General features: G+C 44.6%; 1 protein-coding gene and 2 long non-coding RNA genes across 3 annotated transcripts; all 3 read left to right on the top strand.

The window, feature by feature from the left end:
* Positions 1-36,920: 36,920 nt before the first annotated feature.
* LOC136458505 (uncharacterized) lies at positions 36,921-41,089 on the top strand. Its single transcript, XM_066458448.1, has 3 exons — positions 36,921-37,265; positions 37,466-39,824; positions 40,388-41,089. Exons 1-3 carry the CDS (start codon positions 36,973-36,975, stop codon positions 40,844-40,846), a joined length of 3,111 nt encoding a protein of 1,036 aa, XP_066314545.1. The 5' UTR covers positions 36,921-36,972; the 3' UTR covers positions 40,847-41,089.
* A 795-nt stretch (positions 41,090-41,884) lies between these two features.
* Positions 41,885-42,684, top strand: LOC136458504 (uncharacterized). Its single transcript, XR_010760010.1, has 3 exons — positions 41,885-42,023; positions 42,136-42,305; positions 42,419-42,684. It is a non-coding gene; the product is annotated as an uncharacterized lncRNA (long non-coding RNA).
* A 6,541-nt stretch (positions 42,685-49,225) lies between these two features.
* Positions 49,226-66,884, top strand: LOC136458503 (uncharacterized). The gene is made up of 5 exons (XR_010760009.1): positions 49,226-49,393; positions 49,501-49,598; positions 51,190-51,258; positions 65,780-65,864; positions 66,384-66,884. It is a non-coding gene; the product is annotated as an uncharacterized lncRNA (long non-coding RNA).
* The last annotated feature ends 5,205 nt before the right edge of the window (positions 66,885-72,089 follow it).

The raw sequence follows: 72,089 nt of genomic DNA, 5'->3' as shown, positions 1-72,089 counted from the left end.
TGCCAAAGATATGGGGATTAAGTTGTATAATTCTTCTCCTTACTATGCACAAGCTAATGGTCAGGCAGAAGCATCAAATAAGATTATGATTAAAATCATCCAGAAGAAGATTGATGAAAAACCAAGGAGATGGCACTTGGTTCTTAATGAAGCATTGTGGGCTTACTGAATGGCTTGTCATGGGTCCACTCAAATGTCTCCCTATGAACTGGTTTATGGGCATCATGCTGTATTACCATGGGAATTACAGTCAGGTTCAAGGCGAGTTGTGTTACAGAAAGAATTGGTAGAAGAAGATTATAAGAATCTGATGATGGATGAATTGGAAGATTTACATTTGATTCGTCTCAAGGCATTGGAAAATATTGAGAAAAATAAAATACGCATTGCCAAGTATTATAACAAAAGGGTTAGGCTGAAGCAATTTGCAGAAGGAGACTTGGTTTGGAAAACTATATTGCCAGTTGGACCAAAGGATAGAGCGTTCGGCAAATGGTCTCCAAATTGGGAAGGTCCTTTCCGAATAGTAGAATGTGTACCTGGCAATGCATACATATTGAAGACTTTATTTGGGGAGGAGTTTACCAGAGCTATCAATGGAAGATTTCTTAAGAAATATTACCCCAGTGTTGAGGTTGGTTCATGAATGTAGATCAGAAAAGCCGATAAAGGGAAAATCGCCTTTAGCCTAAAAAAAATAAGACTGAGAATAGCCGATATTGTTCATATTGCCTTTAGCACAAAATAGCCGATGCAGTTTGCATCGCCTCTAGCACAAGAATGTTTATGCAAGACCGGGGTGTTTTCAGCATTTTTCTGACGGTCGCAGGCAGAATTTTACCGAAAAGAATCAAAGAAATAAGTATTCTTCCAAAAGACAAGATTATTTATAGAAGTCCATCCTAATACAAACTACTCCTCAAATAACTTGTTGAGGACGGACTGGGGGTTTGTGGATTCAGCAAGGGCAGCGGCATGATCATCGTAGACCTCCAGACGCTCATCGATGTCGTCGATCTTGTCCGGGCGTCCTCCAGCGAAGCCGACTGGCTGGAAGGAGTAGTCTTCGTTGGTTCGGGAGGTCATTGCTGCCAGCCCAAGAGAAACACCAAGGTGCACACCTTGGATGACGGCCTGATCAATACGGCCATCCACAGCATCAAGGCGTGCCTCGGATGTCTCCCCCTAGGCATTCACCTTGTCGGCAACCTTGTTCGCCGCCGCCCTCAGGCGGTCATTCTCCACAGAAAGAGCTGAGCAGAAAAGAAAAAAAATGGGTCAGCAAGCGGGGGAAGCCAGAATGATAGAACCAAATGAAGATATCAAACCGGTGATGGCGTCGCAGAGTTGCTTCCGCTGGTCCTCCCATTCGGCTTGCTCGATGCCGAATTTCTTGGAGACATCGCCTAGCTCCTCCTGGGCCTTGTCCCTCTCCTGGCGAAACTTGAGCGCTTCCTCGTGAGAGTATGGATGGTGTGCATCTGCTGGTTCCGCCGGGCCCCAAGGATTGGGATGATAGGAGCTTGAAGAGCTGGAGGATCCGGAAGAGCCGGATGATGGAGTTCCCGGTTGAGCTGCTGTCGCCGGAGGAAGGAGATGATATTGGCTGGAGTTGATGACCCTTATCCTGATGAATGATAGAAGAAAAAATTGAAACTAAGAGATGAACAAGAAAATCGCAAGGGGGCAAAAAGCCGAATCGTACCCACGGCGCCGGCAGCGCGATGCTTTGCTTCCTTCCGCCTCTCTGTCAGCAGGTCGCTTGCCATGGTTGCCACTATTCACCATTTGCTTTGGTGGAGGTTAGGGTTTTCTTCTGGAATGAATCGAACAAAGGAAGTGGAGGAGACAGATATGAGAACGCTAAAATGGAGATAGCGATGAAGGCTAACGGAAGTTTCTGTTTATAAGCCGAAGCGAAGAATCATGGCGAATTCCACGGAGTCGTGGGGCGAGAATGCCGAACGATGGAGTAGGGTTTTTCCCTTTCAGCTGGGCCGCTACTAGGCTAGGCCAGGCATGGATTAAGTCGGACCTCGTTCGACTATCTCCCTGATTTGTTGGAGCCAGCATTGTTCGGCTATACCCTCACAACATTTAAATTAGGATTCGTTCGGCTATCGGAAGAATGGAGACAATCGGCTACATTCTAATTGAATAATTTAAGGGAAAATGGCTGATTGCTTTTTCAAACAAATAAAAATATGTAAACATAAAGTTGATTGATCAAGGGATAGAGGATATCACACTTAAGTTTATTACAAGCCCAATGTCTACTTGTTCAGAAGCTGATTGATTGTCTCTATGGCTTCAGTCCTAATTCGGCTAACATTATCTAGCACTTTCTGATCCTCATCTTCAGAACTCTGGATGCTGGATAACTTAGTTTTGATTTGTTGATCTTCTTTGATGGTCGAAGTTGTCTTTAGTGAAGCTGCTTCTATGTTCTTCGGCAAATTAGCTATATGGGCCCTGTGAGACTGAATTGTGGCATTCAGTTCGGCTAGTTGAGCTTCTAGTCTGCTTTTTTCATCCTCCATGGCTTTCAGTTCAGGCTCCAAGGTTGTCAAGGAATTTCTTGTAGTCTGGATATGAGAGTGAAGATCTTTAATCTCCAGCTTCTTCAAAGATCTATCCTTCTGCAAAGCAGCCCTCGAAGATATATTCTTGGTTGCCCTTCTCACCATGGCAAAGTGGTCATCAAGATGGGCTGCAGATTCTAGGGGGGCCTTGAGAGTAGAAGGGATATCTTGATCAATGAGTTCAAGGAGGTCTCTTATCTGATCTGCATCCTGAACCAGACTAATGGTATCCTTGTTCAGCAGAATGATCACCTCTTTTAGCCGAGCCTGATTTTCCAGCGATAAGGTTTGTTGAGAAGTAATCTCTTCACCTTTCTCAATGATGTAGTCCTCAATAGAGAAGGAGTAGCTGGTGGTCGGTTTAGTGATGTTCTTCTAAAAGAAAAGAGAAGAAAGGAGGTGTTAGCCAATTGGGTGAATTTGCTAAAATATAGTGTAAGACAAGGCATTACCTGCTGAACTGATTGATCATCAGGATGGGTTATACCCTAGCTTGCTGGAGGACTTGGCTGAATGTTCAGAAGGGATGAGTTTGGAGCTTGATCAGGAGAAGTTTCCCTTACCAGTTCATCTAAGATTTCATCTATTCTCAATAAAGTAAATGATAATGAGCATAAGGGATAGATGTTATTTAAAAAAGAAAAAAAAGAGAAAAAAGAGAATTGGTTGAACGATGTTACCTATAGTCTCATCAGATTTATGAGCCTTTGAACCTTCAGCTTCATGAGTCTCTGAAGCTTCACTATCATGGATTTCTTCATGTTCGGTAGAAACTTCAGGGGTTGGTTTTACAGCTGCTGAGGTACTGCCTAGTCTAGGAATTTCGATTTGTGGCTACAATGAAAGTAATAAATGTAGAGGTGGTCAGGTTTACTGCTAAGTGGGGTTGTTAACCTGATAGAGAATAAAAGGTTCATACCTTAAGAGATAATTTGGCTTTCTTGGTCCTTGGTTTCTTGGGTAAGAGAAAACTTTTAGGTGTTTTCCTTTTGCTTTTTCCTCTTGAAGATGCAGCAGCTGAAGTAGCAGGAGTTCTCATGAGTGCCTTTAAAGGTACTGAATCCAAAGTTGTAGGAATTTTCATGAATTCCTTTAATTTTGGGGCATCAAACCCTAGAGCAGGCTTGGGACCAGCCGAATAGTACTGGATTGCTTTGGCTGGGGGAGTAGACTCAAGATCCTGTGCATAACCAGATGTTAAAATAAGAAGTGAATTCAAGAACAGGAAATGATGAGCATAATGAAATTACCTCACTATCAGAAGTAAAATCGGGCTGCAAGTTTTTGCATAAAGGATGAACTGATATATTGAAGATATGAGCATGCCATTCTTGCCACCAAGAGACAAAGAAGGGATGAGCAACATCTATTAGCCCAAATGGAGATGGTTTGTATGTTGGCAATTCTCATCCTAATTCAAAGATTTTCTTGGCTTCTATTCTTTCTGTTATTACTTCCCCTGACTTTATGATTGTTGAGAAGAGGAATCTTGGGGGCAGCTGGCCACATCCTAATTGTCTGGCCACCATATTTGGATAGTAGAATTCATAGGTGGACTGCACTAACCTCCCATGATGAAATTCGGCTGGCAGAGTGCAAGGTTTGATAAAGGAGTTGAAGATCTCCATGGATTCTTGACCTGAACAACCAGTTTCATAGCTAAACTTGCAGGGCAAAGTCAAATTTTCATTTTCTCTATAAGGAAACTAGAGCCCATTGCTGAATCCTTTAAAAAACAGCTTGAAGAAATGACTGATGTCTATGTCAATGCTGATAGATGATGCTGCTTCCCCATAAGTCTGACAAGCCTTAACCTTTGATGTACTGCCTTCAGCATAGTTAACTGAAGGAAAACTTAGATTGAAGAGGCTCACAGAGGTTATCTGATGTATATATAGCTGGAGCCACATTTGAATTAGCCACCAGGGACCATTCACACAAGAGATTTCTCCACCTTGGCGCATCTGAAGAGTAATCTGATGCATCATATGATAAATAGACCCTAAGAGATATTTGCCTAGTGGGATCTAAGTGCCTGCAGCTAAGTCTTTAGCCATCACCATGTGATTCAGGGTTGGTTCATTGGATTTTCCGCAGAAGATGAATCTGCATAGCCACATATTCATGAAGGCTTTCAACTCTTTGTCAGAGATGGTGCCAGATGCATTCATGTAGTTCTAGATGTATTTGACCCATCCACATCTAGAGCTCACGGCTCTTTGATTACTTTTGCTCTTGTACTTATAAGGTTATACTGGTAGTGACATGTTCAAGCCAGTCATCATGAACACGTCGGCTAGAGTGATGGTCATCATACCATAGTCGAAAATGAAGGCATTAATGGTGTCAGACCAAAAATGGGAAGCTGCTATCAAAAGGGAATCGTTTCTGGGTGTTTCTGCTAAGGATAATTCCAGACAATGACTGATGTCTTGACTTTCCCAGTGGCTGTTGCTTTTCTCCAGCATTCTCCTATACCAATTTCGCCATCCGGCAATTGGGGGAAATGGCCAATTCTTGAACGTGTTTGGCCATCGGTTTGGCAAGGTGATCCCAGATTTGAAAGGGATTCTTTGGGTTTCCTTCTCGATAATTTCAAAAGGGTCAGGATTTCCCATTGGACCGAGGAAATAGGAATCATGGTTGATAGCATAGGGGATCAAAATCTGATTCTTGTGTTCCTTTAAAGGGTGATTGAAATCAAAGAGGAATAAGCCAAAAGAAGAACGGGAAGATCAAGTGGAAATTGCCGAATATAAGTGAAGTTTACCTCTGGAATTTCATCCTGGGTCGCCATTGAAGATTCGAAGTGGGTCTGAGGTTGCGCTGAAAGCTTGAATTTTTGGACAGCGGCTGCGGTGTTGAACGGTGCTGACCTAGGAGGAAGAAGGAGCTTGTGGTCAATTTCAGAATAAAACAACTTTTATCCCAAAATTGAGGGGGCGTGTGTTAACACTGGATTTTGGTTGACTCTGGAGGATGACAGGTGGACCCGCATGCGGGAAGAAGGATATTTGGCAAACAAAATGAGCGGTCAGCTAAATGTTTGTGCAGTCGGTTACTTCAGAAGGTGGTGACTCCATTCGGGAAAGCAGAAGATGGCAGGCAAAGCCGATCAAAAAGATGAAAGTTGTAATAATAAAGGACTCTGAGAGTTTAGGGCAAGGAATCGTAGTTTCCAAGTTTATTTAAGAGTTCCTTTGTAAATCGTAGTCTTTTAGGACTCGGGTTTTGTCTAGGGTATAAATATTGACCCTCGACCATTGTAATAGGGGTTCACAACCAAATCAACACAACTGGCCCCGTGCCAACTTTTGTGTCCTTTTGTCATGTCGTCGAGTTCTTTGAGAGGAGTCATCGATCCGTCGACCTCCGTAAGTTCTGACAACCTTGTTATCATGTTTAGTATCATGTGGTGGATTTAGATGTGATGCAAGTAGTCTTGTTTGTTTTCAATGATCGTGCGGCGGATCTTTGCTTGACAATCAAGAAGTCTTTGCTTATGCTTTGTTTATGAGTAGATACTGTGCGGCAGGCGTTTGCTCAATATGCTTAGTGAAAGCAAGACAGTTATCGGCTCTATTAGATACAGCAAAATCTAAATAGATTCATTAAGTTATCCTGTGTTGCATGTTTTAAATATTTTATATATTTGTAACACACTTCTGCCCAATCTAGATTGATATTGTTCGGCCCTCTCTTATGGTTTTATTCGTGCTTCAATGATCATTGCTTTTCATATTACCTTTGCAAATAGATAACATGCTCATAATGGCTGAATTATTTTAATCTAGATTGTCACATGTCGTGGGTTCATGCATGTTAATTACGTTTAAGCTTTAACAAAACTAGGTGTCGTGCGGCAGATGTAGGTTTTAGATTAGTTTAGTCGTGTTTATTTGCATGTTCCTTCTTCATGGACCCCAACTCGGCTGGACTGCTGAGCTTGGTTATGCATTAACTCATAATTAATTTCACTTGTTCAAACATGTCTTCCCATGCACATGCATTCGGCAATCGGATCTTTACGTGTGTTCATCTTACGATTAGTTGAATGGTTTATAAACTTGTTGGCAGACAGCTTCCTATAGCTGTATGTTGTTGTAAGTGGCTTTAGGGCCGTATATATGGAACTGTCTGGTCTCACCTGACATGTTCCAGTTTGGCATTTAACTGTTTTATCCCTTGTTAGTTTTTTTCAGGTCAAACTGACTGGCACGTTTTCGGATCACGAAGCACCCGGGGACCCGATTGAAGCCACGCTTTCCGGCTTGCTGTGTGTGAGGCATAGTGTGTCCCATTTTGTGTCAACACTCTTTCTATGACTATTGCCGTGCTGACCACAGCAGTAGTCGCCGCAATGTATAGCATCATATCTTCGTCTTTCCTTGGGGGTGTGAGAATTGGTGAGGATGTGAGGTATGCCTTAAGTTTCTTGAAAGCTTCATTGGCTTCTTCTGTCCATTCGAACTTATCTGTCTTCTTTAGTAGTTTAAAGAAAGGTAGTCCTTTTTCACCGAGCCTTGAAATGAAACGATTAAGTGCCGCCATACAACCCATTAGCTTTTGCACATCTTTGATGTTTCTAGGTGGGCCTATTTCTATTATAGCTTGAATTTGCTTGGTGCTGGCTTCAATCCCGTGCTGACTGACCAAAAATCTGAGTAGTTGTTCTAAGGGAACTTCGAATATACATTTATTTGGGTTCAACTTCCATCTCCATCTCTTCAAGTTTTTGAAGGTTTGCTTTAAATCTTCAATTAGAGTGTCCGGGTTCTTTGTTTTCACCACTACGTCGTCCACATATGCCTCCATATTTTCACCGATTTGATCCCCAAGGCAAGTTTGGACAGCTCTTTGGTATGTGGCGCCAGCATTCTTTAGTCCAAACGACATGGTCTTGTAATAGTAAGCACCGAATGGAGTAATGAAAGACGTCTTGCTCTGGTCTTGTTCTTTTAATGCGATCTGGAGATACCCTGAATAGCAATCGAGAAAGGATAATAGTGCAGACCCTGCTGTTGAGTCAACTATCTGGTCAATGCGTGGTAGCCTGAACGGATCTTTTGGGCAATGTTTGTTGAGATCTGTGTAGTTGACACACATGCGCCACTCATCCATGTTCTTCTTCTGCACAAGGACCGGGTTTGCTAGCCAGTCTGGATGAAGGATTTCTCTGATGAATCCGACTGCCATCAGTTTTGTGATTTCCTTTTTAATCGCTGCCTTTTTGTCGGGTGAGAATCATCGTAGTCGTTGTTTTATAGGCTTAGAGCCTTCATTGACATTGATTCCGTGCTCAGCCAACTCCCTTGGGACACCTGGCATGTCGGCCGGTTTCCAAGCGAATATATCTTTGTTGACACGAAGAAAGTTGGTGAGCGCGAATTCCTAATTTGCTGAGAGGTGGGTGTTGATGATTGCTGTTTTTGAGGCATCACCAGTGCCCAGGTCGATTTGTTTGACGTCGGCTTCTTTTGGTGGTACTAGGATGCCAGGCTTTTTAGCCGGTATCTCTAGCTCCTCTGGGTTTATTTCTGCAGCAATGATGGCTATTTCTCTTCTACTTTGGTCATCTTGTGCTTTGGCTGCAATCTGGATTGCTTGAACATTGCAGTCAAAAGCACATTTCAAGTCACTTCGAAGGGAAAGTACTCCATTAGGTCCTGGCATCTTAAGCAGCAAATACGGGTAATGCGGTATCGCCATGAATTTTGCTAGTGCCGGTCATCCAAGAATTGCGTCGTACGATGACTCAAAGTCCACCACCTCAAATTTGATGAATTCTGTATGGTAGTTTGAGGGTGTTCCAAAAGTGACTGGTAGAGTAATTTGTCCGAGCGGCATGGCTGCTTTGCCGGGTACTATTCCATAAAAAGGTGTGCTTGTTGGTGTGATCATCTCGGCGAGTTGTAGTCCCATCTTCCTTAGTGTTTCTGAAAAGATGATGTTGAGTCCGGCTCCCCCATCGATTAGTACTTTGGTGATAGTCATACCAGCAATAGTTGGATCTAGAACCAGTGGATAATGGCCTGCATTTCCCACGCTAGTCCATTGGTCTTCTCTGGTAAATTAGATAGGATACTGTGACCAATTGAGATATCTTGGTGTAGCCAGTTCTGCTGTCATGATAGTCCGTAGTGCTAGTTTTTCTTGATGTTTGCTTCTGCAATCTAGAGCCCCTGAGAAGATCACTACTACCGTTCCCCTGGGTTTTTGGAATCCTTTGTCCTCGTGGTTGTCTTCATCTTTTTTCTGATTGTCCTCTTTGGTGTTCTCCTTACTATCTTTTCTTGTGTATCGATCATTGAAAGTGTAGCAATTTCCGATGGTGTGCCTCCCATTAGGGTGCAATGGGCAACGTATGTTTTCAATGTCATCATATCTTCTGGGTTTGGAAAACTTCTTTGATTTGTCGGCCATTGCCATGGTATTGTCTGGTATATATTTTCTTTCTTGATGTCTGCTATTTTGATGATTTTGCTTGTCCGGGTTGTCCTGGTTGCTTCTATCCGGGAACCTCTCTCGTGTTTTTTCTTCTACAGTAATCATCTTTTCTACTGTTCATCTAAATTCTTCATTGTTTCTCGGATTTTCTTTGCAGAAGTCTTGAAATTGCCACCTAGCCATGATTCCATGAGAGAAAGCTTCAATTACTTCTCGTTCGGTGATGTCATGCACTTGAGCTCGTAGTTCGCCAAATCGTCGATAGTAATTTCTGAGACTTTCGCCTCCCTTTTGCTTGAGTCCTTTTAGTTCTGCATGAGTGATTGGGTGTGTAATGATTCCTATGAAATTTTCATAAAAATCTCTTTGCAAGTCCTCCCAATTTCTGATAGATCCAAGATTTAGTTTGTCGAACCATTGGAGGGGCATGGCTTCTAGTGCCATGGGAAAGAACAGGGTCTTGATATCGTCATCTCCTCTGGCTAGTTCAATTGATTGTGAATATATTCTGAGCCATTGCTTTGGTTCAGTTTTGCCATCATACTTGGAGTGGTTAGACGATTTGAACTTGTGAGGTAATCGTACCGATGCAAGCCTGTTCGCGAAACAGGGGAATCTATCGTGTGTTTCGGCTTCTTTGAATTTGGATTCGGCACCTCCTTCTGGCCAACTGTTGTTTTGATGGGAATAATTTTGCGAGGCTATCTGGGTAGGCACCCTACTCCTAGTCTTTCTTGGTTGTTCAAATTGGTGGCCTTGATTATGTTCCTTCCTACTTTCTCTGTTATGGCTTCCTCCTGGCCCAAGTCTTTCGAAAGCGGACTTCCTTTGATTTTGATCTTCTTGCCTGTGGGTTGTTGATCTGGTGGGTAGTCTTGATTGGGCTCTCTCTTCATGCGTTCTCAGGATCGTCGACCGGAGCAAGTCCTGGAGCTGTTCATCCTTCTCTCCGGGATGTGAAGTTGCTCTGAGTTCTTCTAATGCTTCTCAAATCTTATCGTAAGGTGTATTTGTTGTGCGTCTTCTTTCGACTTCTCGTTGTGATTTTCTTTTGTCGTATTCAGCCAACTCTGACTTGTATCTGATCCAGGCTTCCCTGCGCTGCCTAGCACGGTGTTGGTGCCCTTGCTTCAACTTGTTTTTTCTTTCTCTAGCTTGTTTCTAACTCTCAGTTTCTCCATCATAGCCCTGGGCAAAGGGTGATATGTTGGATTCTGATTCATCTGATGACCTGACATCGGGTGCTTCTGGGGGATTTAACGGTGACCGAGGATGTCGAACCATGAGTACTTCCCATGCGTGAGCCGTTCTGTTATTGGCGCTGGTTCTTATACTGTCAGAGTTGCTGATGACTTTAGTAGATGCCTCGATGTTGCAGATCGAGTCTCCTTCTTGGTAGGGTAGAATAGCTGTCATCGTCATGTTGTCCAGTCGGGTACTGTTATCCTCAGGAACAGAGTTCGGCCAGTGAACGATGTAGTCTTGAGATGTTACAGTCAAGATGAGACCTTCTTGAGCTCCCCTCAATGGCATTCTTAGTACTAGATCGAGGACTTCTCTGAGCCGTGCCTGATAAGATGTTGCCATGTTTAGGAGTCCGAGTGGAGGAAGATCCGACTTCTTGAAGGGATTCTGCGCGTACTCCGAGTTGTATTCTTGATAGGTCAGGGCCGCGTTCTTAAGTCCCATCGGAAAAGAACTTAGTTTCCCAAAAGGACTCGGATAAGACTCCAACTTAGATGCGGAGTTCGAATTCGAGTCGGATGCGCAAAGCTACGGAACCTGAGTTGAATTAGACACTATGAGCTACGCGAATCCTCTGGAGATTTGATCTGTCGTGGTCGTCGGAATAGAATCGTCTTCATGGTGTTTTGAATCCTCGAGGAGATGACTTTGGAGCTTGCCATTGTTGTCCGCCTCACAGATCCATGAGCCGAAGATGAAAGTTGATCCCATTGAGAAGATCATGCTGTTGAGGTCCATCGAGCTCTTGGATGCAAATTCACCGAAAGCCCCTACCTAGCGCGCCAGCTGTCAATGTTTGACCACCGATAGCCTACCACGGGAGTACTCAGGGCAGTATTGTTCGGGCTTCGGCGTATGCTGAACTCGATGGTGAACGCAAGAGACAGTTGATTTATCCTGGTTTAGGCCCTCGATCATGGATCGAGTAATAACCCTACGTCCAGTCGGCGTTAGCCTCTGTGTTGGATTGATTATGAAGTGTTGTGTCGTACAATTATTGTTCTGTTCCCCAGGAGCCCTGCCCTCCTTTATATAGTCAGGTGGCCAGAGTCCTAGTCGGTTTACAATGAGAGTTCCTAGTAGGATTACTAAATAGTACTACTACTAAGATCGCATGGGAAGAATCCTAGTTAGACTAGATCTTCTCTCTCCCTTGCGGGGTATCCTGTGGGTCCCGCATCGACAAGCAGGTGATTAGTTTTTTGCATTAAGTTATCCATGTTCCATTTAGCTTTTTCAGTCATTTTTCTTACAAATTTATCTACTGCTGGATTTGATGCAAAAAGGAGCTCTAGGTAACATTTTGATTAGACAATGGAAGTCTAGCCAAAAACTTCTGTGGTTAACCATGCAACATGTAAATGTTGCTTTGCTATTTGCCCATGCCCATCACCATTCTATTTCAACTTTGAAGGCTTATTGTTTCCAATATATTAGTTCATAATTCACCTCTACTTTAAAGGTAGAGTATATGAATCTAACTGCGCTCATCAATCATCATACAGACTTGATATATGCAGATGATCTTGTACTGGTATTTTCTCCGGTGTTGGGAAACACTATGCTTGTGAAGATTTTGGAGAGGGTCATGGCATCAGGAGGAAGCCGCGGTGCCTGGTGAGCTGGGTCTGAACGACGGCGAGATCCATGTGACCGTCAGCAACATTGCCTAGGTACTTAATTATAAGTACAAATCTCTCAAATATGCCATGAATCTTAGTCACTGCAATTTGCAATAGCATCTTGCTACTCAGAGCGCCGACCTCGTGTCGTCGCACAACGTGCAACCTTCATCTGTCTGAACGATGACACGCTTTCATTGCTATATTGCCTCAGTTTGCTGGACGTGGTGAGGAAACCCTGTTGCCCGTCGCTACTGCCGGCCGGCCGGCATAACCCTGGCGCCGCAACGAACGCGCAGCAGGCCACTAAACTCGGACGGCCCGGCTGCATCTATGGACTAGCCGGCAGAAGATCTGGCCGGCCACATCTCATTGACATCGCAAGTACTTCACAATGTCTACTATCAGTATCATAGGGACTCTGAAGTCTGATCATGAACGATTTCCAATGTGACAAATATTCTGCATTTGTTCTAAAAACTCTGGGAGTGAAAAGTTGCAAAAAAATTAGCAGCGAACCAAAGGAGCTTGATGGCTTGACCCTGGCAGCCTGGCCTGCAGTTAACACACTATGTTACTACTAAAAAACTAGAAAACATGTGCTCTGTCTGGTTTCAGTTTCAGTTTTAGTCATGTGCTAGAATCTGATAATAAGCAAAAAAATGCATTGAGTTCAAATAAAGTATCTTCGTAAATATGGAGCTTTTTTCTTTCTCAAGTTTTTTCATATCAGAAGTCACTTCTTTTTTCCACCATCTAATGGATTAGATGTCGACAATATTTTTTTCATTCTAGATCAATATGTAACAGTGCCAGTGTGCAACACTATAACTTGACTGATATAAAAAATACTAAATAATATTCATGTGTTGCAAATGTCAGAATTCCTTTTATTTGTGAACTGAGGTACTATAGAATTCTATATATAACTCAATTTACCGAAACTAAAAGTTCAGTATTCAGATGGGACAAGAGTAAATATCCCATGATCAATAATCCTGGTTTGTTCTAATTATTCTGAATTTCATTGCATGACTATGATGAATGCTTGAGCTACATATTAGTACTCACTTTTGGGGTCTGTCTATATAAAAGAAAAATAAGTAGAAGGAAAGAGGAAAAAGATATACCTCCCTTGCATGTTTTTAAGATCCTACTATGTGTTCCTCCTTGACTTTTATGCTTTGAAGTTCCAGTCATGTGCTCTGTCGGGTACTCTAGTTACAGATTCAGTTACTAGCACAACTTATAGCTAACACAGATAACATATGTTTCTGACTTAATTTTGATGCAATGTATGCCAATTTACGAGTCTGTTAAATTTGTATTTGACACATAATGTCAAATTAGTTCTGTGCCAAACCAAATATTCACTTAAATCTGTATCCAGTTATCTTATCTTGGAGGAAACCCTACTGCCCGCCGCTACTGTCGGCTGAAGATCCTTGCCGGTACTTCGCAATGTCTACGACCAGAGATACACGCGATGCGCTAAGCGATATCACCAACATCGCAAGTATGCTTTCAGTATAAATTGCACTTTCTTCTAAATTATGACATCTGAACTTTTGGATGTTTACACAAACACTTTTCATTCAGCGGGTTGAACGGAGATGTATCATTTTACTTTGCCAAACTCAAGGCACTCGAGTATTTGTAACTAAATGTTTTCAGTCATGTTAATTCTGTAGTGAATTTTAGTCAGTGAAGATAAATTTGTGTTTCTGAATTCTGATATATTTTCAGGAATTTATCACACAATAAGTTGGAGGGCTCAATTCCCGATGTCCTTTCACAGTTGCCATCTCTCATGGTTATGTAAATTTTCTGATATCTGATGGCTTTCATGTCTTAGAGTTTAGCTATAAACAATTGCTAATACTAATCTAATCATTATACACTACTGAAAAATGATTTTTAGACTGGTCCATAATTTTTAGGATGACACTACTTGATTTATGGTGGAGGCAGGCGCCTGCTGGATGCCCGGCTTGCAGCACCAGGATCGCCGCTGCCATTGCTTGCTCTTTGCGAGTTTTACTAATGGGTACGATTTATGAATGACAGGTGTCAGGAGTTATTACGATGAGGAAATTAATAATTTAGCTTATTATCTGCCATGTGCAACTTCACTGAGGATGGAATTCTTGGCGAACATTTTGAAGAGCCGTGCAAATGAATGTTTTGACAGCTTCCCTAAACATCTCCAAGTCATGATTAAGGACTTTGGCAGAATATAATTTAGATGGTTAATACGACAAATAACTTTACTATGCCTTCTTATGCAAAAGTGTTTCTCGGATTGTAAACATGCTCAAATACAATTATGTAAAAGTTGAACTATGGAAAAACAATATTGGTTGTTTTTATGTGCATCTCCAAGATAAAGTCGTGGCGTTAGCACGGGCATTATACTAGTCATAAGAAGGATTACCCCTAACACTCCTACTAGTATGCGCCTTAATGGATCAATCTAGTTGAGAAATTTAGGATATTGTAGGATGATTTGAGCTACTATTCAATGATGGAATGGGTATAAAAAACCAACGGGTTTGCGGGTATGGGTACTACACGCCCATACCCACATCCACAAATCCACTGGGTCTGGCTTTGTGCCCATTAAGAAACCCAAGGGTAGAGAAATTGACCTATACACATGCCCTAATAGGGTAAAAACCCATCGCGTTTCGGGTCTTAGGTACCCAATGCCATATTTAATCCATGCCAAAAGGCATGAGAGAAAAAAATGCAAGCCAAAGAACATGAAGAAAAGAAAGGAAAAAGAAAGAAAAAAATAAAGATAGCCCATACTTTTAAATAAAAGGCATTCATTCAAAAGAGAGAGATTCATGATTCAAAGGAGTACCAAAAATATTTAGAATTAGGACTTTATAAAAATTCCACACACTTGCACGTCTTGATAAAAGTGTATGACTTGCATCTCCTTGAGGTCCGGTCTTTGACTTAGCAAAATATGTGATGCAAGTATGCCTCGATTTTGTACCTACCCAAAACTCCACTCAAAAGCCATTAGTGGTAGGATATGAAAAAGAAGGCAAAATTTCAAATGCCTTTGGTGAGGTTTCATACACATTGAGAGATCAAGAGAATCATTTGAGTAACTTACATTTTATTTTGCAAAACTTATAAAACCTCCGGATAAAACCTCGAGGGGGAACCTGACCAGATACGCAATGTTGCCTAGCTCGTCATCTCGAAGGTCTCTGGGGTGGTGCCAAGTACCAGCACGCCCGCCATCTGGCTGGTGGAGGTTCTGGATGAAGTTTGGGCCCTCATCACCGACGGGCTGTTCTATGGAACATCGGGGGTATTGACTTCGATGGCGATGTACCATCCAGACCTAGACTTTATCACCATCTGCAGTGGGTATGCCAACGGCTGGAGCGCGGAGGACATCCACTCACTCAGGGAGAGCTTGCTCCCACACGCAAAGTTGGTGGCCGAGCAAGTCTCCACGCAGTGGGTGATGGATGCTCACCGTGCGGACATGGCCGAAGCCACGTGTTAGGAGGACGTCACCCAGCCTATGGATGGCGTGGAGCCTAGGTCAGAAGCGGATGTCGCCCTACCTCCAACTGAGCCAAACGTTGCCCAGTCGGAGGATGAACAGCCCCTACCCTCGCCGGTCGAGCCGGTAGCCGATGCTGCCGGGGAGCCACAATAGAAGTTTTAAAGTAGGAACACTTTAGCAAATGTAAAAAGATAATGTCGTAGGGAGCCCCCTGTGTAAAGTGTTTTTGCGTATTCATGAATACAATAACTTTGTTTTTGTGATGGAAGTACTTCATTCGGGGAAGCTTGTCCCGACCGTTCCTTATTTTTATCTTAACATAACTTTGTTTTTTATCCTTCTCTTTTTCACACCTGCCCATTCGTATCATAGGCTAAAACTTTAAGAGCCCGGGTGTGGCCCGTGAGGCTCAGCTCCTCGTAACCATAGGTAGAGGCGGGGTGCGATCGGTCAGAATATTTAAAGCAAAGTTACGTAAGGTAATTAAAGGAACGAACTACCCATTCGTTTTTTAAAAAAGCGTATTACCATATGATAGTAAAAAAGAGAGGTGGTATTGCACCGCCGTAGAGCCCCCGAGCGACCTGGGCCGAAAGTGTTCGAGTCGAGCGCTTTATAGGAGCAAATGTTAAGTAAAAATGGTAAGACTAAATTTTAGGGGAAGAAACGGCGTAGCTGTTCGTTGTTCCAAGTGTTGGTGAGAATGTTGCCATTGTCATCCTTCAGTCAGTAGGCGCCCGGTCGGATTACCTCGATCGCCGTATAGGGACCTTCAGTCATTCGGATCCTTGCCTGCCACGCCCTCTTTCTTAGCTGTTGCTTCCTTGCCCCTTCCTTCCTTCGGTCCGCCGGCCTATCGCAAAAAGCGCATGAGGAGCTCGCAATCCTTGTAGAGGTGTTTGACAGGGTAGGCATGGTTGGTGCATGGGCTCTCCATGAGCTCGTTGAAGCGGTCCAGAAGGCCCTTCTGGGGCTGCTTGCCCATGTGATCAGTCACGGCGACCAACGTGGAGTTGGCCAGCAGGTGACAGGGCACACATTCGAGTATGACAAGATTCACAAGGCCCTGAAGATTGTTGCAGATCTACCTAAGATAGGGTTACCTCTAGCAGGACTAGGAGGAGCAGCAGCAGCACTAGAGGTAGACGCACCTGAGAGTGGTGCACCAGCAGGAGCTTCACCTCCACCATGTGCTCCTTCACGTTCTTCTTCACGCCGTGGCAGTCCTCCCTCGCCTATCCGCAGGCTTTTCAGCTCCATATTTGGGATGTGTCGAGACATCTAGACCAGGCAGCAGAAGGAGAGGGAGGCTAGGAGGAAGGATACTCGAACCTTGAAGCAAATTGCTTCTAGGCTTGAGCTTGATCCTCCTAGGTCTCCACTATTAGATGAGGCAGCTAATGAGCCTGAGACTGAGGAGCAGCAGCAGGCCAGATATGACAGAAAGTATGTTGAGTTCCTTCAGAGACAGCAGCAGCAGGCACCTGAGCACCCTGACACTCTACCACTTCAGGCTTGTGTGCCTACTCACTCTTAGTCGCGTCCTAGTACTACAGACGACTATGCTTCAGATTGGTGGAGTGACCTGACAGGTGGTGGCGGCTACTACAGGTCTAGTGGCTATGACCCATCTAGTGCGGGTGGTTCTTGTCTAGCCGGTGTTACACGCTCAGATGATGAGGATGCTGGTAGAGATGATGATGATGATGAGTGATCTCAGCTTTCAGTGACAGCTTGTAGCCCCTTTGTCCTTAGTATGTCATTGTTGGACCTTTATGGTGATAGATGACAAAGGGGGAGAGAGACTTATTAAAGCTTCAGGATAGTTTCATTTGCTTATCTTTGTACCTGAAGATATGTACTGTAGGTTGTCGTTTCTTGTTTTTGAGCTTCATTGATGTATCTTGGATTTGAGATAGATTGTATCATGTGAGAGATGAGACTTACTTATGCTTTATCTATGTATCTCTTGAGACATGATCTTTATTTATATATTAGTGGCTTGTGGACTTGAGAAAATATGTAATGAGTGCTATGTGTGAATTACATGTGTTATATTTATCTTCATAAGGACTATGCATGCTAGAATGAAAATATTTGATGTGATGCCTTTTTATTTATTCTTGTGTGATATATCTTGTCATATGCATCACGGTTTCACTTTGTCACACACACATGCACCCCATGGATGCAATGATTTAGGGGGAGTCTCCTATATGTTTTAGTATGTGCAATTGACATTTGAGGTCATTTTGTGAATTCTAATCATAAGCACATACTAAGGGGGGAGCCTCTCATAAATCATTGAACCCAAAAGTTTAAATGTTTATATCCTTGTGTAAGCTTTAATCAAGTTGTCATCAATCACCAAAAATGGGGAGATTGAAAGTGCATCTAGCCCTTTAGTGGGTTTTGGATGATTGAATGACAACGTGATTAAAGGACTAACCTATTTGCTAAGTGTGGACAGGTAATAGGTTATCTCATAGGTACTTAATGAAAGCCAAAATGATGTGTTGTTGTGTAAACAATCTAGTTCAAGCATAAGACAACAATGCAAATGGAATTCATGCAAAGGCTTAATTATTGTGGGATTTCCATGTTCTATGTGAAAGCAAGCTTGTAAGAATTAATTAATGAGACATAAGGGATTGCATATGGATTGGCATCATATTTGAAGCTTGCTAAATTGAAATGAAAAAGATAGCAATACATGAATGGATGATTCAACACAAGATGTGAATTGATGGCTTGAGATGGTGAAGATAGCAAGGAAAGGCTTCGAGCTACTAAGCAAGGGTGAAGGGCAAGCGACGGCTTGGCGGCGAAAGAACCTAGCTAGGGTGAAGAAGAAAGTACTTGCATTTAGTTGAGGTACTAATCAAGCCACGATACTCATATTGATGTGGAGGATCAAATCACTATTAGAGTGTTTGATGGAAGTGACTTGATACATTTGGGATTATTCAAATTTGATGAATGGAATCAAGTCATGTGCTCAAGATGGCTATGCTCAAGTGAAAAGATCAAAGTTGACATGTTAGCACCCTCACTTAATGAAGATTGGAATACACGGCTTCGGTTGAAAAAGATTAACTTAAAAGGTTTAATTTCGTTATACTTTTAATTTTGAGTTAATAGGAATGCCGTACCATTAAGAGGGATGCATCATGTTGATAGATAATGTTTCATAAGTGCTCAAGCCAACCCATGTGAGTTTTGAGTATTTGAGCGACAAAAGAGCTAACTTTATTTTTGCTGGTCTGGCAATACCGGACGTGTCCGGTATGTGCCTAGCAGTAGTAAAATTGTTGTTCTCAGGTTGTTTCGTCGGGAGTTCCGATGTAGGTCAGGAGTTCCGACGGTCGGGAGTTCCGGCAACGGTCGGGAGTTCCAACTTCTCGCACTTTAACTGACATTCGATGGTTCACTGTCCTAGTCATATCGGACATGTCCGATATGCTTGACCAGAGGCCAACGGATAGTTTTCAAATTTGCTGAGGGTCGGGAGTTTCGACATGAGTCGGGAGTTTCGACGGTCGGAAGTTCCAGCATGAGTCGGGAGTTCCGACACCTCACATACTTTAACTGAGTTACATGTTTTTCAAATTTGCTGAGGGTCGGGAGTTCCGACGTGAGTCAGGAGTTCCAATGGTCGGGAGTTCCGGCATTCATCGGGAGTTCCGACGCCTCACAACTTCACTGTAACTTAGTTACCATTGGCGTAGTGTAAGTCAAACCGGATGTGTCCGGTATTGCAACGGCTATAAAACGGCTAGTTTTTTCAAGGGGGCTATAAATACCCCCAAGCCTCCACCTTTGGAGGCTGCTGATTCTACTCATACACACACACGTTTTTGAGCCTTGCCAACTCTCCCAACCCTCTCTTAGTGAGTGATTGATCAAATTTGCCAAATCAAATTGTGGGTTGAGTGAAATTCAAAAAGAGAGCAATCCAACCACTTGAGCACTTGTGCATATTGTCAATCTCATGATTCGCATTTGTTACTCTTGGACTCTTTGGTCCTAGACGGTTAGGCGTCGCTGGAGAGCACCCGAGAGATTGTGGTGTGCCTCAGAAAGTTTGTAACGGTCGATTTCGCCACCTCGGAATCATCTAATGGAAGGAGGAAAAGAGTTGGAAAAGACTCCAGCTAGAGTGACCTTTATGGTACCCTCTAGGGCTGACCTTCGTTGGGTCGCCCGCAGCCCCCTCAACGGAGAGTAGGACTCGAACAAGTCCGAACTTCTGTAAAACAAATATCATGTTTTAATTTACATTTCATTCGATATTTGTGTTGCTCTAGCTCTTGTGCAGGTTCTCTGTGTATATTGTCATCTCTTGTAGGTACCTGCAGTTTGGCTTGAAGATAGAAATCGAAAGGAGCAAGTTTGGGGCTGCTTTGCAGAAATCGTGTATACCGGACACGTCCGGTATTTGAGCTTAGTGCTGAATATATTCATTCTCTGTTCTAACTTTATGTTTCAAGGTTGTAGCTTCTAGATATATATTCTTTATACCTTGTATACTCTATGGCTAACTTGTGAGGGGTGGTACTACTCTTATTTGGAGTTTCTATTTTGGAAACTCCCTTTACTAATCATTTTGCATTTAAAGGTGCTAATTTTCAGAAATGCCTATTCACCCCCCCCCCCTCTCTAGGCGGCATCCTAGGTTCTTTCAATTGGTATCAGAGCAAGGTTCTCACCTAAAGTTTCACCGCCATGAGAAAAGGATGTCGACGCCTATCGAGTTGGAGCCGGTGCTTCTCCAAAATGATGGTTCAAACTTTCTAACTTGGTCAATACATGTACTCAATGCTTTTAGAGATATTAGTCCTCTTATTGAGCATATTGTGGATGCAAGCATACCTCTTTCTATAGTTGATTGGAGCAACTACAAAAATTTGTCAAAAGAGGAAGAGATATGCGTGCAACTCAATGCTCAAGCTATTAATATTATTTTGAGTACATTGAGTGTAGAGGTTCAACATGAGGCAATCTTCAATGGACAACCACCTCCGGAGAGTGCTCATCTCATTTGGACTAGACTTTTTGATTTATATGGAAAATCCAAATGTGATGACGTATTTAAGATCGAGTTAATGGAAAGTATGTCCATTGTGTATTCATGCAGTGAAGAAGCCTCACAAGACCTCAAGAGCACTGAGCCAGAGCAAGAAGTGCAAGCATCACATGACTTGTTGTCTACCTGCACATACCGGACGTGTCCGGTAGTCCTACCGGACGTGTCCTGTATGGCCGAGGTAGCAAACCAGCGAGCAGCTATTTGCAACGATGCTCAAGCCCGGTGGCGACCAAGTGATGAGTCAATCTCAGTATCTCATGATACTCATCACTTGTGTCTCATGGCCAAGAAAAGCAAGAAAAAGAGTAACAAGAAAGATCAAGAAAAGGAGAAAGCACAAGTAGATGATCAAGATGAGAGTGATGTTGAAGTTGAAGACAACTACAACCTTGATCATCTCAACCGCAAAGACAAGTTCATCATAATGAAGATAGTTGAAAAGAATGATGAGCTTGAAGATGAGATTGAGAAGCAAGAGCAATCACTTCAAAAGCAAGAATTGTTTCTCATCTCCAAGATGGAAGAACTAAAGGCTCTAAGTGAAAGGTATGAAAAATTGTCAATTGAGCATGCTTTAGTTACTAACTCCTCTTCTAGTGTTTCACAACTAGAGAAGGAAAACTTTGAGCTCAAGGCAAGGCTAGATGAACTATCAAGCAAGTATAATGTGCTACAAGCAAACTATGTTCATCTAAAGTGCTCTCATGAGAAAGTAGTAGAATCAAGCATCATGCTTGAGGTAGCTCATGAGGTTGTGATCACATCGGTAAAATTTTCTCAACCTCTTACACATTCACTCACTAGTACACCATCTTAATTAAATATTTATTGTACTAATGAGTGTGCTCCTCAAGCAAGCCAATCTTCGATTGAGCTAAATCTCATAGAAAACATAGAGCTCAAAGAAGAAGTGGAAAGATTAAAGAAAGATGTGATTCGGTTGAAGGGTAAGGAGAAAGCACAACCTTCTCAAGATAACCATGATAACATGGTGAAGAAGCTTGAGAAGGGTTCAAACCTTGCTTCCTCCAAAGCCCAACAAAAGAATCACATCTCAAGCAAGGCCAACCCAACCAAGAGCAAGAAACATGGAAAAAGGATGTGCTATGGTTGTGGATTGTATGGACATGAGTGGGCTATGTGTCCACACAAGAGTTGGGCCAACAAGGTTGAAGCCACCAATCAAAAGGCTTCTACCAAGGAGGCCAAGCAAATGAAGAGTGATGGACAAAGCACTTGTCTCATGAACAAGAAGTTGGGGCATTCTACCAAGAAATGCCCAATGTACAAAGAGGCAAGAAAGGAAGCCCAAGTTACAACAAGAAGATGCTATGGATGCAATGAGATGGGCCACATGGTTGATGGATGTCCATACAAGCAAAGCAAGCAAAGAGCAAACAAAGGCTGCATATGCTATGCTTGTAGAAGAAAGGGGCATTTAAGTTATGAATGCCCAAATGGTAAAACTCCTAAGCCAAACACATTTGTTTATAATGATATGCTTAGGAAGACCACAAATGGAGTTAGCGCTAGCAAGGTGATGTGTTCACCACAAACTAGTACTAAAGCCATTTGGGTACCTAAGCACTTGTTGACTAACTCAAAAGGACCCAACAAGTGTTGGGTACCAAAGTGTGCTTAGGTTAATGATGTAGGTACTTGGTGATGAGATGAAGGTCTCGGGGTGGTTGAGCAAGCAATTTGACAATATTCACTCAATCTATCAACCAATTCTTATCATAATCCCTTATATGGTTGACCCAAAGATAATTCAATGAATATATCATATATTTCATCCTCACCATTGGTAACAAGTACCTAAACATCATAGGATAGCCACTTTATTTGTTTTGTGCTCAATAGGGTCACAAATAGGTATATTTGTGAAACATTAAATGTGGCTAATTAATTTCACTTAAGATTTATCATGTTTGCCATACGATGTTTTTGATCGCTCTCTAGTAGAGTAATTTATTTGTTGAGATGCTAGTATACAATAAATAATAAAGCTAAACAAAGAATCACAAGCAGCGAATTAATTGTGTCTGTCCTACACCTACCGGACGTGTCCGATATTACTACCAGACGTGTCCGGTATGGCCAGGGACAGAAATTGAGTGTTTCTGTTCTTTGTATTCCGGATGTGTCCGGTATACCTACCGAACGTGTCCGGTATTGTAGGAACCAGAACACTAAATGGATAAGCAACTGAGTTTCTGATCCATATATTTTTATATATCCTCAATTTACTCAGAAGCTTGTGGTTTACCAAATCTAAGTGGATTGTGAGCATCTCTTATACTCAAATTTACTTATGGCAAATTATTTGGTTGTGGTTCAAAATAAAAAATTAACTCCCAAATTCTTAATAGAATAAAAGTGCTTGTGGAAAGTCATTTAAATTACTTGAAGCACTTATTTAGGGGGAGCTAAATTTCTATTTTGCACCTTGTGGACTAACAAATTTATCTACCATTCTTTGTAGTCCTTTGGATGAAAAGTTGAATTTGTAACTAGCATGATTATTTGACAATTAAGGTCAACATAAAGACTATCATGCTATATATCTTCTTAGTGGAATTCTTGTAGGCTCAAGGCAAAGGTATGTGTTTACATACATGCATTGTAAGTGCATCTAAGGCCCTTTGTATGTTAGAATGTGCATTTGTGTGACATAGGAGAGATGTCTTTCAAAACCCCTAACTAGCATGAGTAGGAAGTGTGAATTTGAAAAACTATTTGAATCTTGGTCTTTGTGACCTAGCCTTGTCATGTGTTGATTATAGCTCTCCTTGATTGTTTGATTGGCTAATCACACATGACATGGCTTTCTTAAGTCCACAATCTACTGTCTCACTCTATCTCTCTCAAGTAAGCGAAATCTTGTATATGCCAAATATTTGGAAAAGAGAAAATTATTTTATGGCATTGGATAAGGAAAGTGATGATACTCGGTTTGGATCAAGATTATATACCTTTTTGGACTAAGAAATAACAGAAAAGGGGATTGGAAGATAGAAAACACTTTTTGGAATTATTTGGGCCAGCCCGCGTATACCGGACATGTCCGGTATGAGTAGGGCTATAAAACGAGACGTACCCTTCGGCCCAGACAGGCTTGTCTCCTTCCAACCAACCCAGCCACCGACTTCTTCCTCACCTAGGGTGACCGAGGACTTCACCAAGAAAAAGGAGAGAAGGAGATCGCATTGGAGAAGGCTTGCATCAAGATTGAAGGCCCGGGGACTTGGATTTCTCATCACCTTCTCATCTCTCCTCTTAAGGTACCCTAATCACAGACCTCATCCGATCTACATGATCAATGCATGATTTTGAAATTCCTTTGGTCAATATGATGCATTGGTGATATAGAAGCAATGTCCAAAATTTGGAATTGATCCGTGATGGTTTGAATGGAGGAACCCTAGTTAGGGTTGCTAGGCGCCCATATCGAACGTGTCCGGTATGCTACCGGACGTGTCCGGTATGGCCCGGTAGAGCAGCTCCTCTGCTTCCTTTTGATTCAATCCAATATTAGAATTGTATGTTAGGCTTAGCTTCTTTTGTATCTTCGTTTTGCAAACCTATTGATAGTTGTGCGTCAAAGATGGATGTAAAACCATGGATCAAAGATTCTACGTCTAAATTGCAATTTGAGATTAAATTTTGGGCATGTATCTAAAATTTCTTGAAAATCTTTGGATACAGAATAGCAGCCATGAGTGGACGACAGGAGCCGAGGTCCAAGCACAGGCATGATCCCACACTTGAAAAGTACAAGAAGGAAAGATAGGAAATTCATCCTGGATTCAAGCCAACCAGCAGGAGGTCTACCAGGGCTGCCTCTAGTGTAGCAGCTCAGTATGCAGAGGGGTCAGGGAGCTCTTCTTCTAACACTGACACTGATGAGTTTAGAGTGGAGTCTAGAGAAGACAGAAAGAGGAAGAGCACTGACAGAGGCTCAGAAGGTGACAGCTCAGATAAGGAGCAAAAGATTGAGGAGGATGAGCCAGTTCCTCCAGTTCAGCACCAGCCTGGTCAGGGTATGCATTATGGTCTACTTGAGACACATCTGCCAAATGTGCCCTCTTATGTTCCTAGAGTTGACTTTAGGGGAAAGGGTATGACCAGGAAAGCTAGATATGAGTGAAGGGTTGATCCGAGAGGCTTACCTAAGGTTTAGTATGATCACTGCTTCCAGACAGCTTTTCACCTTGACTTCTACTCTAGTGTGATTCTCACTAGGAACCCAGTTATTGCCAGGTCTCAGTGGATTGACTGGCAGTACGTTAGAGAGTTGTAGAAGGCCTCAGTTGATCATGCCATTGCTATTTGCCAGTGCACTGGGGTTTATGAGATCATGGAGTTCCAGCATGACTGGAATATAGAGGTAGTAGCTCAGTTCTATGCTACTCTGTTTGTTGAGGAGGATGAGAGGCGGATGCACTGGATGCTTGAGGGCTAGTGGTACAGTGTTGATTATGATGTTTTCATCGCTCACCTTGGCTTTTCAGAGGATGACCTCTAGAGAGACTGAATCCACACCGAGCCGGTTTTACCCCCTAAGTAGCTCGCCTATATGTATCCACCAGGAGGTGAGAGAGGAGCAGTGGGGAAGTTTCTAGGTCTTCACCCTACCTACAGATACCTAGACAGGATGTTCAGGAAGACTATTGACTGTAAGGGTCGAGACAAGGGCAACATTGCAGATTACTCCAAGAACCTACTCCATAGGATGGCACCTGATGCTCGGCCCTTCAGCGTGTTTGACTTCATTTGGTCAAAGATTAGGAGTGTGGGAGAGAGGCCACTTAAGGGATGTGGATTTGCTCCCTATATCATGTATATGATTGCGCAAGTGACAGGGCACACATTCGAGTATGACAAGATTCACAAGGCCCTAAAGATTGTTGCAGATCTGCCTAAGACAGGGTTACCTCTAGTAGGACTAGGGGAGCAGCAGCAGTACCAGAGGCAGATGCACCTGAGAGTGGTGCACCAGCAAGAGCTTCACCTCCACCACATGCTCCTTCATGTTCTTCTTCACGCCGTGGCAGTCCTCCCTCGCCTATCCATAGGCTTTTCAGCTCCATATTTGGGATGTGCCGAGACATCTAGACTAGGCAGCAGAAGGAGAGGGAGGCTAGGAGGAAGGATACTCAAACCTTGAAGCAAATTGCTTCTAGGCTTGAGCTTGATCCTCCTAGGTCTTCACTATCAGATGAGGCAGCTAGTGAGCCTGAGACTGAGGAGGAGGAGCAGGCCAGATACGATAGAGAGTATGCTGAGTTCCTTCAGAGACAGCGGTAGCAGGCACCTGAGCACCCTGACACTCTACCACTTTAGGCTCGTGTGCCTACTCACTCTCAGCCGCGTCCTAGTACTATAGATGACTATGCTTCAGATTGGTGGAGTGACCTGACAGGTGGTGGCGGCTACTATAGGTCTGGTGGCTATGACCCATCTGGTGCAGGTGGTTCTCGTCCAGCCAGTGTTACACGCTCAGATGACGAGGATGTTGGTAGAGATGATGATGATGATGAGTGATCTCAGCTTTCAGTGACAGCTTGTAGCCCCTTTGTCCTTAGTATGTTATTGTTGGACCTTTATGGTGATAGATGACAAACGGGGAGAGAGACTGATTAAAGCTTCAGGATAGTTTTATTTGCTTATCTTTGTACCTGAAGATATGTACTGCAGGTTGTCGTTTCTTGTTTTTGAGCTTCATTGATGTATCTTGGATTTGAGATAGATTGTATCATGTGAGAGATGAGACTTACTTATGCTTTATCTATGTATCTCTTGAGACATGATCTTTATTTATATATTAGTGGCTTGTGGACTTGAGAAAATATGTAATGAGTGCTATGTGTGAATTACATGTGTTATATTTATCTTCATAAGGACTATGCATGCTATAATGAAAATATTTGATGTGATGCCTTTATATTTATTCTTGTGTGATATATCTTGTCATATGCATCACGGTTTCACTTTGTCACACACACATGCACCTCACGGATGCAATGATTTAGGGGGAGTCTCCTATATGTTTTAGTATGTGCAATTGACATTTGAGGTCATTTTGTGAATTCTAATCATAAGCACATATTAAGGGGGAGCCTCTCATAAATCATTGAACCCAAAAGTTTAAATGTTTATATCCTTGTGTAAGCTTTAATCAAGTTGTCATCAATCACCAAAAAGGGGGACATTGAAAGTGCATCTAGGCCTTTAGTGGGTTTTGGATGATTGAATGACAACGTGATTAAAGGACTAACCTGTTTGCTAAGTGTGGATAGGTAATAGGTTATCTCATAGGTACTTAATGAAAGCCAAAATGATGTGTTATTGTGTAAACAATCTAGTTCAAGCACAAGACAACAATGCAAATGGAATTCATGCAAAGGCTTAATTATTGTGGGATTTCCATGTTCTATGTGAAAGCAAGCTTGTAAGAATTAATTAATGAGACATAAGGGATTGCATATGGATTGGTCTCATATTTGAAGCTTGCTAAATTGAAATGAAAAAGATAGCAATACATGAATGGATGATTCAACACAAGATGTGACTTGATGGCTTGAGATGGTGAAGATAGCAAGGAAAGGCTTTGAGGTACTAAGCAAGGGTGAAAGGCAAGCGATAGCTTGGCGGCCAAAGAACCTAGCTAGGGTGAAGAAGAAAGTACTTGCATTTAGTTGAGGTACTAATCAAGCCATGATACTCATATTGATGTGGAGGATCAAATCACTATTAGAGTGTTTGATGGAAGTGACTTGATACATTTGGGATTATTCAAATTTGATGAATGGAATCAAGTCACGTGCTCAAGATGGCTATGCTCAAGTGAAAAGATCAAAGTTGACATGTTAGCACCCTCACTTAATGAAGATTGGAATACACGGCTTCGGTTGAAAAAGATTAACTCAAAAGGTTTAATTTCATTATACTTTTAATTTTGAGTTAATAGGAATGCCGTACGATTAAGAGGGATGCATCATGTTGATAGATAATGTTTCATAAGTGCTCAAGCCAACCCATGTGAGTTTTGAGTATTTGAGCGACAAAAGAGCTAACTTTATTTTTGCTGGTCTGGCAATACCAGACGTGTCTGGTATGTGCCTAGTAGTGGTAAAATTGTTGTTCTCAGGTTGTTTCGTTGGGAGTTCCGATGTAGGTCGGGAGTTCTGGCAACGGTCGAGAGTTCCGACGTCTCGCACTTTAACTGACATTCGAGGGTTCACAGTCCTTGTCATACCGAACGTGTTCGGTATTCTACCGAACGTGTCTGATATGCACGACCAGAGGCCAACGGATAGTTTTCAAATTTGCTGAGTGTTGGGAGTTCCGACATGAGTCGGGAGTTCCGACGGTCAAAAGTTCCAGCATGAGTCGGGAGTTCCGACACCTCACATACTTTAACTGAGTTACATGTTTTTCAAATTTGCTGAGGGTCGGGAGTTCCGATGGTCGGGAGTTTCGGCATTCATCGGGAGTTCTAACGCCTCACAACTTCATTGTAACTTAGTTACCATTGGCATAGTGTAAGTCATGCCGGACGTGTCTGGTATGCATACCGGACGTGTCCGGTATTGCAACGGCTATAAAACGACTAGTTTTTCCAAGGCGGCTATAAATACCCCCAAGCCTCCACCTTTGGAGGCTACTGATTCTGCTCATACACACACATGTTTTTGAGCCTCGCCAACTCTCCCAACCCTCTCTTAGTGAGTGATTGATCAAATTTGCCAAATCAAACTGTGGGTTGAGTGAAATTCAAAAAGAGAGCAATCCAACCACTTGAGCACTTGTGCATATTGTCAATCTCATGATTCGCATTTGTTACTCTTGGACTCTTCGGTCCTAGACGGTTAGGCATCATCGGAGAGCACCCGAGAGATTGTGGTGTGCCTCGGAAAGTTTGTAACGGTCGATTCCGCCGCCTAGGAATCATCTAGTGAAAGGAGGAAATGGAGTTGGAAAAGACTTTGGCTAGAGTGACCTTCGTGGTACCCTCTAGGGCTGACCTTCGCTGGGTCGCCCGTAGCCCCCTCAATAGAGAGTAGGACTCGAACAAGTTCGAACTTCGGTAAAACAAATATCGTGTTTCAATTTGCATTTCATTCGATATTTGTGTTGCTCTAGCTCTTGTGTAGGTTCTCTGTGTATATTGTCATCTCTTGTAGGTACCTGCAGTTTGGCTTGAAGATAGAAATCAAAAGGAGCAAGTTTGGGGCTGCTTTGTAGAAATCATGTATACCAGACACGTCTGGTATTTGAGCTCAGTGCTGAATATATTCATTCTCTGTTCAAACTTTGTGTTTTAGGGTTGTAGCTTCTAGATATATTCTTTATACCTTTTATACTCTATGGCTAACTTGTGAGGGGTGGTACTACTCTTATTTGGAGTTTTCATTTTGGAAACTCCCTTTACTAATCATTTCCGCATTTAAAGGTGTTAATTTTCAGAAACACCTATTCACCCCCCCCCCTCTAGGTGGCATCCTAGGTTCTTTCAAGGGGTCCTCGTCCTGATCCTCACGCTTGGCCTTGCCTTTGTCCTAGCCTCCATTGAAGACTGCTTCGACCACCTCCTCACCGGAGGCGTGGTTTGTGGCGACGTCGAGCAGATCATGGGTAGTACAGGGCTTCAGGCAGCCAAGCTTGTGGATCAGGGACTCACAGGTTGTCCCAGAGAGGAATGTGATGATGACGTCTACATCGACAACATCAGGGAGGGAGTTGCATCTTTTGGAGAACCTACGGATGTAATCCCATAGGGGCTCGCTGGGCTCCTGCTGGCAGCTCCACAGGTCCTAGGAGTTCCCAGGCTAGACATACATCCCCTAGAAGTTCCCAACAAAGACCCTATTGAGGTCCATCCAGTCGCGGATGCTATCGTGCGGGAGGAATTCAAGCCATGCTCGAACATGTTCCCCCACATAGATAGGGTGGTACTGAATGATGAAGCGGTCATCATCCACTCCACTGGCTCGATAGGCAAGCCAGAAATCTTCAAGCCATATACCAGGGTTCATCTCCCCGGTGTACTTACTGATGTTGGTAGGCGGTTAGAAGCATTGTGGGAACAGCGCTCTCTGGATGCATCGACCAAAGGCCTGTGGTCCCAGGCCATCCAGGCTAGGACTCCAGTCGTTCAGCCGGCGATTGCGCCTATGGTGTGTTTCACCACTCCCCACGATGGTCCAGCCGGGGTCTGTGTCGCCTACCCTCACTGTCGCTCGATGGACATCATCATCATGCCGAGCTCGACGCCGGTTGCTGATGACGCTGCAAGCGTCTTGGTTCGGCCCGAGCTGCTCACGCACAGGGGGCCAATGTGGAGCGGGCGCCAGGTCAGACCGTGGTGTGGCTACGGCCTCCTACGCCATGCTTGACGGTTGTAGCAGTGAGTGGATGAAGTGATTCGCCCGGCGCGTCCCTACTCCCCTAGTGGGGAGAGAGGCCGCGAGTCAGTGTCGCGATGCGGAGCTCTCCGCCTATTGAATGGCAGTGGTTTCCACCAGTGCCCAGAGGTTCTAGGGGATTGCCTGTTCCTGGGGGGTCATTTGGCTTGGGAAGGCCACGCAGAAGCATTGCCACGGCGGCGATGTTCTGGCCAGCCCAAGCGAACTATGGGGGATCGTTCCCCCCATCCATGATGTTGCGCTGGACCTAGCGAGCGCAACCCTGGGCACCGCTCGCCGGGTTACGCACATAGGGCATAGCGTGGTGCACTGAGCACGCCGACGTAGGTGGCAGCTGGTTCTACCGTCGTTGTCGTAGCTCCTCGTCGTGCTTTTGTGCAAGTGCGAGGGCCCCCGCATGAGGGTCCAGAGGGATGTGAGTCTACAAGGACTCCGCTACCACCGGTGGCTGTCCTAAAGCGTCCGCTATAGCGCACTCCCGAGACGGATGGTGGCTAGGTGCCACGTCATCGATGCTGGAGCCGACGCTCTCGACATCGTCATCCATGAGGTCGAGGAAATAGGTGGGAGCATAGCTCGCCATCCCCACAAATTCGGATGTGAGAGGAGGCGGCGTTAGCATTTTGTAGAGCCCCCAGGCGTATGCGTCCATGAGGGACGTGAGGACGTAGGGGAACCGGTCGTACGGTGGTTGTGGTGCGGACAACGTGGTCCCTCCAGATAATCGACAGAAGATAGTAAATAGCGAGTAAGTAACAGTATATACATTACTCACAGTGGGGTTCGAGCAGAGCATTTGCTCGGAATGAAGCGCAGGCACCTCATCGTTGAAGTCATCATGTGTCTCGGAACCGATGGAGGGCGCACCTCTGACGGGCGCCGGAACAAGTGCCTCCTCGCAGAGGTGTAGTACACCAAGCCTGTCAGCGATGAAGTCCAGGCTTCCAAAGAGGAAGGCCTAAGATGACTCAAAGACGGGTGGAACCCATATCCCAACAGGTGGGAGTGCGGGAAACTCTAGTGAGCGAAGCGAGTCGTATCGCTTGAGCCCGCCATGACGAAGATGGCGGAAAAGTGGGCCATTTGATGACCAAAAGTGTGAATGTACAGCGTCCTCCCCACGAACGGCGCCAACTATCGGTGCAGAAAGTGACCAACACGTAAATATTTGTAATTTTGTCGTACGTTGTGATCGGATGTGACCTAGCACTCAATGACATAGGGTTTATACTGGTTCAGGCAACATGCCCTACATCTAGTTTGAGTCAGACGGTGAATTTATTCCTACGCCCAGGTGCTCGAAGTTTGCTGTGGGGTTACAAACAGAAAGGAGAAAGGTGGGGGATACAAGAGGTCCGGTCGGACTCTGGTCTAAAGGGTCAAGAGTGATGGGAACTCCGCTATGAGCTAAGTGTTTGAGCGTGTTCTCGAGGTTTGAACCTAGTGATTCTACTGTTGTCTATGAGTGAACTTCGAGAGCCATCTACTGGGAGAGAGCACATCCCCTTTTATAGATAAAGGGGATGGCCTTATAAGAGAGAGAGAGAGAGAGAGAGTTCGTATGCTAAGTCTTGTTGCCCACGTCGTCGGGTACAAGATAATTATAGGCACCCATAACACTGTTAATGTCAGATGAATGTGGGAGGTTGTGTCGTCTTCTTCTGGTATGGTAGATGTCGGTGCCTGCTACACTGTTGATGCATAGAGGCATGTAACGGGTTTTACCGTGTTCATCTAGTATAGGAGTTTGCGGGCACCCACAACACTATAGGGCAAATGTCAGTGCCCACAACACTGCTTGGGTTCTGACATGCCTGGAAGGTTTGTAGGGCACCCTTCTAACATGTCCTGTTGGTACTATCCTATAGGTGTGCAGGGTATGGTCCTTGGTGTTGCTGTTGACTTTGAGCGTCCTGCTTTACTTGCTCCACCCATTTTCTGGTCCTCATCGAGTGGGCGTCCCCGGTCGGTTGGTCCCAGTTGGCTCCGATTGTGCCAGTCGAAGAAGAGCTGTAAGCAAGGGTTCGGTGCATCCCTGGTCGGAGACGTGGGTCAGAGTCAAAAGCGGTGTGTGGCCAGGCCTTCCGGTCGAAGAGGCAGGCCGGAGTCGGAAGCGAGCGCTGTTCCTCCTTGGCCAGGCCTTCCGATCGGAGAGGTGGGCCAGAGTTGGAAGCGAGCGTTGTTCCTCCTTGGCGAGGCCTTCTGGTCGGAGATTGGATCGCCCTTCTGGCCTGTCGTTTAGGTATTTAGGCTGGCCAAGGAGTTGTGAGTTATTCACAACGTCGTCTACTGGGCCGAGCCTTTGCTGGGAAGCCGGTCCATGAGGGACCCCAGGTTTATGAACCCAATAGTGCCATCACTTGGATTGTAGCAACCTAACTCATATCACAACTCATGACAAAAGTTAATACATAGGTTTCATCAATTATCCAAAACCAAACTAGGGCTTGTAGAATGAGAAGGCATTTTTTCCCTTAAGGGCATGTGCTCCCAACATACCCACCATTGGATTCGCATTGAGATGTGTGTGCGTACACTTCTTAATGTGAATCTAATGGTGGGTGTGCTAGGAGCACCACATATCTCAGTGTGAATCCAATGGTGGGTGTGCTAGGAGCACATGCCCTTAAGGGCATATTTAACTAGTGGTGAGGAGTGAAGCGAAGCATAGCACCACCAAGATTATTCTGCTTGCCCTGACAGTCACCATGGTACTGTGATCCATAGTTGGGTATGTACTATGTAAGTATGTAGATGGTCTGAGCCTCTGAAGGTGTTGGGAGGGCTAGTTAGAGAGACGGTTATTTATCTTTTGGTGGCGTGGCGTGCTATTAGCTAGCCTACGCAGTTTCTAGTTAAATTTAGCCTATTGGCTACCATGTTTGAATTCAGGGACTAAAGGCCTGTTGTACAAAGACCAAAACACCCCTACCCACTTGGTGACGTCAGTTCAGCTGGAGATGATTCGCTCACGCGCTGCCAGGCAGGTGTAAGGTCGAGATGGCGACTAGAGGGGAGGTGAATAGTCATTTCTAATTTTAATCACGTCGACTAACCAAACCAAATGTAGAATTAAAACAATTCGGTCTAGCCAAGACTATACCCCTCTATCCAAGTTCACAAGCACCTTATAAAGATCCTAGTTGGGCAACAAAGGTGCCGGGCTAGCTAGAACTCACCTAACCAATTCTAGAAGCAAGGTCACACAAACCTATGCCACTAGTACTTCAAGCAACGAGGGAGCTCCTACACATGCTAGTAAGCAAAAGCACAAAGCCACCTAAGCTCACTAGCAATGCTCAATAACAAGGCAACCAATGCCAAATTAGAGAGCACAAATACTTAGCTACACAAACTAAGCAATGTGACTAACAAGGTTACACAAACCAAATTAGCCACGCAAGGGAGATACTTCTATGCTACACAAGCAAGAAGGTAACTAGTGAGCTACACAAGCTAACTAATTACAAGAGCAACTACACAAGCACAATGTATATGAAAGTAATCAGAAGCTTGTGTAAGGGGATTGCAAACCAATGGGAAGAACAATGTTGACACGGTGATTTTCTCCCAAGGTTCACGTGCTTGCCAACACGCTATGTCCCCGTTGTGTCGACCGCTCACTTGGTGGTTTGGCGGCTAATTGGCATCACCCACCAAGCCCACACATTGGGCACCGCAAGAACCTACCCCAAAAGTGAGGGTAGCTCAATGACACGGTCAACTAGAGTTGCTCTTCACGGCTCCTGTGGGGTGAGCACAATGCCCATCACAAAGCTCTTCTCTGGAGCACCGCACAAGCTTCTTGCGGGCTTCGACGGAGACCACCACCAAGCCATCTAGGAGGTGACAACCTCAAAGAGTAACAAGCACCACCGACTTGCAAGACGACCACCTAGTGCCACTCAATGCAACCTCATGATGCAATCGCACTAAAATCGTTCTCTCACACAATCAAATAAACACTATCAAGCTAGAGTTAGAGGGCTCCCAAGCACTCTCAAGCATGGACACAAAGTCCCCCAAGGTGCTCAGCTCCAGCCATGGCCGAGACCACCTTCTATTTATAGCCCCCACAAAAAGAGAGTCGTTGTACCCCGTCACTGGGCACAGCTCGGGATGACCAGACGCTTCAGTCAGATCGACCGGAAGCACCTGATCCAGCATCCGGTCAATGGATGCACGCCACGTGTCACTTCCATTCAACCTCAGTCGCTTGATCTCAACGGTCAAGTGATGACCGGACGTAGCATAGTGCCAAGACCGGACGTACCTCTGCCGAGTCTAGTCATTTCCAGAGAGGTTCCATTCATGACCAGACGCGTTAGTTTGAGCGCGACCGGATGCAAGACTCCAGCATCTGGTCACTTCTAGTAAGGTTCTAGAGATGCTCAACTACGATCGGACGTGTCCGGTCGATCATGATCGGACGCGGCATCAGCATCTGGTCCTTCTCCTCTTCTCTGTGCCGCCACGTCAGTGGGACCGGACGCACCCACTCAGCATCCGGTCATGAAGTGACCCAGCGTCCGGTTGAAGACCGACGCCTGCTCCTTCACTGCTACCACTGACCGAACGTAGGACCCCAGCGTCCGGTCACTGCGCGACCAGCGTCCGATGCACTCTGTGAAACCCTGTCTTTTCTGTATAGGGAGCCAGTGGCACCGTCGGACTGTCCGCGCTCTACGGGCGGACACTCCACCGGTGAAGTTTCGAACCCTTGCTCACAAGTGCTAAACACAATGTGTATCACCTTTGTGCATGTGTGTTAGCATATTTTTACAAACATTTTCAAGGGATTAACCACTCAACTTGCCACGCCACTCGATCCTAGCGACGATGCAAAGTTAGATCACTCGAGTGGCACTAGATGACCGATATGCAAACAAGTTTGCTCCTCTTGATAGTATGGCCATCTATCCTAAACCCGGTCATCGACTTCTCTACACACCTATGCCCGGTGAAATGAAATACCCTAGGTTATACCTTTGTCTTGCGCATTCCATTCCATCTCCTCCATTTTTTATGCAACACATGCACCAACATGATCAACAATGATATGATCCACTTCATATCATCACATGATCATATTGGTTCATCGATCTTCACTTCACTTGCTTTTCACCGTTGCCTTCGTCCATCGGCGCCAAGTCTTGCTCAAGCTTCACCGCCACGCGGTCCATCGCTCCAAAGCCTCCGACTTGCCCTTCACGCTTGCAACCGGTCTATCAAGCCAAGTCTTATCGTGATCTTCTCCACCTTAATCACATGACTCAATGCCATGTCTCATGTTCAATGAGCTCTTTCATCGTCACATGTGTGAGCTTTGCAACATCTCCGAGCAATTTTCACCTTCATGGCATATGTTGCTCACACACATGTACATGTGGACTAATCACATGTGTATCTCACATAAACACAATTAGTCCACCTAGGTTGTCACTCAATTACCAAAACCACACAAGGACCTTTCAGCAGGGCGTGCGCCGCCATCGCGTGGGGGCCGTGCTCGCTACCAGGGATGGTCGGGGCCGGCGGCCTGGGTTCGGTGCTCATCGTGGACGGGAGAGATGGACCGGGGAAAAGAAAGGACGCCCGCCGTCGGTGAAGGGCAGCGCCGTGAGGGCACCGGGTAGGGGCAGCTGCCAACGTCTTGGGTTCGGTGCTCGTCGCGGACGGGAGAGAGGGACCGGGGGAAAGAAAGGCATTAATGAGGGGCAAGGGGTACTCGGCTTGGAAATACTTGGCACTTTGAACCAAAAATTAGATAGTTTCTATGTTTATATTATCCGGTCCATGATTTCTATGTTCATTAATCATGGCAGTTCCAAGCTAAAACTATGATTTCTATGTTCATTAATCATGGCAGTTCCAACCTAAAACTATGGACAGACAGGATAGTTCAAACCGGAAAATTAGATAGTTTCTATGTTTATTAATCGGGATAAATTCAATGTTTTTCTAAACGGTAAACGGTAAACAGTCGGTCACCTACCGCTTAGCCTTTATTTGAGCTAAATGGTCTATTAAATGGGTTAAACTGCTAACTAAACGGTAAACAGACGATTAAATGAAAACAGCGCACCACCGTATTGCGTTTACACAACGTTTAAAATGTGTTGTTTAGGTGAACAGTGGATCAATCTCAACTGGTGTTTTCTATGTTCATTAATCAAGACAGTTGGAACCTAGAAAATGTGGATTATTTTTCTATGCTTGCCAAGTCTTGTACAAACTACACATAAAAATCGTATTCCCAACGAATGGTTTCTTTGAAATAAATTTTATTGGATCACATATCTTCTCTCTCCTATCATCCCATCACATTTCTTCGTATTCTTCTCATTTTTTTTCTTAATCCCAATGCCACATCAATATTTCTACTTAGTTGGTACTTCTTCGGTCCTGTTCGGCTTGCTAAAACTTAGCTAAAACTAATTGAAAAATATTATTCTAGTTAAAAAAAATAAACTAAATAGTACGAATTATAAAGTAAACCGAATGTGGGCCTTCGTGCCAGTTTCCTACAGCCTTGTGTGTCCATGCGCCCACGCCCTTTGGCCTCCAGTCCACAAGCCGGCCGTTTGATTAGGCCGCACCCGCACCCTTTAAACTCGTTAAGGGCGTCCCCAACGATATGAGTTAGCATTGACTCTAAACTAGTAAATATGGAGGAGAGATACAACAATAGATATGCCGTGTTATGCGTGAAACATACGAGACTATCTCTTGACTTTAGGCTAGTCTCTCATGTTTTACACTATTAAAACTTGATTTAGCTAACTCTAAATTAGACCATTAGAGACGCGCTAAAGCACGCTAGACGATATTTGTTTGTGTTTGCGCGGTTGGCACTTACCTGCTTCCTTCTTACGTATATGTGCATTACAACATAAAAGTTGGCGTTATATTATGTGGGTTTCCCAGAGGCCAGGGTGGACCAAGCAAGTCAATTGTTGTACTTCTGACGACCTGTACATACGGGTTGCGGGAAACCGAGCAGACTGCTGCTGAGGAGCTCACAATGGCGAGCCCAGCAGCAGCTAGGGGTGGTGGCGACGTTTCCATCCAAATGGCGGCGGCGGCCGCGGACCCTGCTGGTGGCGAATCGCAGCGGAGGGGGAGCGCTGCCGCTAAGGCTGAGAAGAGTCTCAACTGCTTCGTGCGCGTTCTCGCCACCGTGGAGTTGGTGGGCAACGCTTTGGGAACTCTGGCTTCCCTGTGGGCGTCCGTCGTCTTGATTGGTAGTTACCGCAATTCACTGGAACACGTTGACTTCTGGATCGCCACGGTCATGATCTTCATAGAAGCCTTCAGGTGCGCGCATCCACGCAGATGCTTCAAGTTTTTCTGTTTTGGACCAATCAGATGCTTCAAGTTTCATCAGATTCTATCCAATTCTCCCTTCTTCTTTTCCTTTTCGATCTGCTGTTATATCATCATGTTACTTCTGAATCTGGTGTTTTTTATGTTTCTTTGCTCTATCGACCTTTGCTATGCGCCTATGCCCATATTAGGGTGTTCATCCGCAACTTCAAGTTCGACAACCAGTCATTATTCGGGAGCACGAAGGCACTAGGGATAAGTTCACCTTTCGCTCGAAAGCTATTGCGACCTCGGGAAGGGAACGAAGTGCTGCTGATCATCAGTTGGGTTATGAATATCTTTAATCCTTTCTCGCTTTTGGGAGAAACTGGGAGTTTCTGTCAGATGGTGGGACTAGCTGTTATGAGCAGGATGCAGCTTACAGAGACACCCCGGCTGATGAGACAGCTGCGCAAGAAAAGACCGTTGCTGCTGTGGATGGTCCTAATTATTCCACCGGTTATTGCTGTCCTAATTGTCCCCTTCGCTATTGGTGTTGCTTCTGACGGATTCGCTGCCGCATTAATTGCCGCACTGCTAGTGCCAAATATCATAACGCAGTTCGTGGCAGTGGTGCTGCTCAACTTGAGGCTCAAATGTATTACCACCCTGGCAAATCATCGTTGGGGCCAAAGGATACTACATTTGCTTAAACTGATTTCAGTCTTATTATTGGCTTCTGGTTTCCCAGGGGCCAAGGTATTCGCTACAGTGGTCCTACTATTTGGCAGCCTACAGGATCCGGCGGTCGTGAATAGCCGAATTGGTCGATGCATCGACGTGATCATGAACATATGCTTCCTTTGGACTTTGGTACTTCCATCCCCACGAGACATCGGCCCGGAAAATGTCATTTTGCTACCCGTGCTACTGATTGGTAACTTGCAGATTCCAGCAGCTGTGGCGCAAATTGTGCTATCGTCTTGGCGCCTAGTCAGCTTGCACGGCGATGACCCAAACATGAAGGCATCCATGGCGGTCTTCTACGGGCTGGAGCTGTGTCAAGGGTCACTCTACATCGTCGCCTGCATTTTAGCGCTCTTCTCCTTTTTCCCTCGCAGATTGCTTGTCCATCGCTCAGGTTTCGGAGGCAAGAGGGGAGCCAGGGCTGTCGATCTTTACTACGAGCATGCCTACACGACACGCATGGAGACCGGCGTGTTTGCAGAGGACACCATGAGCCTTGCAACCTTCGCAGTCGATTCCCTCAACTCTACCTCCAGCTCGACCTCCAGCTCACGTGACAAGCAGCTTGCCGGGGTTCGTGTTCTTGACGGCATGCTTCAACAACGGAAGGACTCCCGTCAAGAAATCATCTCGGTGATCACCAGATCCGAGAAAGCAGTGCCCACATTGATCGGCATGCTTGGGTGGTGGACATTTGAAGAGGACACAGAGATCAGGTTATTTGCAGCCAGGGTCACCAAGGAGCTCTCTGGCGACCTCAGAATCGCCGGGATTCCCAGCGCGGTGAAATTGGTATCATCGCTCCTTGATGCTGAGAAACAATCAGCATCTGTAAAAAATGAAGGGGGCCGTGACCGTGATCATCATCATGGTCCTGGTCCACTAGTTCTAGGGCCTCAGGCTGATGGTGACAATCAAATCAGAGGCAGCACCGGAAATAATGGAGCAAATGTTGCTAATAATCAACCACAAGATGAAGAATCTTCGGGTAATGGAGGAAATGCAAGTAACCGACCTGCACATGAGCAACCGGAACATCGAGGAGGCAACAGTGGAGCACGGTGGTGTTGGGTATGCCAGTGTTGGCGGTTGATGAAAAAGAAGTGGTCCATTCTAGATGAACAACGCTTCCCTTGGTCACTACCCATACTAGGCTTGGAAATACTTGAGGGCCTTGCTTGCGACACTGACAACTGTGCAGAAATTATCAAAGTCACGAACCTCGTCCCGAAGATCATAGGTCTCACAAGCTACAACGAAAGCAGCACTGACGATGCACTGATAAGTTCGTCGCTGAATTTGCTGAGGAGGCTTGCAACCAGGAACGGGAAAATTGGTGTAACTCTTCGGCAAGAGCTGTGGGAGAACCCTTTCTTACTTAGCAATCTCACTGGTATCTTGGAGAACAGCCGTAGCTGCAGCACTGAAGTATTGAAGCCGGCCATGGATATCATAGCCATTATGGCCTGGGATGAGGTCGCAAGGCACGAGCTTGGGAGCGTCCAAGTGATTATTCACAAGTTAGTGCTTGTATTCATTGTTGGGCAGGATGGGCCAACAAACCATGATCAGTCAGTGCGAGTGGCTGCAGGAGAAGCACTGACCAATCTTGCAATGGAGAGCCCTGCGAATTGCTTGGCTATATTGCAGGAACGACGACCGGGATATAAACTTGTCAAGGATCTCAAAGACATGCTTGGTAATGACCAATACAGATGCGCTGCAGCGAGTCTCCTGCAGAATTTGTGCGCTGGCTCTAGGATCAGGAACAGGCTGCGGGGTCCAGAGGCAAGAATTCACCTCTCATCTGATGCCTTGCTCGTGGTAAGTCTCTCAATATATAGCTACTGATGTTAATAGATTTCTTTTTTCTTGTTTGTTTTAATTATAAGTCATTGAAGCGCATGTCTTTAAATTTTGGGGGTGTTTGGTTCGTGGAATAAAGTAGTCCATCATCGTCATCTCACTTTTTAGTTTTTTATTTGGTTTGCTGAATAGAATGAGTTGATCCATCACCACATCGTTCCTCAAAAGCAAATCATTATTTGTGCTAGTACGAATTGGGTCATTTCACTAAATTTGAGAAATAAACTCATGATACATCACCTCATCTAGAGTGAATTGATTATCCAAACCAAACACTTCATTAAGTACACTACTCTCAGTTCCGAACTATAAATTGTTCTGATTTTTTTAGATTTATAACTTTTGTTATGCATCTAGATATATATTATGTCAATATATATTATATATCTAGAAAAATTAAATGGCTTATACTTTGGAACGGAGAATGTACAGTCGAGCATATTAATTTGTACGGGTGCGCTTGATGTCGTCGACTGAGTTAACTGACATTTTCTCCGAATCATTATTCATTACACATGCAGGTGCTGAAAAATATAATGGCTGCAGAGGGAAAACAGTTGGAGGCCCTAATCGGCCTCGCTTCACAAATCTGTTATGTCCTCCCCCCTCAATGCTTTGTTCAAGGGCTTGAGTCACGTATCATTGGAGAAACTTGCATTAAGCTGGTTGATACACTCAACTCTAACAAGCGACCGAGTCATGAGTACCCAAGGATGAGAAGGGCCATCGTTGAGATGGTAATATCGATTTTGGGACGCTATCCTCACTACGCCATTATCTTTAGAAGAGAAGGGATGATGAATGCACTGTCCAAGGCAGAAATGAGCCCATCCAAAGTGGAAAAGTACAGGATCTTCTTGGGAAATGAAGGAGTGGTTTTGGAGAATGGCCTGCCTCTGCGCGACCTAGTGGCAAGAGCAAGAGGGCTAATTGATTCTGCAACTCTGACTCCAGGTGCTCAACCAAACGGCCATGCGTGATTTTGCATATCCTTGAGCAGTTTCAGACTTTCAGTCCACTGTCGCCATATTCCACAGTGTATTGTGTAATTGTGTCCCGGGCCTTGTTGCTAGTAGACCATAGTTTTCTCATTCCTTTCCTGAATTGTTTTTTTGTGAGAAATAGTCCAAATTAATCCGACTATTGAATTATCAACCGCCCAACTATTCCAATTCAAATGAGTTGATTCTCAGTGAACCAATGCAATGCCCCGACCAGGCCGCCACCAGGCTCCATACGTCCTGACTTCCTGAGTAAAGAGGCATTTCAGTGAACAGTTGATGTAACCTTGCTGCTGTCCAAAGTCTGGCCTGTAGGCTGTAGCAGAGGGAGGGCTTTGTAAGCAGAACTTGAGGTGAACTGACCATTTGATGTAATTTTCCACGCAATCAGGTTTAGTGAGTCAATATGGGCATCTTGTATTAGTGCCTTCAATCTCAAGTTTCTTCAAAAACATGTGGTTTTGGTAGCCTGACTTTTGATGCGGCGAAAAGTCCAGTCCAGGGTAGTCGTTGGCCCTGTTTGGATCCATGGGTTAGAGCTAGTTTGGGCTAGTTGGAGCTCAACTAACTCTAAAGTAGCCAAACAGGAGGGCTAGAGTGGGTTATTTGTAATTAGCCCACCTTAAAAAACTATCCCCCAAAGAGGTGATTATTTGGGCTAGTTGGGGCTATTTGAGGTGGGGTCCACTGTTTTCTCTCTACTTTCACCCGCACCAATGATTTGGAAAGCACATTTATTATCATTTTAACCATTATATCCAAACATCTCTTAGGCTAGAATTAGTTCAGGGCTAGTCCTAAGCTAGAAACTAACTCTAACCTCTAGCTGTGCTAGAGTATCCAAACAGGGCCTGGGAGAACTAAATGCCCACATACAGTGATACAGACATGATGAAAGCAATACGTACATATGCAAAGATGACATCATGACAACCATCATCATCTTACTGATTATGAGGGAATTATTAGATCGCAAAGTTCCCGTTATTAATCTAAAAACCGAAAGTGTTGGTTAGAATCCCGGAAATAGGTGCGAGTCGTTCGTTCTACTACACCAAAGCAGTGCACTGTTGCCGCCGACGAAAGGCTAATGGAGGAGCAAGCAGCCATCCAGGTGGTGGTTCCCCGAGTCAAGCTCGGCGCCCAGGGATTAGAGGTGATCCGGCCGATCCACTTTTCTCTTCATCTCTGCGTGTAGCTGATTATTTAGGAGTGGTTAGCTCCATGATCGGCGTTTTATTTCTTCTGGGTTTCGTTGACAAACAAAGGTGTCCAAGCTGGGGTTGGGGTGCTTCGGCCTGACGGCGCTTACGGATCCGCGGCGCTCGACGACTAGGCGGCCGCCGCAGTCATCGCGCGCGCCTTCCGTCGCGGGGTCACCTTCTTCGACACCTCCGATATCTACAGGGCCCTCACCAACGAGATCCTGCTCGGGAAGGTCCGTATCGTATGCCTGTCTCTGTCCTGTCCTTTCTAGCGATCGATCTTCTCTTCTGTCTATCGATCGGAGTGTTGCTTGAGCCCGATGCTGTCGACGTGTGTGTGTTGCAGGCGCTGAAGCAGCTGCCGCGGGAGCAGGTGCAGGTGGCCACCAAGTTCGGGACGACGCGAGCGGCGCCTCGACCGTGTGCGGCCGGCCCGAGTACGTGCGCGCCTGCCGCGAGGCCAGCCTCCGCCGCCTTGGCGTCGATTGCATCGACCTCTACCAGCTATTTTCTGTCAAACAGGGTAAAGTAAAATAGCTTCACTTGTGAAATCCCTAAAAACATGCTCTCATAGTGATTTAGGGTGGAATGGAGCCAAAAAAAAAAGTGGCTTCTCTCGGCTCCTCCTCCAGGCCTCTAAAAACATGCTCTCACAGGAAAGCCATTTTACCAAACGGTTTACTAAAACAGCTCCACCGGTGGAACTGTTCGTGGAGTTAAAGCCAAAAAAATAGCTTCACTAGTGAAGTGAAGCCCTGCCAAACGGGGCCTTAATCTCCACCAATAAACCTAACGGTCTATTGGGTCTTTGAATCGACGCCCTGATCGGGGGCGTCCAACCCTAATATGGTTGGTGGGTCTATGTCGTACAGCACTATAAAGAGAAGTGGGGATTAGGGCTCTAACTACGAAGTTGACCTGAGCCCCCGTGATCCACCAACAGTAAAACCTAATCCGATCTAAAGTGAGTGCTGCCAGCGACGGGATGCCCCACCGGACTCGCATCACCGTCGCCACTGGAACTCGCCACCACTGCGCTGGACTCCACTGCGCCGAGCTGCCTCGACACCAGCGTCCACGCTGCTGCGGCGCAACTACGCCAAGGCAAAGTAGAGGAACCCTAAGTAAGATGTTTACCCCGATCTACGGTTCAGATGTACTATGTTTATTACAATGGTACCAGAGCCGGGTTAACAGTGTGTAGATCTAGTATGGGGTAGAGCATTGAAAACAAATCAATGGAAGAGTAACAGTGGGTTCGATCCGGTTCGAATTGAAACCCTAACCCTAACTGGGTAAAAGAAAATAAAAAGAGACCGGGGGTGGCGGACGTCACTCAACTCTCGGTCACCACCGCCACTGCGCGGGGAAAGGTGCCGCACCGCCGTCTTCACCGGCGCGCGGCAAGAAAAGAACTGATCCCGTTCGAATCTGAGAAGAGGAAAGAAAGGGGTCTCGGCACGCGAAGCCAAACCCTAACCCACAAAGCACTCCCTGGAGAAGAAGAATAGTGACTCCAGTGAGTCAAAACCTAACCCTAACCCCAACTCCAAATCGGTTCAACTCCGAAAAGAAAAGAAAAAAGATCCAAAAGTGAAGAAGGGGAAGAGGGGAAGGGGTTTATCTCGCCGATCTCGAATCAAAACCAAAAGATAAACCGAATCGGGTTAATCCTAACCCTAACGATTCCCTTACCCTAACCCTAACTGGATGAAGGAAAGAACAAAAGAAGAGGGATTCGGCCTAGAAGAGAATCAAAGCCAAACCCTAAACCTGTGAAGACCCTTTGGGGAAGAAGAACAGTGGGTTGGATTCCAAACCCTAACTCTAGATCTAAACCCTAATCCCCAACACCAGTTCGGATAAGAGAAGTAGAATCCAAATCCAAAAGAAGAAGGGGACAGGGAAGAAGAGGAAAGGGATCTACCTCGCCGTGCGTCGGGCTGACCGTTCGCCGGCACAGGAGAAGATGGCCAAGCCGGGGGGAGTTGTTTCGCTTAGGCTCGGCCAAGGGGGCGTCGTAGCCAGGCCACTCGATGGCGGCGCGCTCACCTACGCGCACGCCCGCGAGGGGGCCAGCGACGACGCCATGGCTGCTCGCTCCACCGCTTCGCTCGCTCGGTGCGTTGCGCGGCACGAGAGAGGAGAGGGCGGAAGAGAGAAAATGAACTAGGGTTACGGTGGAGCCGATGCCGATCTCATTTTGTTCGCCCGAGAACCACGCACAGCCATCGGATCTGATCCAACGGCGATCAGAGAATGGGCCGCCTTTCGGCCCAGGTGGGCGAGCGCGTCGGGCTGCTTTGCTGGCCTAGGCCTAGGTTGTGGCCTGGGTCAGCGCAGCGCATGCGCGCGAGTGAAAGGCCAAAGCTGGGCCGGGCCACTGTGCGAGTTCCGACCTAAGATCAGTTTTTTCTTTTTTTTCTTTTCCAGTAATTGCTTGTTTCTGGAAAATGAAAAATAGCTCAAAGAAAATAGAAAAAACAAATTTTTCCTATGGGTAAAATTCAAGAAATTAAGTATACGTTTTTCGCTGCTAAAGAAATTATTTATTCTCCAGTTATTTTGAACCAACGTGATATTTAATTAGAGAAAAAAAGATTTTGATATGATTATGATATTGTTATTTTCTGACCAACGTTGTTAATAACAATATCGTAATTTTAATAATTTTATGTATTAATTCTATTTCTGCCCAACGGTGGTGTAGAATTAGTGATTTTGATATGATTATGATGTTGTTATTTTCTGACCAACGTTGTTAATAATAATATCATAATTTTAATGATTTTATGCATTAATTCTATTTCTGTCCAACGGTGATGTAGAATTAGTGATTTTGACATAATTATGATGATGTTATTTTCTGACCAACGTTGTTAATAATAATATCGTAATTTTAATGATTTTATACATTAATTCTATTTCTATCCAATAGTGATGTAAAATTAGTGTATAAGAACTATTGTATATTTTAATTTTGACCACGTTGGAATCAAGACATGCAATTGTTAGAGATCCCCACTCTCAAAGGTGACAACTACACAAGAGTCGAAGAAAAAGATTGACCTGATATTCATCTTGGCTGAGATGGACTAGGTAGTCACCTCACCGTGTCCCACTAAGCCTGTGGCATCGATGAGGGAGACAAACGAGGCTAATGTCGCTTGGACAACTAAAGAGAGGGATTTTGAATCCCAAAAGATGTCCTATGACCTTGAGCATAGGAAGTGGATCACTGCCAATAAAAAATATTTGGTTGTGATAAAGAACACGATTAAGCCTGCAATTGTGGGCTCAATCCCAGAGTGTGACACGATCACCGAGTACCTCGATAGAATAAAGAGTCAGTTCACTGACTCTTCAAAGACATATGCTACCCAGCTGATAAAGCAGCTGGTGACAGAGAGGTACTCTAGAAATGATGGCATAAGAGAGCACATACTATTTGTTATCACTACGTGATGATGTGAATGTTGTATGCGATGATGGGAACGTTGCATGCAACAATGAGAATGCATCCTCGTCTGCGGATGTAAATAAAAAATGAAAGAGAGCTCACGATATGTCGTCGAAATTATGGTACTGTCGTTTAGGCCATATTTCGAGGGGGGTAGAAAGATTAAGTTAAGAATGATATTCTTCCTCTATTAGAGTTCTCAGATTTAGAACAATACAGAGAATGCATAAAAGGAAAGTATGTAAAGAAAATTAAGAAAGATGCCAAACGAAGCGTAGGAATTTTATAGATTATTCACACAGACATATGTGGCCAGTTTCCTATAAAAAGTGTAGATGGTTATGATTTGTTCATAATATTCACAGATGATTACTCCCATTATGGCTACATTTATCCAATCAAAGAAAGAACAGAAGCATTTGATAAATTTAAGATATTTAAGGCAGAAGTTAAAAACCAACGCAATTTAAAGATTAAGATAGTCAGATCTGACCGTGGGGGAGTACTACGGTCGGCATACCCCATATGGTCAAGTTTCTGGACCTTTTGCAAGGTTCATATAGGAGAATGACATAGTAGCTCAGTATTCTACACCGGACGAAACTCAGCAGAATGGAGTAGCTGAAAGACGCAATCGTACCCTGATAGATATGATGCATAGTATGATAAGTTACTCCACCTTACCGTTGAGCCTGTGAATGGAGGCATTAAAAACCGCCATTTATATTCTCAATAGAATACCAAGTAAGTCGGTGCCCAAAACACCGTATGAGTTGTGGACAAGAAGAGTACCCTCACTAAACCACTTACGTTTGTGGGGGAGTCCTGCTGAGGCTAAAGTATTTAACCTAAATATTAGGAAGCTAGATCCTAAAACAGTAAGTTGCTATTTCATTAGCTATCCAGAAAAATCAAAATGTTTTTGTTTCTATTGTCCAGACAGACATATAAAGTTTATGGAAATGAGACACGCTGTCTTCCTAGAGGATGAAATGATGAGGGAGAGCATGGTAGCTTGAGAAATTGACCTTGAAGAGAAGTGGGTGTATGCGCCCACTTCGATGATTCATGAGCTATTTTTCTCACTACCTGCTGTCGCTGCACCGATAGTGCAAGATACTGTGGTGCCAGCACCTGTTGTTATTCTGCCTGTGACAACAATGAATGACGATGAGGAACCTATTCTTCAAGATCCTATAGAACCTATTGTCACACATGAGGGGGAGCAACAACAGCCTCAAACAGAAGATGTGCCAAATATGGAGGCCCCTAGAAAATCTCAAAGAGTTAAAAAATTAGTTATTCCTGCTGACTATAAAGTATACAACACTGAGTAATTTCAAATAGAGGATGATCCCACCTCATTTGAAGAAGTCATGAGAAGTGATCATTCATCAAAGTGGATTGAGGTCATAAAAGATGAAATGAAATCTATGAATATCAATAAAGTTTGGGACTTAAAATAATTACTAAAGGAGCCAAAATAGTAGGCTGTAGATGGGTCTACAAAACAAAACTTGACTCTCAAGAGAATATAGAGAGATATAAATCGTGACTTGTGGCAAAAGGATTTACGTAAAGAGAAGGAATTGATTATAATAAGACATTTTCTCCAGTCTCATGTAAGGATTCCTTCAGAATCATAATAGCATTAGTAGCACATTACGATTTAGAATTACATCAGATGGATGTAGAGACGGTATTTCTCAATGGGGACTTGAAGAAAAATATTTACATAGCACAACCGAAAGGTTTTATCATGAAAGGAAAAGAACGAATGGGATGCTACCTAAAGAAATCCATTTATGGATTAAAACAAGCTTCAAGACAGTGGTACTTTAGGTTTTAATTAGACAATAAGAAATTTTGGGTTTAAAGAGAATATAGGGGACAATTGTGTCTATGCAAAGTTTAAAAATATAAAGTTTATCTTTCTTATCCTGTATGTGGATGATATCTTACTTGCTAGTAGTAATATCAGTCTACTACCGAAGACAAAGAAGTATTTGTTCTCAAAATTTGATATGAAAGATCTTGGTAAAGCTTTGTTTGTTCTAGAGATCGAGATTCACCGAGATAGAAGTAAAGGGATATTAGGACTATCATAAAAACATACATAGAAAAGATCTTAAAGAAATTCAGTATGCATAAATGTAGTCCCTCACCTGCTCCAATAGTCAAGGGCGATAGATATGGGGATTTTCAATACCCCAGGAACCGGTATGAGATCGATCAAATGAAAACGGTTCCATATGCTTCAGCTATCGAAAGCTTGTAATATGCTCAAATATGTACGCGTCCTGACTTGGCATTTGTTATCGGGTAACTTGGCAGATTCTAGAGTAATTCTAGATTAGAGCACTAGTAATTAGTAAAGAAAGTCTTGCGTTATTTATAAGGAACGAAAAGCCTCATGATGACGTATGGAAGATCTGATTCACTCCATATAGTGGGATATTCATATTCTGATTATGCGGGAAATGATAGAAAATTCACGTCTGGATATGTATTCACTCTCACAGGGGAGCTATTTTATGAAAAAGCTCATAGCAAACCGTCACTACATCGTTCACAATATATGTCGAGTTTGTAGCGTGTTATGAGGCAACGGGGCAGGTGAACTGGCTAAAGAAGTTCATACCCGGTTTGAAGGTGGTTGACAATATCTATAGACTACTTAAGTTATACTGCAATAATAATCCGGCAGTACAGTATGCTCACAACGATTAGTCAAGTGGTGCTGCCAAACACATTGACATAAAGTATTATGTTATGAAAGAAAAAGTCCCGGATCATGTCATAAGTCTTGAGCATATAAGTACCGAAAAGATGCTCGCGGATCCACTTACAAAAGGCTTACCACCCAACGTGTTCAAAGAACATGTAGCTAACATGGGTTTAAGGAAAAGTCTAAAATTTCTGAACAAAAGAATGCCCAAAGTTAAGTATCTATTTTCATAACAGAGTGGTGTGTTGTAGCTGTTAAATCTATTGGCAATTGACCATGACGATAAAACATGCTCTATGTGTTAATCTGTAATGGAATGAACAAAAGTAAATGATATGAAATTGAAAAATGATAGTGAGATCAAGAAGGAGAATGTTAGTTGATCTCCACCAATAGGTCTATTGGACCCTTGGATCTGCGCCCTGATCAGGGGCGCCTAACCCTAATATGGTTGGTGGGCCCATGTCGCACAACACTATAAAGAGAGGTGGGGATCAGGACTCTAACTACGGGGTTGACCTGAGCCCCCGTGATCCACCAACAGCAAAACCTAATCCGATCTAAAGTGAGTGCTACCAGCGACGGGAAGCCCCACTGAACTCGCGTCACCGTGGCCACCACTGCATTGGACTCCACTACGCCGAGCTGCCTCGACACCAGCGTCCACGCGGCTACGACGCAAGTGCGCCAGAGCGAAGTAGAGAAACTCTAAATAAGATGTTTACCTCAATCTACGATTCAGAGGAACTATGTTTATTACACTACTACCTCAACCGCGTCGACACCAGCATCCGCATCGAGGACACGGTCTCTCTGCTGCAGCTAGTGCAACGAACCACTCGTCTCGTTACTTTCTCTCTTCCACATCTATAGCTAATTGATGTGAACTCTTTTGCTGTCATCGGTGCTCATCGGGGTTAATTCCCGGCTTGTTATGTGCCAAATCCAAATTCGCGGCAGATTGGCGAGCTCAAGAAGTTGGTGGAGGAAGGGAAGGTCAAGTACATAGGATTGTCAGAGGCGAGCCCGGACACCATTAGGCGTGCACATGCTGTGCACCCGATCACCGCGGTGTAGATGGAGTGGTCCCTCTGGTCTCGCGACATCGAGCCCGAGATTGTGCCGCTCTGCAGGTGAGCTCGGCTGGACCATGATGACCAGCAGACCAGGTGCGTCATTCTTGACGATTCTTCATGATTAGTATCATGTAACTGAATGCATTGTGCTCTGTGGACGCTAGAGAATTGGCCATTGGAATTGTTCCTTACAGTCCGATTGGCAAAGGGTTTTTTTGGCGGAAGAGGGGTCACAGAACAAGTGTCCGCTGCATCTAATCTGGTAGATACACTCTATCAATCTATGCTCCTACGTGACTTGTAGAATTTTTTTTATAAAACGAACAAGACTAGTTTTGGCCATCAAATTGTTGAACAGAGTCTGATTTGGCCATCAAACTCCAAAACCGAGAATATCTTTGGCCTTTGAGCTATCATCGGATAACTTTAGACCTCGATTAGTTTTAAAAGTGATTTTGCCTATATATATTTTAACAAAATAATAAAAATGACCAAATGTCTAGAAATTCCTAACTAATAATTCATTTTATATTAGAAAAATATGAACTAGTACTAAAATGCAATCTATCTATTGCTGCCCTATTTCTAGTTTCTTTTATCCTATTTGTTCCTGATTCTAGTGTTTTATTGCTCGTAGTTGTGGGCGTTATTTATTTCAATTATTGTTTTGTGATTCTGATTTACTTTGTGTTGACTGCATGATGTTCGAGCCCCTGTCTTATTTGAAACATATATTGCCTAGTCAGTAGCGGAGTCAAGATTCTACATAGGGTATTCTAAGAACAATTTTCTCTAAAATAGTACTCCCTCCATTTCAAATTATAAACTATTCTGGCTTGTTTAGGTAGATAGCTCTTACAATATATGTAGATATACGCTATATCTACATATATAGCTTTTACCATGTCTTTTGCTGCCCCCTTGCCTAGTCAAGCGATTGAAATGAAGTGAAGCACTAACCATGCGATTCCTGACATGAGGATGGCCTTTGAGATCTTCCATGTTTTCGGAATTCATTGGGTCCTTTTGGTTGAGCTCCTGGTCTAATATAGCGCGCAAAAATAAATAAATAAAACTCGTAACTATTAGAAATAAAACACTAGAAATGGGAACAAGTAAGATCTCAATAATTCCAAATAGAACACGATTATATAGATTATAATTTTAGAAAAAAAATGGTATTGGTTTCATTTTTTATTCAAAATGATTCAGTCATGTATTTTTAGAGACTTAGCCATATTCTTATTATTTTTGTAATAATACAAATATAGGCAAAACAACTTTAAAACTGGTCAAAGTTGTTCGATTTTGATAGTTTGATGGCCAAACATATATAGGCATAAGTTTATGGTTACTTTTAGACTTTTATAATAGCATATGATTAAAATTTAGATGTAGATTGAGTAGTATTTTAGTTTCCTTTTAATAATGGTAAAATGGGGTAATTTAAATGAAAGATATAAAGAGGTTACTTAGATTTCTATCATAATGACATGTGTATAATTTAGATGACAAATTTAGGGGGATTAACTTATGTTTCTCATGACGACAGAGGTATATATATATATATATATATATATATATATATATATATATATATATATATATATATATATATATATATATATATATATATATATTAGATCTAGGGATTATTAGTATCAAAGTTGATAGAGTCCACCAAAAATTGACGGCCATACCTTCCGAATTTGTGTTAAATTTTAGGGTTTATCTTTCTTCCTAGAGCATCTCATGAGAATTAACGTGGGGACAAACTCTATTGGAGCATCCATTAATAGTAAGATTTTTCCTTGAACCATCATTCCTTAAGCATTTTTACTTTGTTTTATCAGCGAAGGCACCCAAGGTTTTCAGCAGAAAATTTAGAGAAGAACAAGCAAATTTACCTGAAAATGGAAGATGTAACAGAACCGACCAATTATACGAAATTAAGTAAGAAAATCATCCGCCAGAGCACACAATTTAGCAAACTTAAGCACATATAACCCGGTAGTCCGTGAAATCACGAAGGATTTCAAACCAACTTCCATTCCAGCCAAGATCGTAATAAGTTTAGCGGTCACCATCACAAATTACATAAAAGTCGCAATCTCAGATACATCAGAGTTTCAACATAGTTATTACAAAACCAGTTCGAATAAAAGTAGCGGAAGTCATTTGTTCAAACCACACACACACTCACGCGGAGTTTAAATATAGTGCCAGCGAATGATCATCTTCAACAAAAGCATCAGACGAGACGTAAGAAATGACCATGCCCATGGTCCTAAGCATCACCCATCGCAGGATACAGGCAGTTGATACAGTAGCCGTAATACATCTGCCCATCTGCAACAAGTGGGAATAAAACCCTGAGTACGAGAAGGTACTCAGCTAGACTTACCCGACATAACCGAAAATAAGTGACACCAAGGATTATGAAGGGCTTTATAGTAGGGTAGCTGACTCATTTGCAAAAAGAAGCATTTTTAGCATTTCAAGAACCTTTCTAAAAGCATTATTGCCAAGTTAATTATTATTAACCTGTCAACTAGATTTGCACCTATACTAGAGTAAACATGTGATTAAGCAGATAATGATAACCAATGATCATTAACCAACTTCCATACTGTCATATTCATTATAACTGTCCAAGTGTTCCATAAACATTTACTACGATGAAGTCACTCAAGTCAAGTGCTCACTATCCAGGAGCGATGGCGATTCGAATCGATTTCTAACCAGCTGGTGATTTATTCCTTACACAAACCTCACTCACCCGCTAAAGTGAGATATTGATCACCGAGTCAACTTTCCAGGAATCTCGAGTTTGCCAGGAACCACATGTACTCGGGGGCCGACCGACTGCACTTTGGTCTTATCATCCCGCCCCCGTGTCCTACCACACCTGCTCCGGCACAGTGCGTTGCAGGCAATCTACTCAGCCCGAAAAATCTCCCAGCTTCGCGGTCGGAAGGTACTTTATCCGGCCAGCTAAATGTAAGGCATGCGTTCAACATGACTCGAGGTCCAACAATGGTCGGTCCTTAATCGACACAGACGGAAACACTACAGTCTAAAACTCTGCAAGTCTCCGTCCGGTCTCAACTTCATTTAACACTTAGTTATACCATGACTTCATAGTCATCCAAGTAGATCCAGGTAATCACCTATAGCTCGCAGGTGACAGAAAATTAAGTGACTTCTACCGGTCTAAGCCAGCTAAGCATTGACTCGACTGCGGATACTAGGGTAACAAGGATATAGTATAACAAAGGTAAACAAGATATAATGCAGCAACGGTTGCAAACAACTCCTGAACATAATGCATCAATTAAGTAAAGCATTTAATTAAATAATTGCAAACCGGGAGAAAATGCTCCGGGGCTTGCCTCTCTCGAAGGAGCTCGGGCGGTGATCGGGGCACTCCGAAAGTTCCTCAACGTCCTCCTCGTCGGCTTCTGGCACTTCCTGCGGCTACACCTCGAGCTGCTCCTCGGGCTCCTCGGGTATGACGACTGGGTTCTCGGTTTGCGATCCTGTATGATGCAATGCGCGTAAGTGATTATGCAAACGGTGCATCGAAGGAGATGAATGCAATGGATATGTTTAAATGCAAGGTAGTCAACATCATCCAAGAAACTATACTACAAGCACATGTCATCTACTGCATTCTCTTCTACTACTTAATATGTTAAGTCAACATATCTTATGAAATGCCTCAAAGATACACCAAAGCTATTATTATTAACTAACCTTGTATTAAAGAGGATTATTTTATTTCCTTTTTTTTAATTAGGGCTACAACAGCAATCTATATTTCTGGTGCTTATAAAAATCTGAGAAAATTACAGTAGCATGGTACTACTCTAATTAGCCTACCATCAGATTTTCATGGTATTTGAATGAGTAAATTAGCCTACACAAAAATCACAAACTATGGCATGATTTTGTACATAAAAATACTTTGAACTGTGAAAAGTGTCAAACAACAGAATTAATATTTTTCCTAGGTTCTTCATGGCATACAATGACTGTACAAAAATTATCACATGTATGTTTTATACAAAGTTTGCTCTCTAGCAAAAATAACAAAAAATTAGCCATTAAAGGTACTTGAACTACACCTAAAACTTTTCCCACAGCACATGCATGAAACATATTTTTCCTAGGAAGTACATGACATAAGAAGATTATCAAACTTGAATTCATATTTTTCTGAAGCCTATAGATTTTTCTACACATTTTTCAAGTTGTCAGCAATATACATGATTAAATAAAATCCTACAGAAAAGTATCCCAAAAATGACATGCAAAAATTTTCCCAAATAGATCTGATGATAAGGAACCTAGCAAAATTTGTTTCAATAAATTTGGAGCAAATTTGAGCACCCAAACATTTTTCAAACCATTTTAGATTTTAAATAATAAAGAATAAATGAAAACAAATCATTTAAACAATGCTGGGCCGGCCCGCAGGAAACAGCTGGCCCATGGCCACTTCTGGCCCGCGCGGTCCGAGCGAAAAGGGAGCGCGGTGGCCTGGCAGGGCCTCGGCCCACGGCCGCTTTCGGCCTGGCCGGCCTGGCTGGCTGAGGCAGAGTGCCTCGCCGGTGTGCGCGCTGGCGCGGCGGCACGGCTCGGCCAGCGGCCGACGGCCATCTCCGGCCACGGCAGGGCGAGCTGGCGAGCGCACAGGATGTGCGAGGAGAAGGCGAGTGCGGTAGGGTAGCTAGGCGAGGCTGGAGAGGAGAAGGAAGACGGCTTCCATGGCGGCCGAGCACGGCGACGCCATGGCCGTCGGTGGCAAGACGCGGGGAGGCTCGACCTGTGCTCGGAAGGCGGCGCAAGCTCGAGCGCGACTTGAAGGAAGGCGAGGCGGAGTTGCGAGCGCGAGGAATCGGGGAATGGCGCGATGGTGCGGGAGCTCGACGCCGGCGGAGCGCGTCGGCGAGCTCGGTAGCACGGGCGCGCGTTGCTGCTGTTGCTGCGCTTGAGGGAGCGGGAGTGCGAAAGGAGGTGCACAGCGAGGGCAGTAGATGTAGGCGGGCATGTGGGAGCGGGTTCAGGCCGCGGCTGCCACGTGGCGTGAGTTGCCAGCACAAGGCGGCCACGCGGCGGGCGTCACCTGACGCGATCGGGAGCGTGGCGCGGCGAACGGCGCGGCGCGTGGAGAAGGAGCCAGCACGCGGGGCTGGGCTAGGCCGAGGCGAGGTGGGCTGGTGCGGGAGGCGCGCTGCTGCGGGCGGCTTTGCTGGCGCGCTGGGCCGGCTTCGGTAGGCGGGCCAGAAGCGAGGCGGCGGCCCGCGAAGAAGAAAGATCCTTTTCCAAATAAAATTTTTTCAAGGAATTTTTAAATGCCATCTTTCAAATATTATTTTGAGCAAGAAAATGACCTCTTTTGAAAATGTACCAAAAATGAAAGTTGCTTAGAATTTAATTCTCTACAACTTTGCTTTTATGACCAAAGCCAAATTCTTTCTAGATTTTGAATTGTAACATCAAAGTCCATGTTTAGCTCAAAACCCTAATTTTTGGAATTTATTTTTGAAGCCAAATTTTGAATTAATTTGAATACAAACATTGCTCCAAAAATTGAACTAAACATTGCTAGATGATTTACAATAGTAGCCAAACATGTTTTACTAACCTAGCAAGAAAAATTCAGGGCAAAACAATTCTTAAACAGGTGTATGCAACATTCAGGTTTCAAGCATGTTTCAGATGTTTCAAAACAATGTTTCAATTGGTATTCACATGATTAAGCATGTATAATTTGGATGCTTGATGATGCATGATATGCGTGATTTGCAGTGCCTAAATATAGGCATAACACCGGGGTGTTACAGCCCTCCCCCCTTATAAAAATCTCGTCCCGAGATTTGGGTTACGAACCATTTGTTATAAAATTCTTCATAAGCTTTTTGTAGATACTCTCATGTTTCCCAAGTTGCATCTCCCTCATCATGATGATCCCACTGTATCTTGTATGTTTTCACCACACTATTCCAAGTAGCACGTTTCTTAGTGTCTAACACTCGGACTGGTTGCTCACGATACGCCAAATCTGATTTGAGTTGAATACCTCGAGGTTCTATTCTTTCCTCCAGAACACGCAAACATTTCTTGAGATGTGATACATGGAAAACTGGGAAAACTGTACTCATTGTCTTAGGTAACTCTAACTTGTAGGCTACCGGACCTCTTTGCTCCAAGATCTTGTATGGTCCTACGAATCTCGCGGTAAGTTTTCTTTGGATTCCAAACCTTTTCTTCTTCATTGGCGTGACTTTCAGATAAACATAGTCACCAACTTCAAATGCAAGGGGTCTCCTTCTTTTGTCTGCATAGCTTTTCTGATGTGATTGGGCTGCTTTCATATTTTGCTGAATAATATGAACTTTCTTCTCGGCTTCTTCTACAAAGTCAATGCCATAATACCTTCTATCACCAGGCTCGACCCAATTCAATGGTGTTCTATATTTTCTACCATATAAAGCTTTGAATGGGGCTATCTTGATGCTTTCTTGATAGCTATTATTATAAGAAAACTCGGCTAATGGTAACCATGACTCCCATGATCCCTTAGAAGACAATACACAGGCTCTTAACATATCCTCTAAAATAGCATTTACTCGTTCAGTCTGACCATCTGTCTGAGGATGATAAGCGGTACTGCGAATCAAACTAGTTCCTAAGCCTTTGTGTAAATGTTCCCAAAAATGAGCCGTGAACTGTGAGCCTCTATCAGATACTATGGTCTTTGGTATACCATGCAACCTCACAATTTCTGCGACATACTTCTCGGCATATTGAGGTGGTCGATAAGTTGTTTTGACAGGTAGGAAATGAGCGGTCTTGGTAAGACGATCCACAATTACCCAAATCGAATCATGTCCTTTTGGGGTAGTGGGCAAACCCGTGATAAAATCCATACTGATATCGTCCCACTTCCAACTAGGGACTGATAAGGGTTGCAACATACCGGCAGGTTTCATGTGAATGGCTTTCACTCGACAACATGTGTCACATCTGACAACATATGTTGTAATTTCTTTCTTCATTTTGGTCCACCAATAGCGAGATCTTAGTTCTTGATACATCTTACTACTTCCTGGATGGATAGATAGCTTAGAAAGGTGAGCTTCATCCATGAGTTTATTCCTAAGCTCTCGATCCTTGGAACCACAAGACGGTTGTCAAACCATAACACGCCCTGTTCATCCACTTTAAAGTGTTGAGACGGCTTTTCTTTTATTTTCTCTTTGATGTGGAATATCCCCTTATCGGTTTTCTGGCCTTCTATTATCTTACTCTCCAAAGAGCAACTAATCTGAATACTATGCAACACAGCAGGATGCATTAGATCGAACCCATCTTTAAGTAATGGCTGCACATTCAAGTAATGTGACTTTCTGCTCAAAGCATCTGCCACTACATTGGCTTTACCAGAATGATATTGCACATTCAAGTTGTAATCCTTTATCAATTCCAACCATCTGCGCTGTCTCATGTTTAGCTCTGGTTGGGTAAAGATATACTTAAGACTCTTGTGATCCGTGAAAATATTGCACACATTACCAAGTAGATAATGTCTCCAAATTTTGAGGGTGTGCACAACTGTAGCAAGTTCAAGATCATGTGTTGGATAGTTGACCTTGTGCTTTCTCAATTGATGCGATGCATAAGCTATGACTCTCCTTTCTTGCATAAGAACACAACCCAATCCAGTCTTCGATGCGTCGCAAAACACATCAAATGGTTTCTCGATATCTGGTTGTGCTAGAACAGGAGCAGTGGTCAACAGTTTCCGCAAAGTGTGGAAAGCTGCTTCACACTCCTCTGTCCACACAAACTTGTGATCCTTCTGTAGGAGGCTTGTCATCGGTTTGGCGATCTTCGAGAAATCTGGTATAAAGCGACGGTAATAACCCGCTAGTCCTAAGAAACTTCTTATCTCAGGAATTGTGGTCGGTGCTTTCCAATTCATAACTTCTTGCACCTTACTTGGATCGACTGAAACTCCATTCTCTGACAGAATGTGACCAAGGAAAGGAACTTCCTTCAACCAGAATTCGCATTTGCTAAACTTAGCATACAATTGATGATCTCTAAGTCTGGTCAAGACAGTTCTCAGATGCTCTTCATGATCTTTCTCATTCTCGGAGTATACCAGAATGTCATCGATGAATACTACCACAAATTTATCCAATTCTGGCATGAAAACTGTATTCATCAAAAACATAAAGTATGCAGGAGCATTTGTCAAGCCAAAAGACATGACAAGATACTCATACAACCCGTATGTGGTGGAAAATGCAGTTTTCGGTATATCCTGTGGCCTAATCTTAATCTGATGATAACCGGATCTCAAATCTATTTTTGAGAACACCTTGGCCTTGGATAATTGGTCAAACAGAACATCAATATGTGGCAAGGGATATTTATTCTTGATGGTCACAGCATTGAGTGGCCTATAATCTATGCACATTCTCAACGTGCCCTCTTTCTTCTTTTTCACAAACAAAGCGGGACATCCCCATTCAGACTTGCTTGGCCGAATAAACCCCTTTTTTGATAGATCTTCTAATTGCTTCTTCAGCTCAGCTAACTCATCTGGAGGCATCCGATAGGGCCTCCTTGAAATCGGAGCTGTTCTGGGGACTAGCTCAATTCCAAACTCAATCTCCCTATCTGGCGGAAGACCAGGTAGCTCATCCGGGAATACGTCCGGAAATTCACACACTACCGGAATCTGATGAATAGGAATGACTGCCGTAGCACATGTAACACTTATCAGGTCTGTTCTCTGAGGCAATGGTACTTGGAAAGTACCCTCACCCAGGGGATCCTTAAGGGTAAGTACTCGACTTCCAGTATCTATGACTGCTCCCCAATCCTTCATCCAATTCATCCCTATAATGACATCCAAGACTAACCCAGGCATAACTATCAAGTTCACTCGGAACTTCCTGCTACCTAATTTAAGGGTTGCCCCTCGAACCATCCGGTTGGTCAAAACATCAGCCCCTGCTGAACTTATACGGTACCCATAACCCAATTCTGTGCATAGTTGTCCATGTTTCTGTGCAAATGCTTGACTCATAAAAGAATGCAATGATCCAGAATCAAATAGAACAACTGTAGGGTTTTCGTTGACAGGAAACTTACCAGCAGTGATGGGCTCTCCCTCTGGAATTTCATCCACTATCATACTATGCACTCTAGCATTATAAGTCTGCTGCTTCTTCTTGGGCGGGTATGGACAAAACCTCAAGAAATGACCGGGCTGATCACAGTTATAACAGGGTCCTCTCACTGTCCTGGCAGATCCCACAGCTCCCTTGGAACTGCCTTGTACCGCAGTTGCGGCTGCTTTGTTGGGCTGTACTGCCATCTTGTACGGCTTTTGAGGTCCACAGAAATTCTGACTTCTTGGCTGAGGTGGCCTAAATCTAGCGCCAGGTGCCGATGGGCGATAAGGAGGACGACCTCCCATAGGTGCTCTAGCTTGAGACGGACCACCTTCAAAGGCTCTCTTGCGTGTCTTGGCTGCGGTGCTGGCGTTGTTATTCTTCTCCTGCTTCAGACAGTCACTGATGAAGTTATTGAATCTGACGTGGTTGTTGGTACCAACATGCTTCATCATTTTTGGATTGAGACCCCTCTTAAAATTGGCTATTCTTTTAGCATCTGTGTCAACCATGTCGGGAGCATAGCGACACAAGTTGTTGAAGGCATGCAGGTATTGCGTCACGGTCTTGGTGCCCTGGTTCAACGCCAGAAACTCTCCCAACTTCATCTCTGTCAGGCCGGGTGGAATATAGACTCCACGGAAGGCCTCAGCGAAGCCTCTCCAAGAAATTTGAGCATTTGGAGGGAAGGTGGTGCGATGGTGCTTCCACCACATTCCCGCCGGTCCTTGCAATTGAAGTGCAGCATATTCTATTTTCAGCACCTCAGTCATCCTCAACACACGGAATTTATCTTCCATCGTGTTGATCCATTCCTCAGCATCGAGTGGCTCTGTTGCTTCCTTGAATACTGGCGGCCTGGTGTCCATGAAATCTTTGAAGCTGCTATATTGGTTCACTCCCATGCCACTGCCTTGATTGTTACCACGTTGTACGTTGTTGGCGATGGTACGTAGAAAATCCTCCATGTTCTTCTGAGATTGTTCCGCGTTGCGCTGACTCCCAAGCAGCTGTGCGAGAAACATCTCGGGGGTAAACGGGGGAGGAGGTGGCAAATGCGGTTCATGGGGAGGTTCATTGTTGTTGCCGTGGTTTCCACCACCACCACTAGTCCCCGCACCGTTGGCACCAGGCTCAGCGGCCTCATACGTGGTTCGGCGAGTATTTGTCATCTGCATATTTCAGCAACAAGTAACGATTAAGTGAAGCTGTAATAATTGCGAGTGAAGGAAAAATTATGCCGTACTGAATTTACTGGAGAGAATAAATTAATGCAATAAAACAGAGGCACAACAATCGCATCCCAATTAAAACAACAGCACTTAATCGAATTACTTAAACGACAAACATCACGTCCATACAATCAAATTGCCAGCATACATACACTGGACTTTTTATGCGTTCAGATATCGCATTCGAAAATCAAATTCCAACCACATGCCAAGTCTCATACGTTCGAAGCAACACACGATAGGTTACATGCCAACAAAAGAAAGGTCATCGCGATAAGACCTAGATACTAGCGCAAAGCAACTAGCCTACTCCTCGGGGCCATCGTTAGGATCAGAGACGTCACCATCGCCTCCAGGTGAAACTGCAGGCTCGTCCTGGTTGTCGTCGTCGATGTCCATGCCAGCGGCGTTCGGTGGAGCATATGGGCCAACCCCATTGTAGAGCGTGTGAAACTCCTCGTGCAAGTTGCCGTTGTATTCCTCTAGCTCATCGACCCTCTGCAGCAAAAGGTTTCTTGCGTTCCAGGCTTCATTCCTTTCCTAAACCAGCTGTCCAATCATGCGGTCTGCATTGTTGTTGGCTTGAGTCAACGTATACACTCGCTGCATAGCTCTATCACCTCTTTCAATCGCCTGATCTCACTGTAAGTTCATATCAGCCAACTGCTCCTACAAGCTAGCTATAGCATGTGCCTATCTCTTCTTCTGCTTCTTCCCTTTGAGCTTATCCTCACTACGCAAGCCAGTCAAAGTCCAGTAGGTACTCTTAAGACCCTCATACGCTCTGATGGCGGCGAACATAGCACTCATTGCCTGGTTGTCGCTAGCCTGTCCTTCAGCTGGACCTCGGACCAAGGCACTTCCCTGAGGCTGAACCCAAATGGCATCACGAGGATCATCCCTAGGAAAAGTACCAGCTAGAGCTGCTGCAAGCTCACTAGGAAATCTGCTCATAATGTCCCTGATGACACGGAAGGCTGCTCCCTCTGCACCCTCAGCTGGAGTGCGACCCTCAAACTCCAAATGCCAACCATCCCAATCTGGAGCATCACCGAGAGCAGGAACCGTGATCTCCACTACTACGAGTCCATCCTCTGCTAACTGACTCTCGTTCCAAGAGTACACTAGCTCTTGACCCTCTGGGTACCCCACATCATGGAGCACTCTCCAAAGCAAAGTTGGCATGCCAAACTCGCTCAAGAAGGTGTCTATGGTGCGGTGCTCCCTTAGGGCCAACGGACGTCGGGGTGCTCTTCCTCCGGTGGACTTACGGGCGGTCTGCTTTGTGCGGGCCATCTGTAGCAAAAGTTCTTTCATTACTTCGGGGAAACATCTTTTAGGTGGTACAACTTTTATCAAAAGGAGATAATCAATTTATAAGGGGAGGAATGCCTGACATGAATGAAATGCATAAGTAACATGATGTATGTACGTGTCGTACGTTCTCACAAACTTAGGAAATAAATAATTTCTAACGACGAATTCGGTGGCATACAACGATCTCTCAATACGTAGCTAATACGTTCTACATGATAGCGTTGTTATGTACCTGCAGAAGATTCATTTCAGCCCAATTTCCAATGAATGCATAAAAGCAATAAAGTTTTATGTACACGCTCTACACGAATCCCCAGATACGTGTACAACGGTAGTAACTACCCGAACCATCGTCCTATTAACGGCATCGCCTCAACAGACGGAAGACCCATACATGAGATACCTTTGTAAAACATGCGTAGAACATGTAATTACTCCAGCATCATATAAGCATTCACCCTAGATCGGCGGTGTATCCGATCATGCTCTCACAACTCACACTTACCAAGGCGTAGAGGCAAATGATCCATACATTACCACTCAACAAGTGGCACTCATACAATAGCACACCGTATGAGCGACGAAAGAGAAACATGATGCAAGAACCCTAGTCAGTACTTAATTAAGCCACCTAAAGTCCTTAACTGGGCATAAAGGATATGATCACTGGCACTCTTTATAGTTTTAAAATCACATTTTCCAAATGCCTTTTTGTTTTAAATACACTTATGAACAGTAACATGCTAAACCATGCTCTAATACCAGCTATAACAGAACCGACCAATTATACGAAATTAAGTAAGAAAATCATCCGCCAGAGCAGACAATTTAACAAACTTAAGCTCGTATAACCCGGTAGTCTGTGAAATCACGAAGGATTTCAAACCAACTTCCATTCCAGCCAAGATCGTAATAAGTTTAGCGGTCACCATCACAAATTACATAAAAGTCGCAATCTCATATACATCAGAGTTTCAACATAGTTATTACAAAACCAGTTCGAATAAAAGTAGCGAAAGTCATTTGTTCAAACCACACACACACTCACGTGGAGTTTAAATATAGTGCCAGCGAATGATCATCTCCAACAAAAGCATTAGACGAGACGTAAGGAATGACCATGCCCATGGTCCTAAGCATCACCCATCGTAGGATACAGACAGTTGATACAGTAGCCGTAATACATCTGCCCATCTGCAACAAGTGGGAATAAAACCCTGAGTACGAGAAGGTACTCAACTAGACTTACCCGACATAACCGAAAATAAGTGACACCAAGGATTATGAAGGGCTTTATAGTAGGGTAGCTGACTCATTTGCAAAAAAAAGCATTTTTAGCATTTTAAGAACCTTTCTAAAAGCATTATTGCCAAGTTAATTATTATTAACCTGTCAACTAGATTTGCACCTATACTAGAGTAAACATGTGATTAAGCAGATAATGATAACCAATGATCATTAACCAACTTCCATACTGTCATATTCATTATAACTGTCCAAGTGTTCCATAAACATTTACTACGATGAAGTCACTCAAGTCAAGTGCTCACTATCCAGGAGCGATGGCGATTCGAATCGATTCCTAATCAGCTGGTGATTTATTCCTTACACAAACCTCACTCATCCGCTAAAGTGAGATATTGATCACCGAGTCAACTTTCCAGGAATCTCGAGATTGCCAAGAACCACATGTACCCAGGGGGCCGACCGACTGCACTTTGGTCTTATCATCCCGCCCCCGTGTCCTACAACACCTGCTCCGGCATAGTGCGTTGCGGGCAATCTACTCGGCCCAAAAAATCTCCCAGCTTCACGGTCGGAAGGTACTTTATCCGGCCAGCTAAATGTAAGGCATGCGTTCAACATGACTCGAGGCCCAACAACGGTCGGTCCTTAATCGACACAGACGGAAACACTACAGTGCAAAACTCTGCAAGTCTCCGTCCGGTCTCAACTTCATTTAACACTTAGTTATACCATGACTTCATAGTCATCTAAGCAGATCCAGGTAACCACCTATAGCTCGCAGGTGACAGGAAATTAAGTGACTTCTACCGGTCTAAGCCAGCTAAGCATTGACTCGACTGCGGATACCAGGGTAACAAGGATATAGTATAACAAAGGTAAACAAAGTATAATGCAGCAACGGTTGCAAACAACTCCTGAACGTAATGCATCAATTAAGTAAAGCATTTAATTAAATAATTGCAAACCGGGAGAAAATGCTCTAGGGCTTGCCTCTCTCGAAGGAGCTCGGGCGGTGATCGGGGCACTCCGGAAGTTCCTCAACGTCCTCCTCATCGGCTTCTGGCACTTCCTGCGGCTACACCTCGAGCTGCTCCTCGGGCTCCTTGGGTATGACGACTGGGTTCTCGGTTTGCGATCCTGTATGATGCAATGCGCGTAAGTGATTATGCAAACGGTGCATCGAAGGAGATGAATGCAATGGATATGTTTAAATGCAAGGTAGTCAACATCATCCAAGAAACTATACTACAAGCACATGTCATCTACTGCATTCTCTTCTACTACTTAATATGTTAAGTCAACATATCTTATGAAATGCCTCAAAGATACACCAAAGCAATTATTATTAACTAACCTTGTATTAAAGAGGATTATTTTATTTCCTTTTTTTTAATTAGGACTACAACAGCAATCTATATTTCCGGTGCTTATAAAAATCTGAGAAAATTACAGTAGCATGGTACTACTCTAATTAGCCTACCATCAGATTTTCATGGTATTTGAATGAGTAAATTAGCCTACACAAAAATCACAAACTATGGCATGATTTTGTACATAAAAATACTTTGAACTGTGAAAAGTGTCAAACAATAGAATTAATATTTTTCCTAGGTTCTTCATGGCATACAATGACTGTACAAAAATTATCACATGTATGTTTTATACAAAGTTTGCTCTCTAGCAAAAATAACAAAAAATCAGCCATTAAAGGTACTTGAACTACACCTAAAACTTTTCCCACAGCACATGCATGAAACATATTTTTCCTAGGAAGTACATGACATAAGAAGATTATCAAACTTGAATTCATATTTTTCTGAAGCCTATAGATTTTTCTACACATTTTTCAAGTTGTCAGCAATATACATAATTAAATAAAATCCTACAAAAAAGTATCCCAAAAATGACATGCAAAAATTTTCCCAAATAGATCTGATGATAAGGAACCTAGCAAAATTTGTTTCAACAAATTTGGAGCAAATTTGAGCACCCAAACATTTTTCAAACCATTTCAGATTTCAAATAATAAAGAATAAATGAAAACAAATCATTTAAACAATGCTGGGCCGGCCCGCGGGAAACAGCTGGCCCATGGCCACTTCTGGCCCGCGCGGTCCGAGCGAAAAGGGAGCGTGGTGGCCTGGCAGGGCCTCGGCCCACGGCCGCTTTCGGCCTGGCCGGCCTGGCTGGCTGAGGCAGAGTGCCTCGCCGGTGTGCGCGCTGGCGCGGCGGCATGGCTCGGCCAGCGGCCGACGGCCATCTCCGACCACGGCAGGGCGAGCTGGCGAGCGCACGGGATGTGCGAGGAGAAGGCGAGTGCGGTAGGGTAGCTAGGCGAGGCTAGAGAGGAGAAGGAAGACGGCTTCCATAGCGGCCGAGCACGGCGGCGCCATGGCCGTCGGTGGCAAGACGCGGGGAGGCTCGACCTGTGCTCGGAAGGCGGCGCAAGCTCGAGCGCGACTTGAAGGAAGGCGAGGCGGAGTTGTGGGCGCGAGGAATCGGGGAATGGCGCGGTGGTGCGGGAGCTCGACGCCGGCGGAGCGCGTCGGCGAGCTCGGTAGCACGGGCGTGCGCTGCTGCTGTTGCTGCGCTTGAGGGAGCGGGAGTGCGAAAGGAGGTGCGCAGCGAGGGCAGCAGATGTAGGTGGGCACGTGGGAGCGGGTTCAGGCCGCGGCTGCCGCGCGGCGTGAGTTGCCAGCACAAGGCGGCCACGCGGCGGGCGTCGCCTGACGCGGTCGGGAGCGTGGCGCGGCGAACGGCGCGGCGCGCGGAGAAGGAGCCAGCGCGCGAGGCTGGGCTGGGCCGAGGCGAGGTGGGCTGGCGCGGGAGGCGCGCTGCTGCGGGCGGCTTTGCTGGCGCGCTGGGCCGGCTTCGGCAGGCGGGCCAGAAGCGAGGCGGCGGCCCGCGAAGAAGAAAGATCCTTTTCCAAATAAAATTTTTTCAAGGAATTTTTAAATGCCATCTTTCAAATATTATTTTGAGCAAGAAAATGACCTCTTTTGAAAATGTACCAAAAATGAAAGTTGCTTAGAATTTAATTCTCTACAACTTTGCTTTTATGACCAAAGCCAAATTCTTTCTAGATTTTGAATTGTAACATCAAAGTCCATGTTTAGCTCAAAACCCTAATTTTTGGAATTTATTTTTGAAGCCAAATTTTGAATTAATTTGAATACAAACATTGCTCCAAAAATTGAACTAAACATTGCTAGATGATTTACAATAGTAGCCAAACATGTTTTACTAACCTAGCAAGAAAAATTCAAGGCAAAACAATTCTTAAACAGGTGTATGCAACATTCAGGTTTCAAGCATGTTTCAGATGTTTCAAAACAATGTTTCAATTGGTATTCACATGATTAAGCATGTATAATTTGGATGCTTGATGATGCATGATATGCGTGATTTGCAGTGCCTAAATATAGGCATAACACCGGGGTGTTACAGAAGAGCTGGCCAACAAGCACCAGTGCAGCCCTGCTCAGCTAGCTCTAGCTTGGGTTCTGCATCAAGGGGGTGATGTGGTTCCTATACCAGGTGTGCTCTTTGCAATTCCATTTTGATAACATTAATGGCATATCAATACTTTATATTCCTTCTCAATACTTCATACAATAGATAGTTATGAAGAAGTTTGTTGTCTATACTTTTAGTGAAAAGTGAAACCTAGTATTCAGAAGTCGTAAATAGGTGCAGAAAATAAGATAAATGATCTAAAAGGTATCCATCTTTAGTAATGACTATATTTGGAATGACTGAGGAGCAACAATTTACAGAAAGCACATTCAGATAACATAGAGAGCTCCGTTTGAAATGTGTATCTAAGTGGTAAGACCTTTTGCTAACTACTGAGTGATGTATGATTCATTTGCTGAGCTGCAAAATGTCAATATTGGTTCCAAGCATGACATATGTGCCATTCTTGAACCCTTCTTGGTTTATTATTCACTTCCAAGTTCCAAGCAAATCATCAGTGGTCAAGCTTATGACCACAGTGTTTGAATAGTTCCACTGCCAGCATTTAGTTTGACAGAGATGTTCTCTAGCATTACTCAGGAACAACCAAGATCAAGAATCTTGATGCCAACATTGACTCCTTGAAGGTGAAGTTAACGGATGAAGATCTGAAAGAAATCAACAGCGAGATACGCGAAGAAGATGTTGCTGGTTCGAGACAGAACACTTCTTTCGGGCCTACTAATTGGAACTATGCAGATACACCAAGGAAATAGAGTTGTTAAAATAATCATAATAAAATGTTGTAGCAACAGATGAGCTATTCTCCGGGCAGTTCCGCTACATTATGGGGACAGTGTATCTTGAGAACACTCTGTTCAGATAATGTACGACAATGCATAATGCCTCGTCTCATCGGGAAATATTAGTAATAGAAAGTTGATTTTATAAGACTAGCCACAGTGTGTAGGAATAAAGATGCTTCAAACTCTTTTTGTAATCTCAACTCGATGCCTGCACGTTGTAAGAGTGAATTCAAGCATTGAGAAACATGACATCGAGGAAAGAACATGCATCGATGCTTGCCTTGCTCTAGGAGATATGGGGAGATGAGATATGTTATGAGGTGCGAAAATAAAGTGATATTTAATTCAATAATTAAATTGTTGGCCACTGCAGCTCAGATGGGAAATGAAGCATCGGTCATCTCTTGGTATTTGGAGCATCAAATTTGGATTTAGGACACTGTGGCTAGTCTAAGTGATTGCTATATTTTGGAGCATCGAATAGAGTTGGACCAGGGAGCTCTGGGAAGAGTTATGTGAAGGGACGTGGGCCGCTGGGCTGGGAGTGTGCGTGCCGGAGCGTTGGGCCGTGTCGGCCGAATGGGTGTGCTCGGCGGTTTATAAGCCGGAGCGTGTAATTGGCGAAGGCAGGAAAGATGAACATTCTGAAGCCATCCCTAATTCAGTAATTCTTCCTCTGCACTTACTTCGAGTTCGTCTCTAATCTTCTCATTTCCCGTCCTTAGATTCCTAATCTCTTATTGTTGGTGTGAGTCAGCGCGAGATGTGACAACGTCCCCTTCTAGTTGGGTGTGGCGTGGTGCACGTGCTTTCGTGTGGTTGTCTCAGCTCATCAGCTGTCTCACCGCTCTGCAGGTGAACTCTGTTTCAACCTGATCATGGTGGCTAGGAGGTCCTGATTGAAGATCATCATTCATGTAACTGAACCCGCTGTGCTCTATGGATATTAGAGGAGTGTCAGGACAAGTTTTTACTGGATCTACTCTGGTACGGCTACAATTTACGTTACCTTGAAATATCATTTCCTTGTGATTGCATTGCATCGGCCGTTTTTTTTTCTCTCTTCCTTTACCTAGGCGTATATTAACTAAGTTTTTTAACTGTCAGCAACGACAGCCAAGGTTTTCGGCAGGAAATTTGGAGAAGAACAAGCATATATTTATCTGAGTGGAAGACCTCGCTAAGCAGCACCAGTGCACTCCTGGTCTCCTGCTCAGCTAGCTTTACTTGGGTTCTGCTTCTGCGCCAAGGTGAGGTGATGTAGTTCCTATACCAGCTTAATTAACTTTACAATCCCACACCACATCATTGATAGAATGCAGTGTTATACTGGATCTACTTTCTAGTTTGTTCACTCTCAAGTTCCAAGCAAGTCATTAGTAGACCAAGCTTGTTGCCTGTATGTTTGAATGGTCCCATGTCATGTGGTTGATGGCATTTTTTCTCTACAATTACACAGGGACAACCAAGATCAACAACCTAGACGCCTGGTTCCTTCAGAGTAAAGCTGACAATTGCACTAGTCAGATACGCGTTGAAGATGTGGCTGGTTAAAGGCAAAACGCATTTTTTGCACATACTAACAGGAGCCATGCAGAGACACCAAGGAAATAGATGTTACATTGTTCTAGCAACAGCAATGTTCTGTGCTGTGCGACAGTCGTGTTAAATCAATAAATCTCACTTAAATAACATATGTTTGGCAACACTTTGTTCTAAATAATGGATGACGAAGAATAATAATTGTTGCCTCATCCTGAACCATCGGGAATATGACCATAAAGTTGATTTTATAAGTTCTTACATAAAGTGAAGATTCGAATGTAGAGCTCATGGTTATACATATGGTCGCACCAAAGATTGAACCTACTGAGTACATGTATGCTGACTCCAATCTCATTTTGTAGCTGAGACTGAGAACAAAAGCAAGAGATTTAAGAATACGATTCTCTGGTATTGTTCGCAAATGTGTTGAAAAGTTCATGAATGCAACTGATTTCAGAAAATTAGACTGCCGAAGTATCTACATGTGCTCAAGGACTTATCTGCAACTCCAGATAAGGGGATTGGGTCAAACTTCCCATGATTTACTTCAATTTGAACTGGACTTAATCCTCAGAATCCAAACATGCACTAATATGGCACATGATCACAAAAGAAAAATATATCATATTTGGAAGGAGAAAAATACCCATCAACAGTCACCAAAGTTGGATATGATGAAACCCAGTTGTGTTTGCACATGACCATACAACAAAAATAAATCATACTATTTTGGAAGGAGAAAAAGAACCCATCACCAGTCAGCAAAATTGAATACGATGAAACCCAAATGCATTCGCTGCAAGCTATTCTGGCGACATGAGGAGTCGTGCGGTTTACAAGGCTTAGGGGTGATCCTAGGGCACACCGGAGCCCTGTAAACCGCACTGACTCTTCGCATCGATGAAGAGCTCATCCTTCAGAAGAATAGATCTCCAGAAGAAGCAAACAGAAGTTTCATGGAGACCGGAGAGCATTGCAGGGGAAGCATGAAACACAAATGGGAGCACTACGGTGAGGAAGGCGTATGTGAGGAAGGTAAAAGCAGCAGTTCTGAAGACTGCTTTAGTTGTTGTAAGTTGGCCAGGCTAGGATTTCGAGATGATATAGTAAGCCAATTTGGTACAGTGAGGTCCTATTAAGATGTCATCTGGGGATGGTTGCAACCTAAACAGATTAGACTGATATGATTATCTTATTCATTATATAAGGTCGTTCCCAGTACAATGTGTTCACTATCACAAAATTTGGTTTAAACAACTGCAGATGCAGTGTGCTGCAATGAGGAAATCTACTTGCCTGTGCTAGACTGCCAGTAAACTATGGTTGCTTGTGGAAAACCCAGCAAACCTCTCCAGGATGGAACAGGAACAGGAAGACGTCAAGAAAGGGTAGTACAATGCAGTTGGTATTAGAATAAAGAGAGCTAAAGTAATGAATTGACAAAAATAAGAATATATGAAGCTATGTTTGGTATGGAAAAGAGTAAATATGAGATCGAGATAGTCATATTGTCGGTGTTTCGGACCGGGAGGTCCTCAACCAACCAGTGAATTTATCCTGCGTGTTCCCGATTCCAGATGGTGATGCAAAGAGACACAAGGTTTATACTGGTTCGGGCAATTCGAGCCCTACGTCCAGTCTGGGAGATCGATCTTGTATTCCTTGCACCGAAGTGCTTGTAGTAGGGGGTTACAAGCTGGGTGAGAGAGGGAGCTAGTCCCAGGTCTCGGCGAGGTGTGATGTGGGCTGCTTGAGACGTTGCTCTCAGGCGGCAGGGAAATGTGTGTGTTACAGAGCGTTGTTCTTCGTGAGTGCCCCCCCTAAATGGCCCAGGTCCTTTCCTTTTATAGTTGAAGGGAGGACAAGGACAGTACATGTGCTAACTATATGGCGTCGTGCGAACAGAGACGGCGTGTCCGAGCCCTGTAGCCTGTTCCTGTGGCGGCGTGGTCGTCGGAGTGGTCCGTTCTTGGAATCCTGGGGCGGCGTGCAGGTCACATCCGATCCTGTGCGTCATGGGAGCTCCAGGGCTGCCTCGGAGCGAGTGCGGCGGTCAGCGTGCGAGTCGCTGTGGACTGACTGTGCGCGAGGCCAAGGCTCGGTCGGCGCCGAGGCCGCACCACAGTGGGGGGTCTCGGCAGACACGAATCCCGAGATAGCCGAGACCTTGGTGCAGAGTGCCGAGGCCCGGAGAGAGCGATTGATCTGGTGTGCTGGTTCGGAGGCGGTGATGACCCGGGCCAGGCTGCCCACGTCGTGTTGTTTTCGAGGCGGGGATCGCGGGGCGCAGTGTAGTGCGGGCGCTGATTGTGGGCACAACGTTAAAGTACAGTGGCCGGTAATCCCCGCCGCGCCCTGTCTCAGCCGGTATGGCGCTGATGCGACCTCATGTCCCGTCGGCCATTCCACGATGTCGAGCCGTCGTTCGGCTGAGATTGCGGGAGTGGTTGACGTATTACTGGGACATGACGTGCTGTCGGGAAGACCGGCCGAGGCGGGGGCGACGGGCTATGGATAAGCCGGCCTCGCGCGAGACGGAGGATAAGGCCTCGCGCGAGACGGAGATTGGTCTCCTTGCCTAGGCCTTCCGCAAGAGGTCTCGCGCGAGGCGGAGATTGCGTCTCCTTGCCGAGACCTCCCGTGAGAGGCCTGAGGCGATGCAGAGAGCCGGGTGGGCTCGGACGGGACTGGTTATGAGCCCATGGCTTTCCCTCTAACTTTGCCGTTGATGGGATTTTAGTGCCTCTTTTGGTGTACGCTCGGGGTACCCCGTTTTATGGTACCCGACAGTAGCCCCCGAGCCTCAGGGAGGGTGAGTGCATTCTCCCTGAGGGTTTATCGGGACTTAATTTGCAGTCGCTCCCGTAGGGATTGTGTTTTGTTTCTTGAGGTTTCGGTGGGTGCGCGCGAGCGCACCCGCCGGGTGTAGCCCCCGAGGCCCTGGAGGAGTGGAGTTATTCCTCTAGGGGCTTTTTTTCGTTTCGTGCTTGAGTGAGGAGTTTTTATCGTATTTGCCGAGCCCACAAGTGCGAGTTCGGGTCACGGGGGTCTCAGCGAGGTTGCAGGAAGGGCCCTCTAGCCTCCGCACGGAGCGAGAGGTCCGTCAGGGGTTCCCCTGGCTTTTGGTACGACCCTCATGCTTCCTTTTTGCTCGGAAGGAGGGGTGGAATGTGCCAGGCTACCCTCGATGGGCACGAGCGTTGGCACTTCCGGTGAGCTGTTATCGGGTGAGTCCGAGTGGACGCCCGTGCCCCGTTCGCTAGGGGACGGCTAGCGGTCCAGGGACGCACTCCAAGAGTACCAGAGGGTTTCTCTAGTGGGTGCCGAGGCCGTTCGCTGGCCCTCGATGGCTCGGTGCCTCCCTACGGTGGGATCCCATTCGGAGACTTCCCTGCCGATCTCAGACACGACTTAGGACGCCCCGAGCGATTGTTCGCTCGGGCCTCGGCCATTCGTAGGCTCGCCCCAAAGTCATCCCTGACTCTGTTGCCCTGGGGCAGCTATCGAAACCTCTAGGGGCCTAGCCTTCGAACCCCTGGACCGTAACGGACTCGGTGCCCTTTATCGTATTTGTAACAAAACTTCTAGCGCGGACTTAGACCGTTTGTCTTTGTCTAGGGTGCAGGAGGAGCCCCCGAGCCTCCGCCTGGAGCAAGAGGGCGGTCGGGGGACCCTTGGCTTTTTTATTCGACCCTCACATATCCTTTTCGTTCGGACGGAGGGTTTGTTTGCCTAGCCCATTCAGGTGCGAGCCGGAGCCACTGGGTCTCGACAGGGTTGCAGGAAGAGCCTCCTAGCCTCTGCATGGGGTGAGAGGGCCGTCGGGAGCTCCCCTGGCTTTTTATATGCCCCTCACGCTTGAGGGTTTGTTTGTCAAGGCCCCTTTGGGCGCGAGCCTTGGTCACGGGGTCTCGGTGAGGTTGCAGGAATGGCTCCCTAGCCTCCGCATGGAGCA

This window comes from Miscanthus floridulus, chromosome 6 (assembly GCF_019320115.1).
Source record: "Miscanthus floridulus cultivar M001 chromosome 6, ASM1932011v1, whole genome shotgun sequence".
Lineage (NCBI taxonomy): Eukaryota > Viridiplantae > Streptophyta > Magnoliopsida > Poales > Poaceae > Miscanthus > Miscanthus floridulus.
This window is presented reverse-complemented; position numbering and strand designations above follow the sequence as displayed.

Bases quoted from the DNA above. Each gene is read 5' to 3' on its own strand.
- LOC136458505 (XM_066458448.1), top strand. From the start codon at position 36,973: ATGGCGAGCCCAGCAGCAGCTAGGGGTGGTGGCGACGTTTCCATCCAA. The intron at 37,266-37,465 runs GTGCGCGCATCC...TGCCCATATTAG, and splicing joins ATCTTCATAGAAGCCTTCAG to GGTGTTCATCCGCAACTTCA. The intron at 39,825-40,387 runs GTAAGTCTCTCA...TTACACATGCAG, and splicing joins CATCTGATGCCTTGCTCGTG to GTGCTGAAAAATATAATGGC.